Raw genomic sequence first — 72,089 nt, 5'->3', positions numbered from 1 at the left:
CTAGCTTCTGTTCCACCTCTTCAGTCTAACATGCTCAGGACCCATTCATACACATGCTTCTCAGGTTCCAAATGGTAAATACGAACAAATTCTTCCAATCCATGTGATGTATAAGCTGTCTTCTCCTGAGAGAGTGATTCTCCCCTAGGTTTTATTGAAACCTGACTTTGTTTTTTGAGATGTGATGTGTGTAGTCTATGAAAGAAGGCTAAAATTTCCTCCAAAAGAGGAAAGAAATTGTTTCAACTGACCAATGAATTTGGGAACTCAATTATGAGATTTATTTAATTATAGGGCCCCACAGTTTCCAGCTTCCTCTGAGAACACCCAAATGTTTCTGCCCATATCTAAGGGATGTATTCCTTCCTCACCAAGAAACTTGGTAAGGCTGTCTGTCCACCTACCTTTAAAGTTCTCCAGACTGTACCATAAGACTTTAGTCCTGATCTTCAGCCATGCCTACAATTAAATTAAAAATTTCATGTACTGCTCTTAAGAAATTCTCTGATTTTTTTTACCTGAGTTTTGAGCTAAAAGTTCAAAACTTTGAATTAACTCTTTTTTTGGAAGCCCTTCAATGCTGTCTCAAATACTTTTCTAACCCTTACTATACTTATAACCATTGTTGCTGCCATGGTGGACAAACTCAGATTATTTAGAGCCCTGGTATTTCAGGGGTTTGTGATGTCACCCTATACCATGAATTACTAAAATTCCCTCTTTGCCTGCAAGGGGGTCAGTCCTACATTCATGCTCCAATATGTGAAAAAGTCCATGTCACATCCTTTCTTGAGGACTTGCTTCCTAGGACCATTCCTTATAGGCAAAAGTGTATCTGCCACATTTCAACCAGATAAACAGAAATCACTCTGAGTACTCAGAACAGGAAATTCAATGCTGGATATTGGTTACACAGTGATGCAGGAGCTAAGAAGATGGTGAAGCAAACCAGAGATTAGTAACATCAGGAAGCCACTTCAACTCATAAATGAAGATCAATATTAAGGGACCCTGAGGCCAGGGTACAAGGCAGGAGCTGGGAGTGTAGCAGGAGTAGAGGCCACAGAGAAGCCACAGTCATCACTGGAGACACGGCTGCTGCCAGAGACGTTGTTCAGAGTAGAGGTGGAGAAGGAGAAATATCCTGGCTTCTCCCTACCTCCTGGTCTCATGCTTCTATCTCCTGCCATTGCCAGGGGTCCACCCTCCTATGATACTGAATGAAACATTAGAAGGTCTAGGAAGAGATCTGAGAGCAAACAGTCCCCAGATCTGCAAAGAAACAAAGGTGGTTGCCCTTTCCAGAACAGAGCTGTTTGCTCAGGAGGAGGAACTATTTCTTCCTCCACCTTGGAGTGAGCTACTCTGGTCGAACAGAGCAACTGCTATCACTGCATAATGAGGGGGCATCAGGAACCATGTGCATAATCCGTCTGGAATAAAGCTATTAGGAGACTAAAGACTGACAGAGGATGCATTAAGACATTTACCAGGAGGAAGAAATTGAGGAGAAACATTTATTTTTGAGAAATGAAGGAAATAAGATTTGGTCAAATTATTGAGAGAAGACAATGTGACAGAGACCCAAACACACAGTAGAGCCAGACCAAGGAGGATGAGGATGCTTTTAGGACAAAGGGATTGTATCCTTTTAACTTGCGTTGTCCCACACTTGAGATGTCCCACATCATAAGGAGGTGGTAAATGCGTTTAGATTATGGTGATAATTGTTCTTGTTCTTCCTGATGAAAGTATGAATGACTGTAGGGAATTACATGGAATTCAGACACAAGGAAATTAAGTAGTCAGCCAATGTTTATTGACATTGAAATTTATTTACTAATTTTCCAGTGGATGTCATAGAAGCCAACATGGATTGTCCAAATTAGGCTGGACGTATCACAAAGGTTTTGTTTTTAAAACTATAGATAGAGCTAAGTAAGTAGAGACCAAGGCTGAATAAACCTGTTATGTCTATAGAGATGTGTGTCTGTAACTTTATCAACTGTGTGGGACATAATTAGTGATAGGAATACTATAAATTTTTCTTTAATTCTACATTTCTATTTTCCAATGATTGAGTAATTCAAACCAGCACGTGGAACACGTGGGATGAGCAAAATATCTTAATTATACACATGTTTGAATATTGGCTCCTTGAAGGACAGGCTGTGTTAAAAATAAAAATTCCAGGATGTCGAATTCCTAAGGGAATTGTCTCTCTTTTGCTTTTTTTTCCCCCCTTAAGATTACACAAACACCAATGGTATTTGTTGCAGAGATTCTTTGGAGTTTTTCTTTGTTCCACTGTGTTCAACATTGTTATTACTGAGTTTTTATAGTCCAGTCTTCCACTGACATCTGAAGAATTGTCAAGAAATCTTTTTTCAAATTAGATTATGCTTTCCAAAATACTCTAGCTCCAGGAAAATGTTAATTCTGATGTCTGAATAGGTTATAGCATTATATTAAAAAAAAATACATGTAGAATCAGAGAGCTTCTAGAACTAGAAGAAGTCTTAGAGATTGTCCGGTTTTATTTTCCCTATTTTACAGATGAGGAAACACAGCAAGAATATTTAGTCATTTTTTCCAGAAGCACATAGGTTGTTAGTAACAGAACTAGGTCAGGAATCTTTTTTTTTCAGATACTTTAAGAAAGCATTCTTTCAGGAATGTTTCATTATACACTAAGACTTCATTTTTTTTTTGAGCATGTGATATGATTCTGCTTCATGGTCATAAATACTTGCAAACATCACATAGTCTTTTATTATTCTTAAGAAAAAAAAAGACTGCTTTATCCAGGGGTATCTCATTCTTCACTTTTCTCAGCTTCAGGTTATTTGCACATAAATTCTTCAGTTCAGAGTCATCTTACAAACTGTTTTTCTCTTGTTTGTCTATGTGGATTCAAATATTTCACTTCTGCCTTCCCCTCTCAATTTGAATCCTTTTCAAGCTTGGCTATTCAACAGGGAACTCTCTAATCATCTTTGAATTTTTATTTTAATAACTGCAACCGATAGGAACCAGAAGCTTAAAATAAATGCAAAGCCAAGAGAGCCCAGGAATAAACTCACATATTTATGGTCAATTAATCTATGACAAAGGAGGCAAGAATACAATGGAGAAAAGACAGTCTCTTCAATAAGTGGTGCTGGGAAAACTGGACAGCTATGTGTAAAAGAATGAAATTAGAACATTCTCTAATACCACATATAAAAATAAACTCAAAATTGATTCAAGATCTAAATGTAAGACCGGAAACCATAAGACTCTGAGATGAAAACATAAGCAGAACACTCTGACATAAATCCTAGCAGTAGTTTTTTGGATCTGTCTCCTAAAGCAAAGGAAATAAAAGCAAAAATAAACAAATGGGACCTAATGAAACCTATAAGATTTGCACAGCAAAGGAAACCATTGACAAAACCAACAGAATGAAAAGGCAACCTACTGAGCGGGAGAAAATATTTGCAAATGACATGACAATAAAGAGCTAATATCTAATGTATAGAAACAGCTCTTACAACTCAACATCAAAAAAACAAACAATCCAATTATAAAATGGGCAGAAGACCTGCAGAGACATTTTTCTAAAGAGGACATGCAGATGGCCAACATGCACAAGAAAAAATGCTCAAAATCCTAATCAGGGAACGCAAATCAAAAACACAATGAGATATCACCTCACACATGTCAGAATGGCTATCATCAAAAAGAAGGCAAATAACCAATGTTGGAGAAGATGTGGAAAAAGGGAACCCTCATACAATGTTGGTAGGAATATAAATTGGTGCAGCCATTATGAAAAACAATATGGAGGTTTCTCAAAAAACTAGAAGTAGAACTACCATATGGCCCAGAAATTCCACTCTGGGTATATACCCAAAAAAACAAAACACAAATTCAAAAAATACACTCTTCCCAATGTTAACAGCAGCATTATTTAAAATTGCCAAGATATAGAAGCAAAATCTAAGTGTCCGTTAACAGATGAATGGATAAAGAAGATGTGATATATACACATACAATAGATTATTACTCAGCCATAAAAAAGAATGAAATTTTGCCACTTGCAACAGCATGGATGGACTTGGGGGTACAATGCTAAGTGAAATAAGTCAGACAGAGAAAGACCAGTTCTGTAAGCTTATCACTTATATGTGGAATCTAAAATATACAACAAACTAGTGAATATAGCAAAAAAGAAATAGACTCACAGATATAGCGAACAAACTAGTGGTTACCTGTGGGGGGAGGGAAGGGGAGAGGGAAACGTACAGGTAGGGGATTAAGAGTAATAAACTATTAGGTCTAAAATAAGCTACAAGGATATATTGTGCCACACAGAGAATATGGTCAATATCTTAGAAAAACTATAAATGGAGAATAACCTTTAAAAATTTTGCACCACTATATTGTATACCTCTGACATATAATATTGTACATCAACTATACTTCAACTTAAAAAAATAAGTAGTTGAAAACCACCTCACTAGGCAGGAACATCAGAAGTAGAGAACTGCGTTTTGCAGGTCCTCAATCCACGGCGTTTCAGAAGGAGAAACAGACACAGCCTCTGAGCCAAGACAGGGCACTTACCTGACAACCGGCCCCTTCCTCCTCCTCCTCCTGCTTTGGGTTGTCTTCTCAGGCAATAATCACATCTGCATCTTGAGAAAATACTTTCAAAAGCATCAGCACAGCTCCTTCACTGGCTCCCTCCACACCCAGAGGCAGGAGGGCCTCTACACGCTGGAGAGTCCAACCCTCTAGTCTCTTGACTCAGGAGAGATTCAGGAACAATGAAGACCCAACTGTGATTTTTTTTTCTTTCCTGTCTACAGGTGCTCACCCCTCAAACATCCAAAAATTCTGCTGCAGCAGGAAGCAGGGGGCTGCACCGATCTGCCTCTTCCAAACCCACATAAAGCAGATACTGCTGTCTCCCCTTGGACCAAAGCCGGGACGCAGCTCTCACAGAGTACCCAGTAGCCCTTGTGCTTCCTCCTAGCCGCACCTTAGAATCACCTGGGGCACTTAATTAAAATATCATTGACGCTTCCACCTACATCAAAGACAGACGCTGAGGGGAGGGCACAGGTGATGTTTGTTGTTAATTCTCACCAGGTGATCCTAATGGAAAACCTGATGGGAACCACTTAGCTACACATTTCTCCTGAAGCTTTAAAGTGCCCACAGGTCCCTTGAGGCTCAGCACCCCCCTCTAAGAGGCTACAATTCTGCAGGTTTGCAGTGGGGTCCATGTCATGGCATCTTTAACAAGTTTCTTGCTGTTGCTGGTGTGGCTCTCCCGGACCCGATTTCAGTAGCACTGAGCTAGAGATGTCACGCCTGGCACACCTGAGTCCTCTGCATGGTGTGAAGGTTTGGGAAGGGAACATCTAGAACCATGGTGTCCCTTGGCCAGCTCCTGGTTTCAGAGCTTATCCTGGAATTGGTGTGGCTGTGTTGTTGTCTAGGGCACATGCTGCAGGCGTGGAGAGAACTATGTGGTGGCTTCAGGGTTGTGTGAAGGGTTGCCCTCAGAATTCTCCCCAAAGTTACCCTTTGTCCTCAAGTCCTTTAGCCCCCTGTCTCCTCAGGGCCCACTTGAGTCACAGGAAGATCCATGGTGTGACCCCCTGCCCACAGGTGAGCAGAGCCTCTGTCCCCAGGAGACTGGAGGTGCGAAGGTGTTGACATCACAGCTGTGCTTGAAAATAAACTAAAGATAAACTGCAGCAGAGGATGGATTCATATTTTATGCTGGGAATGGAGAGAAGCCTTTGTAAATGAGGCCATGAATGTCTGTTTAATGATACACAAAGGAAGCTGTGATACATGCTAAGTAATAAGGGAGATTATAACTGAAAAAAATGCAAAGCCACACAGCAGTGTTCTTGTAAGTCAGATTTCCCCTTTTACTGTGGGGGACATATCTGAGTGGCGTGTGCTGAGAGAGATTTGCCCTGAAGCCAATGAGGCGAAGTCTTCAGAGCCCCTTCCAAAGCCCTGGGATGCATCCTAGCATTCATGTTGACATATGTTTTTGCAAATTTTTTCAAAAATAAGCTATTTTAGCCACAATGCTTTAAGAGCATCCTCCTTTTCACTCAGATGTCCCCATCATACTTTCCCTGTGTCGGGTGGTGGGGATCAAGTTAAGGGAAAATTGAGCTGGTAGCCACCTACTGTTTGGACTTGGATTCAGTGGGATGTATTTACACCATTGTCATACCCTGCCGGGTATAGGTAAGTCATCATATCCCAATGTGTGGATGGCTTCTAGGAACGCTCCAGCCCCTGTCCGCGCCCTTTCAAAAGGAGCTGGGAGTATATTACGCTATGGGCAGGTCCTATGAAGGTTCTGTTACCAAGTATAAGAAGGTACTGGAAAAGGAACGTGTTTGAAACGGGACGATAAAACCAAGTTGTTTGAAGAGTACTACGTTATACCATGCTTGCATCTTAAGCAGGTAGTTAATACAAATTACATGGTTTTTCTAAATTTGGTGTTTATGGTATGCATCACAATTTCAAAATTTGTCAGTTGTGTTTCTCATTCTAAACACATATTCACTTTCATACAGAATTTAGTATTCGTTTCGTATTCTTTTCCTTAAAAAGCCCTCCCTCCCCACAACTTGTATGTTTCAGGCCCCACGAATCACAGATCAGTCCCTGGGTGATTAACTTTCCAGAAATAAGCTTCAGGGAAGCCTGATCATGCCTCATTCCAGGAGCCAGAGCTCAGCAGGGCTGGGGCAGGAAAGGCCTATAATGAGCAACCGAAGTCAAAACAGGTGAAAACCTCTTCTGAGACGTGCAATCAATGGATCAACATCAGAGAAGTTGAATTCTGTTGACAAGTCTATGGGGATCGACATGGGGCCAGGAAACAGACAAGTTCAGAAGCGTCACAGGCCCAGATGTATGTATCTCAAAGAGCGAGGAGCAAGTTTGCATCAAAGAACATTTCCATGAAAAAGCTGGCATTTCTAAGACTTGTTTTTATGAATGTGCACTGCCTAAGAGGAAGGTCGTTTGATCTGTTTCAAACAGTCAGCACAGACACAATGTCCACTGTCCATTGTCAAGGGAAAAGGATTTAACACATACATGACTTCAAGACTGCAATCAAAGTAGGGATTGAAATCACTACTTTGTTTTACTTGTATTAGTTTTCTTAGCATATATAGTTGACCCTGTAGAAAAACTAAATGAAAAGAAAAAAAATATTGTATGTTGTACACACACACACACACACACACACACACACACACACACACACAAATTCCAGGGTTCTGGGAATAGGGAGAATTCTCCTGCTCTGTTATTACGGAATTTGGAAGAAGAAGAAAATGGGGATTATCTTCCTCTTCCATAAGTTTATGATAATCTGATTTCTGATGCAGACATTGGACTAGATTTTTCAACTACTCATCATGATATCTCAGTCATGAAATTAGCTGCCCAGTAATTTAGTTCAGGGAGCACAGCGAATTTGCATTATAAGCAGTTTAGAAGGCGGGCATCCAATCACCCAGAGGAGGGCATTTATACTATTTATACTCTTACATTTTGTATGTGAATGTGAGCAAAGAGTAGGCACTCAATATTCATGTTTTAGTAGACTGAGAGGCAAACTGGCTCAGTGGAAAAGACATGACCTTTGAAGTTACACAGACTGAGCATTCAGTCCTAATTCTGCTTTGGTCAAGCAATCTAAAATCTCTACAACTCAGTTATCTCATCTGTAACATGGGAATTAAACAAATCACCTTGGAAAGGATTCAATTGGGATGACTTTTGTAAAAGTTTCTTGTTACAAATGCCTATTTAATTGAGGCCATTAGTAATTGATACTTGAAATTGTACACTTCTTAAGAAGTCTAGCATTTAATAGGCATTTTTGTGCATTATCTCATTTAATCCACATATCTATATGGATTATAATGTGAGGATTACCACATCTTTTTTACTAATAAGAGCGCTTTTTCCCACATCAAAAAACTAACAGTTAGAGTAAGATCAAAACCAAATCTTCTTGCACCTTCTGAGCTTTCTGACAGAGAACCTGCAAATTAAGATATTGTGTGTTTTTAAATGATTTATTTTATCACCTTTAATCCTGACCCAACACACCCTCAGACTGTGAGAAATGAGAATACTTCACAAACATTACCTTAATTATTCAAAAAATCAGGACAAAATGTAACACTGATTCTTTTAGCAGAGGAACTAACAGCACATCCCTAAAGAGATTTAGTGAGTTGACATTTTCAGATGAAAATTACAGTAAGATGTCAATGGAAAGAAGTTATAACTCTTCCAACCCATTATTCACTATTTTAATGAGATTTGAGGTTGACCTGAGTGGAAAAATAACAATGATCCTCCAGACCAGAATATGTTGCATGAATTGATTCTGAAACCCCATGTTACAAATAATGCTCTACAATTGCAAAAATCTGTCAGAACTCTATTTGGCTCATGAAAGCCACATTACTTTTGTTCACTCTTCTAAAAATCCTCCCCTTTTCTGGCCATTTTTGGTTCCTCCTACTGTCTCTTTTACTCCAGTTGGCTAAGAAATTATTAAAGTATGCTCACAGCAAATACATTCACATGTGACAATAGCAAAAACTCTAAGGGGGTGGGTAGCGTGGTGTACTAAGATTCTTTTCGGGGGGGTTGAATCCTAGCTCTGTTACTTGCAGGACTTACCTGAAGATTTCCTCAATTACCCAAATTACTAAAAAAGAAAAAAAGATTAATTTAAAAATCATAGTATTTACTCAGTGGTGAATGATTTATATACTTTAGCCTTCATAACAACTCTATTAAGTAGTTGGTTTAAATCTATCTTTTTTAATTGAAGTACAATCAGTTCACAATGTTGTGTTAGTTTCTGGTGTACAGTATAGTGGTTCAGTTATATTATGTATATTCCTTTTCATATTCCTTTTCATTATAAGCTATTATAAGGTATCAAATATAGTCCCATATGCTATACGATAGGACATTGTTGTCTATTTTATATATAGTAGTTCATATTAAATATCTTTATCTTGTAAATGGAGCCACTGATTTAAAGTGGCTGAGAAAATTGTCCAAGGACTTACAGTTTCTAAGTAGCACCACTAAAACTTAAATCCCCAGTTTTTTATATTGCTAACCGGCTCCCAAATAACGCTATCTACATGTTACTATTTGTGAGAATTCCTTGAGATAAATTCATATAACGTTCACAGTCCAAAGAGGACTTTTAGTAAAGATCAGTTCCCATCTCTTCGTATCTACTTTTAGTTTTCTCAAAGTAGTTTACATCTTTTATTTCATTGGGACTTCATCTGACAGATGTAGAAATGGAGGAAATTTGGGACTAAATGATATCAACAAATTTCCAGTAGAACCGGTCCTGGGACCTGGGGTTTCTGGTTTCACATTTGCAGCCTTATCTTCTCCAAACATGTCAAAATCCTGCAAGAAATAACTTTCATTTTTCACTTCTCTTCAGTCCTCCTTCCCTTTTTGGCTTTGGGCAGAAAGGCATATGCTTATTTTCATAAACGGATGAGTGCCTTGATGTTACAGAATATGATAAGACACACTTAAAATGATTAGTCTAATCTTTGGAATCTTCATGGCAGGAAGGCCACTCTCAGCAGGACTTCCTCTCCCAGTGCAATGACAAACCTTAATGGAATCTGGCCTGTGGAGTGTCTGGGTTATGTGCGAGGCTGGTGTTAGAGCAAGTGCAAGCAAGTTCTCCGAAGCACAGCCTTTACAACACAGCACAACTCAAACATTCCTTCCAGGGACCGCCCACATTTTCCAGTGGGAATCTACTGAAATGATTCTCTTGAAAACAGTGTGGAAGAATGGGGGAAAGGCGTTAAGTATGTGTTTTCAGCCGAGATAGTGGATGGTGAGTGGGTGGAGACTTAAGGGAGAAAATGACAAGCAAAGATGGAAAAAATAACCACGACTGCCACCAAAATATTCTGCTCGAGGATGAGGGGGTATACCCTGCAGCTGTTAGGACTGTTCGGCATATTCTGCATATTTACATATACCAAGTATTTCCAAACAGCCTTGTGTTTGTTTTAAAATCCCACACGGAGATGTCTGGTAAAGCTGTCACTGTGGAAAGCTTATCATCTTGGTGATATTTGCAAAACTGTTTTCAAAATTCTGCATATACAATCATAAGAGACAGAAGAGTTGCTGTCATTCCCCATATTATAGAGAAATTGGGACTGGTACATTTACCCATCAGACAACATTCAGAGTAAAACACCATGTTCTAAGGCCACGAAAGCACCTGGTTGGTTGAAGCCAAGTTTTTATTATTACTTTTGATTCAATATCAGATGAAACACCAATCATCACCCAGAAATCCCTGGCTAGTCCTGAAGCCACCAAAGTGTGATTTTCTTAATTACTGTTGACTCTCATCTTTGATTTAGGAGTTGTTTTTTGTAAGAGAAATGATAATAACACTGGATGGATTTCTCCTATATCCATTTTCTTTTGGAAACATAAAACTCCACGCAACTGCACATAGCCCATTTGAAATAGGTCAGCGAATTTCCAGCAGAAGGAATGGGGTAGTTTAAAGCTACATTTTCCTTTTAGCAAGATCCACAAGAAAAGGATAGAGTGTCATGCTTACAGGGGAACAGATTTTGTATTTTTTGGCAAGATATTAAATCCTCTGTTTCTATATTTGGCTCTCTGCAAATAGTCTCTTGTACAAGTGCAAAGCAAAGATCAAGACTGGGGTTCTTCATTCAGCCACAGCCAAACTGGGGAGGGCAAGTAAAACAGTGGGGCTTATGTGTTACTTCTAAGAGAGCCAAGCTCATTTATTGATCAACAGCATCCCAGAGTCTAGGTTCCTACTTTACACATTAAATATATCAAAACAAGTTTGCTTTCCGTAACAGGTTTTCCACTGCTTAACTGATAACAGATGTAACGATTCAATCTGGACAGAAATGAAAAAGCTTTACGACGTCAGTGTAGTCATGTACAGATATTGAGTCAAATGGGTAGGAGCAGGTCAAATGAGATGACTGAAGTCTGAGGACATCAGAGAATGGGCATGTATTCCCAAAAAAGGAAGCAAAACAATTAAATGGTAGTTGACTGTCCCCAGAGGAAACACACTTCAGCTAGTAAGAATCCCCACCAGATGTCTTGCTCTCCACCCCCCGGAGTGCCTGTCTGACATAAATACAAAGTAACCCTTTGGATTCCAAGACACTCTAATAACCACATAAACGTTTGAAGTAGCAACAAGTATTTCTTTTACGAATGTAGAGGAATCCTACACAAATGACCATTGCAAACGTGGAACATGCCTCTAGTTCCAGTGTTACAATAATCCTCTCAGATTAAAAGGCTAATAAAAATACTGAAATCTAATTGTAATTGTGGTAGGTCGAATAATGGCCCCCCAAAATGTTCACCTCCTAACCCCCAGAAGCTGAGACTATGTTACCTTATGTTTAAAGACTTTGTAGATGTAATTAGGAACTTTGCCATGGGGAAATATCCTAGATTATCCAAGTAGGACCAATGTAATCACAAAGGTCCTTAAACATGTAAGAGGGAGGCAGAAGAGAGGGCAGAGTGATATGGTATGAAAAGGACTTGACCAGCAGTTGCTGGTTTTGGAGCTGGAGGAAAGAAGCCATTAGCCAAGGGCTCCAGAAGCTGGAAACAGGGAAGAAACAGATTAAAGCATCCAGAAGGAATGCAGCTGACACTCTGATTATTGCCCACCGAGTCCGATACTGGATGTTTGACCTACAGAGCCATAAGATAATACATTTATGTTGTTTTAAGCCATTAAGATTGCGGTAACTTTTTATAGCAGCCATAGAAAACACGTTAATACTTGTCTAGTCTAAATATAACAGACAATTAAGAAGCCATATTATTTCACCTGTAATGATGGAGGGTCTACTAACTGAAGGACTAATTTCCAGGCTTGGTATTTTCACATTAAAGATTCACTTACTAAGATGATAGCGAGCCCATGAAGGGAACCTCTAGCTTCCCTTGAAGATGTAAAGTCTTGGACTTCTTTCCAGGTGCTCTCCTTCGATATAAATGAATTGTTAGGAAAGTTTTGCTTTTTCCTACTTACAGCAAGTTCTGTATTAACAAATGTAAAAGCAAAATGACAAAATGCTCCTCTCCCAAAGGGTCCACTGACAGCTTTAGAAGTGTTGTATTAAAAAATTCACAAGCCTCCTGCTGCTGTGTAATTGTTGTAGCCCTTTTCACTTGTCTTCTATTATAAACACTTGCTTTATAACCATACACTCGTTACTATAACATGTAAATCCTTTGGCTGTAGAAATTAATCTCATTGAAAAAAACCTAAGATATTTTGATTTCTAAAGATAGTTGTAAGTTGCTTAATTGAGTAAGAAGAAAGCAGAGAGCTTTAGTTAATTGTCAAGAAGTGCAGACAAAACCAAATTGCTACATTAAAATATAAACATTAAGTTTACATTAAGTTATTTATTAAACAAATTGAAGATATTTGTTTTTATTACAAAGTCCTCCATCATCTTATATCATCAACACATAGCTATGAGACCTGCCTTTGAAGTGACTGGAAATATGAAAATGTCCCTTCCTCCAAGCCCATGAAAAACAACAAAAAATACATGATTTTTATAACAAGCTTGTAAAGCCAAAAGTGTTATGAATTACATACTTTTGGTAAATTAAAAATGTTAACATAGCTAAGATTAGTTCATTTCTCTTTCCGGACATGTAAAATTAAGATGGCATATAATTGCTCATAAAACTAATGAATCTGAATCTTTTTGTATTTCAAAGTTGTAAGATAATACTTCTATTATTAGTTCTCAGTTTACTTAATCAAGTGACAAATAGAAAGCTCACCATGCTATGTATTTTTTTATAAAAGCTTTTCACCTTATCTAGATTTAAATGATGAAAACAAACTGAACGCATGTTTTCCCATTTAATATGTGCACTTTAAAACAATACAAAGAATTTACATGAAAACCCTTCCCTATATTGTATACCCAGAAAAATGTATGGAATAGTATTTTTAAATCAGATACAATACCCAAGATTGTAAACAGTCTAAGAAATTAAATCAAGTGTGTAAATCATTGTTATTAAATTTTGCCCGAGCCACAGCATAGGAAAAAATGTACATCTCTATTAGTATAAAGAGATATCATTAGAAAAGTTCACATCTTATGCGTATACCAAAGACACTAATTAAAGAATCTTGCATTCTAAAAGAGTTATTCTTAGGTCAAAATTTAGTAGTCCAAAAATCCTTAAAAAGGAAGCGAATTGCTGATGACCCGCCATTTTCTAGAAGGGGTCGTTGTTTATTTACACAATAGAATTGGTAAATTACACTCAATTAGCATTTCTTGAAACTCTACAAGATTGGGACAATTTTATGGGATCAAATGTGATTTCAAGAGAACACTAGATTGATCAATTACTTGAAACTATAAAAATATTTTTCAAACAAACAAAAAAAAGTACAATGGACAGTAAGAAAAGTAAGGCAATTAAGATATTTTAATTATAATGATTATTTCTATACTTTGGGAAAGTGTAGAGGGTGAAATTCCCAGAGAGCACTAAAAGGAAAATAACGTACTGAAAAATTCTGAAAGTCTGCCCTGTGACAAATCTCCATGAACAAGTTACCAGTTAATTAACATTTTGAAGCTACTGGGACTGAGGTTCACTTGCAAGCCTCACCCCTGCCCTACTCTCCAGAGACTTCCACTTTTGAGTGTCTACACAGTCTTCTTCAACATTATTGAACTAAATTTTTAACCTGATTTTTCTAAAATGATTTACATAATAGTTTAATACTTTAATAATAGATTTAAAGGGCTTTTGGGCCATGTGTTTAGAGAAAACATTTTAACTGCTCTCTCCAATCAGCCTTAAATTTTCTGAAAGATGTGTCTTTCATCTTGGAGGGAAAAATAAAAGAAAAAGAAAACCTGAGTCCTTAGGTTCCTGTACATTACAATTGGCAGACTGATTTCAGTCTTGGTTTCCTACAGTTTCAGCTTTTCGGCTATCCTTCTGTCTGCCCTGGCAGTGATCAATCACAGGAATTCTAACAGCCATCAATACCCCTTTGTAACCACAATGGCTCAAGTGAACCCGTTCCATCTTCAGTAACTGACACAGTGTCAACATCTGCTTCCAATGAAGTTGTTTCTTTTTTTCTCAAGTAGAATAAATCTGCTGACTGAGATTGTAAAGGTTTTTTTTTTTCCTCCCCTTTTCATGCGGAAAATTTTTTTCCACAATATTTTGCAATTTTTCCTCCAAAGCAAGTTAAAAAAATAGGATAACTTCAAAAGAGATGTTTTCATTTGAGGTGCTAAGAAGCCCAAAATATAACTAAAAAAATTAAAACTATGGTGATTTCATGAAACTTTTGCTTTAATTTTGGAGAAAAAATAATACACAGGGGCCTGGGTGAATAAATTTTAGAATATGTAAGAAAACTAGGAGTTGGACCTACATACCATAATTTACTTTCCTTCATCAACAGCACACTAAAATATCAGAGATAATTAAGAAATTTACATTTGATCTTCTACACATAGTAGAAGGCAAAGTTTCTCTTGTAACAATTTCTTGCAGAAAAGCACAGTCATATATCTATTGGATTGCTGCAGAAATGGGTATGGAAAATAAAAAGAAGGGATGTTTGGGAGTTCAATTTTATGATCTACTTCTCAGTTGAGAGATAAATGTGGCATCTGTCATTTATTGAACACCTACTATGAGCCAGATGATTGAGCATCTATATATATGATTTCCAACCTTCCCAGCCTGCCAGTTAGGTATTATTATCCTACCATACTCATGAGATAAATGAAGCCCCAGAACATACATCTAATTGTGACTAAGCCAGAGTTCAGAAAATGACCTAATGTCCAAGCCGATGTTCTTTTCCATTAATTCATTCTGCCTCTCTATGCACCCAGCCGTCAGCGCTCTAACATAAATACTTTCCTTTCCCATCACTTAGTGCCACTGCCCCAGTGACTTAATTTGGCAAACATAAGGTAACCAAGAGACACTCAAGGATAGAACACAGTCTCTTGAAACATAGTCTCTGATTGCTATTTGCATAATGAATAACAACTTCCTCAAAGACATGTTTTATGCTGGTGCCTAGAATTTGTTTTTTCTTTTAAAGTATGTTATAACATTAAAGAAACTAATTCCTCGATTATTTGCAATTCATTTGTTCTCATTTGCGATATGTAGAATGATCCTGCCCCATTTGCTCAAAATAATAATGTAAATAATCTTAAAAGGAAAAAGAAAGGAGAAAAATTAAAGGGGAAGGTTAGGAAGGATGGTTAACCTTCTTAAGAAGAAACATTGGTTTTTAAACATTTAGAGCTGCTTTTCAAATAAACAATGAGGAACCAAATAAGCTGTTAGGAACGAATTTGTCATTATCTTGTTGTTTCTTAGCTCATGATAATTTATTGGTCAAAGCATAGATTAGATGTCAAATAAATGAGATGATTTTCTAGGGTCTAGCTCCCTCACAGATCTTTAGAAACCTTGAATAAAGTCTGACTTGTAGAATAACCGAAGGTGGAGTGGTTCCAAATGAAACTGGGGAGGGAGATGGTAGCCCTCAAATAAAGCAGTCTGGAAGCCTCCAAGTTGAATAACATCATTTTGATATGAGAAAACCAGACCCAGAGAGTGGTAGCATTTTAAACTTCAGTTCAGAATATCATGCTAAATTACAACTCATCCTCTTTCATGACTTCTGGTGGTAAGGGTAATACGATCTTAACATTGGGATGCCAGACAATTATACAGACAAGCACTCATTCATTTTTACTGAGATTTTGATCCACTCCTTGTATATGCAAGGATCTGATCCTTGCAATGTGCCAACAACACCTGGGCCTGTTCTCCATGGGGGATTCACTTACAGATCTCTCCTGTGTACAGCAGAACCCAGGTCCCCAACTTTTCTTGGGCCTCCAGAGCCAAGGAATGTTTCAGCATATACTTACCAGTAGTGACACAGGGCAGAATCTAAATTCAGGGTCTGCTCTCTTTCCTTCAGTTCAATTCAGTGGAGAGTAAGGAAGGAACAAAGTTAATGCTTTTCTCCTCTTAACTGGGAAAATCCAATTGAATGATCTGAATGAGATGGAGTACAACACTGTTCTAAGAGGAACTACAAAGGAACTTGAGAGCTTCCAAAGGAAGAGAGGGGAAATAATCCCTAGTGAGTCGTTCCATGGGAGCTACTGAACACCTGTCTTTGAAAATTCAGGCAGACACAAAATCAAACCAACTTCATAGAGTCATTCAACTCAGTGCTCCATAGATTGGGGCAAATTACAAACAATTGTATCAAATCAAATTGCAGATCAAAATGTAGATAATTTAACCAAGCCACTCTCTAGAAATCTAAGTTCATATCATAAGTAAGTGAAAGATACCTTAAGTTTGGACCTCGCATTAGATAAAAATGTGTATACTGTGTTAAGGGGAGTCTGGTTAAGAAGAAGCAAAGTGGTGATGACAATACAGCAGAGTATGTAGGTTTGTAACTCTTAGGATGCACCAGGAAAGAAGGCTTATGCATAAAAAATAGAGTTAAGGGAAATATCTGAAAAGTATCTGTGAGAACTCTGCATAGTCAAGCAGAGATTGTTTTGTTCTTAATATCTAAAATGTTCACACACATGAGATATGCAATTTAAGATAGAAGATGGTGATTCACTAAACACTGTATTTCACATGGGTGAGGACGGGGATGGGAAAAAATATAGAAACTTTCTTTTTTAACCAAACTAAAACTTCTATAAAACACTACATTTTTAACATGACCCATCTCTGGAAACAGCTGAAAGACCAGATTTTGCATTGAAAGTCCTTAAAATACCAATAACTGCTATTTTTATAATCTTAATCTTTTATAACAGCAACTTAATGACAATCTCAACTTCTTCTTTAGATCCTAAGGGCCATATCAAGTTGAATCTTGAGTTCTCAATAATAAATTTCAAATAGCAAACTGTCAATTCATTAACCTACTTTCAGTAATTGTAGTATAAATCCCAATTTAAATTTATTTTGCCCCCAATTTTTTTTCTTAAAAAGAATTAAATCAACTAAAACTAAATTTAAACAAAGACTTACAAAAACCTATGTTTAAAATATTATATATGCAATACATTATTTTTCAATTGACAATGATGGGTAACACTCTCAGAAACAGCCATTGAATTAAAGGCTCTGTGATGTGTCTAGTACTTTCCCAAATGTTTTCCCTTCAAACTATCTTCAGGAAAAAAATTCACTTAAAATATGACAAAAATTGCCATGAATGAATAATTATAAATGAGAAAAAGAAGTCACTGGCACTCAAAAGTAGCATGGCTAAATGCATTTTTCCAGTAGTTGGATATAAACTCTGTTTCCAATTATCAAAGTTGGATGGACTGGGAGGGTTATATACTCAAGGAAAATGCTCCATCTAATTGAAAGTTTATGCAAACTTTCTTCCTAGTCAACTTCTAAGTACTCTTTGGGAGAAATCAAAGCAATGAAATAGGCTTTCTTTAGAGTGGTCATTTTAAAACTTCCTTTTCAAGCCATACATGCACCTCAAAGCTAAGTGAGCTAGCATGGAGTTTAATCTTCTCTGAGATTTAATGTAAAACAATACTATACTGGCTTGGTTATGGTGCTACTTTTGTAAAAAGGAGAAACTAACAAACATTTGAGGTAACCTAGAAAGCACAGAGCATATCACAGACATCTTAAAGACAAGCATTTTAAACATTTTTGCCAGTGCTTCTCTGAGAGCTAGTTCTTTAAACAGAACTTAACAATTTTTACAATATTAAAAAAAAACAAAACACATCCCTCAAAATAGCCCACCGATGCTAAGTCAAACTTTCTGTATTTCTACAAAAATAGATGCACATAGAACTACAGAATTGTATTCCTGAAAGAGCATTTTCTTTGTGGTTCATCTTTTCCTGGCAAGGGGACTGGTTCCAAAAGAAAAAAAAAAGTCAAACTGAAACAAAAATTAAACCTTGTATTGATAAAAGCAAGACAAAAAATAAGAGAGTCGCACAGTTGGCAAAGGCTCAGATGAGGGAAGAAATAAACAAAAATGCTTTTCTTCAATGTCTAGGACCCACTCTACTTTCTCAAGAAAAGGCTCCAAACCAAAGTCAGCTGGATAACACTTCCTCTTCTCCTTCCACGTCTACTGCGTTGTGTCCCCTTGCAGAATGACAAACCCTGGCAGCATCTTTTCCCAGTGGGCCCATGGGTTCACGCTCCAACCTGACCTGCTAATACTGTGTGTTTCAGTACCATGGTGATTCCTTGCTCTTGTCTTGATGCTGTAGACCTAGAAGAGGTGACAATGAGAAAGAAGAAAAGCATTCATACTGTAGCACTCAAAAACGGGCATCATCCACAGTGCACTGGATAAAGAGACCAAAAAGACAGTCTAGGCATCTGCGAGGTATGACCTCAGGATGACCTGATCTCTAAGGAAATTCTGTGCCTGAGCTCATAATTTTCAAAAAGTCAACCCACATAGTAGATGACCAAAAAGCTCTAGACTAGAGCAGTGCTATTTGCACAGCACAAATTCTTTGTTTTTTTAATTGAGGTATAGTCAGATATAATGTATCAATTTCTGGTATACAGCATAATGTTCCAGTCATACCTACACATACACATTCTTAACTGTGGTTAAGATTTCGATCTTCCTAGAGTGTGAGTGAATAATAAATAAAATAAAATAATACAAATGAAATCTTATTTCTAATCTCAAAAGGAACTGATATTGCAGGGAAAGGATGTAACCAATCTTTGGGGGCATGTAGGCAGTGCTTCACTTAATAGTTTTCAGCAACCATCACAATGACTCTTGTGGAATAAAGTAGTGACTAAATTTACTTATTTTTATCACTTTTTCCTTCAGAAAATATTTAAGATGGTTTATAAAAATTCCATACCTCATAGCCAGAAAATAAAATTTACAGATAAGTTAAAAAATAGTGACAAGAGAAAAGTATGTGAGCATGAAGGAATTCCAGCTCAAAGCTAAAATGATTAGGAAGAAGTTGATCATAGAGGCGACAGAAAATGTGACTCTGATTTGGTTCTGATACAGTCCGTTGACTAATTTCTGATGTGGGCAATTAGCATAGCATTTTCAGCTTATACCCACTCGGAGTCACTATATTTTTGTCCCACAGCATACTTGTTCAGAAGAGTAAAGACACTGAATAATGGTTGTTTTTAAGTTGTTTAAAACCAAGTACCAAAACAAGAAGAGAAGGCTGTTAAACAAGTGGGTAGAAATGCAGTTTGACTGCTGTTGTGCTAGGATCCCAGGCTGTCTTCTCGATCCTTGATCTAAAAGCTATAGTTAAGCCTGGGCTGGGTGTCAGATTGAAAGGTTAAAATGAGCCAGGACGGTTTTCAATTGCCACTAAAGTAGCTGCAGTGATTTCATTTCCTGTCCTTCAGCTTGTCAACGGATTTTATAAAACAATGGATGTCATTACAAAACAGACACAATAAGTCAGTCATTGATGGGCGACATTAAGACAATCTACAAAAAAGACTACACAAAGGGAGATGGAACAAACAGAAGGACACACAGAAGCACCTTATAGAACCACAAGGCATGATTTCTGTTTCATAGCACTTGTATAGTGGGAAAAAGCAACACTTCCCTGAATGCAGAAAAATTAGTTCCATCTTAAGTTTTTTTAATGTGTAATGATAGCATTATGCTTAGATACAGAGTCAACAGTTTTCCTTTCCCATTTCAAAAGTAGAACAGGAGGAGAAAGAGGAGAAAGAGGAGGAGGAAGAAGAAATAAAATGATCTGGGGCATATCAATTCACTCTGTTTGCTTTATTCATTTTCAAATAATTGTGGCCAGAATAATTTGCAACCTGACAGAGTCTCTGTTGGGTGACTCTTATAATCTAAACCAGCTTAACTGACAATCTGCTGACTGCATAAATATTTTTTTTCATTATTAATACATTTCATCTTCTGTATGACTCAGTATTTCCACACTTGAAGACTCCATCAATCTATAGAATGTCAGCGCTGCAAGTCATGAATAGTGTTGGACTCATCAAGTGGTTTGAGTGTCTTTTTTTCTTCTTAAATAAAAGCAATTCCTAGTTTGCCTTGCAAAGACAGATGACTCCATCAAAATCATGTTAGCCTTTTTCTGTAGACGAGTATTACATTACTTAACATAGCCCTAAATTTTCCAACCAGAATAAATGGTTGGAATAACTCTCATTATAACTTCATCTTTTCAATATAGTTTTTTGTTCCCAAGTCTTTGCATTACTCCAAAGCAAACCTTAAAAAAATCAATTCATCTATAGCCTGAAACATATTAAATAGCTAATGTGCTCTTTGTGGTTTAGCTTCTTCTTAGTGATGGGACATAAATCAAACTTTGCTTTAATAACCAGGTACCCATATCTGTAAATTTCAAAATAGGGATAAGTAAAGCACAAGAAAATGAACAACTGCAGACAAAAGACACTACTACTAGTAAGCTGTAATGGAAAAGCAGAGCTATGACTTTTTTTGTTAAACATTGTTGAGGGTAGATCAGATTATTTAAGAATCAACCAGTACATGTTGTTTTTCCAGCAAGGGTGAAAGGAGACAAAATCATTAACCCATGATCCTTGTGTGGTCTACATATATCTTTAACCCATGATTCTTAGATGGTCTACAGATATTTAGAGTTTCCCCAAATTTTCTTACTAAAACACAAAATCCACTCTGCTATTATTTTGCTCCTATTTAAGCTTTTTCTTTTTTTTTCCTCCTCACTTCCCTGACTCAAACCTAGATGAAATTAGTGTATAACACAGCCTAAAATCTCCCCACTGGCTAGCTGAAATCACCTATGTTTATCTCTTGATAATAGTAACTCAGTTTTAGTTTTATTGTTTAGTTCACGAGATTTTCAATAGAAAGGGAAATAAACATCACAAAGATATTAGCAAACACTTTCTTAGGGCTGAATATGCCAGACATTGTGCTAAGTACTTTATGTGAAATATCCCATTTAAGGCTTCCAACCATGCGATATATTTTTTTAACTTCATTATACAATTGAAAAATTGAGACTAAGAGAGCTTACGTCAGCTATTAAGTGGTAGAACCAGGATTTAAAATGAGGTGGTCTGCTATCAGAGTCAATGGTCTTAACCACAACGTATGTCTCCCCTGTATGGACTATATTGGATGTAAGCTGTCACACTTAGCATATACTCCTGCAATTCCCCAAGTCAGAATTCCTTTGTTAATTCAAGGAAAAGCCAATACATTTTTAATATTCCTTTTTACACTGTTTAGAAACACCCTGGTTTAACAGAACTGATACTAGTATTAATAAAAGAGTTCTCTTAGTGTTTTTCTAAAAATTATACCTTTTCAATGTTTGTCCTAAAACACAGAAAATGATTACACAGTAGTTTGCTATACTTCAGATGAAGACTACTCCAATCATGTAATAGGACATGTCTTATTAATTGAGTTTTTTTTTGTTATGTATCTTTAACATAAGCACCCCTCCTCCCCACCCTCCACAGACTTCCCCAGTGTGAACACGGAATTTGAGAGTCTTGGACTGAGTCAAGAGAAAAGCCCGAAAGGTAACGCAGGCCCACAGACCCAGTTCCTCACTTCAATTCCATCAGCACTAACACCTGACCACTGGAAGAAAGGGCAAAACAAAGCCCGGACCCAGGAATAGAACAAAGGAAGTATGAATATAGGAAGGGCAGAATGATTAAAAGTGAGAGAGAAGTCTTGGTCAAAGAAGAACATAACATGATTTCTCTTTAAAATTTGAAGAATCTGACTATATAACAAGGCATCATAACTCACTCTCTCATTTTCTGTCTGAGATTTTTGGGAAGCTATTGTTTCACAGATTCACTTCTTGAAAAAAGCTCTGGGGATAAGGAAGTCGAGATAGCAACAGGGTGTGTCTAAGTTTAAAAAGCCTGGAAACATCCCTCTTCCTAGTTTCCTTCAACTCCTAGGTCTCTGGTGAAATGATCCTAAAGTTCCCATGGGCCCCGTAACAAGGGTCCAGAAGTCAGTTCAGAGAGAGTTCTGGGCCTGCTGGTGGGTCCCATGGCTATGATGTGGGTACCCCGTGGCAGAAGAAATGGCATAGGCCACCCCAGCTGAGCACCTTGGTGGGATCACAAAGACCGTGAAGCTGAACTCAAGTAAACGTGCCATTGCTGGGGTGGTGGGGCTGGGGGTGAGGGCTCTGGACAGAGAGGGCACAGAGAAACAAGAGTCGGGGGAGGGGATGTGTCTGCAACAGAGGCTAAGCTAGGAATGAACTGACAAGACCAAGTAGCAGACAGCAACCTTCTAATTGACGATTTTCATGACTAACACTGGGAAAGCAGAGGCAATCCGTAGGGAGAGGCTGAGGGAAGAATCCGAGAAGAGGTTTCAACTCTGAGTGGGACATTGTTTTAAACTGAGAGCAGTGAAGATATCATTGGGTGGGACTATGAATACTCAGAATTGATGAGGTTAAGTTTTCTACTATTGGGTAGAAGTAAAGGATACATTGGGTTACTGAAAAAGTTACATGCCAGCACACATGAGTTTTAGGATATATGTGATTATCAGAGTCAAATCCACTAGAAAAAACATGTCCTCCTTCTCAGGAAGCATAAACACTTGACAACACCATTGACTGCAGCTCTTAAGTAAGTTGAATGTGCTTCCAATTAACTTTATTGCTTCAGTTAAAAGAGGTAATGTGGTAACCATCCACTGGGGAACATGCTGTTGATAAAAAGAGAAGAAGAAAAATAGGAACATAAAACCTGGATGTGTGGGTAGAATATTTTATGACTGAAAAGTAAAGAAAGTACTTAAACAAACTTTTCATTTCATAGATATTGAGTCTAGAAACCCTTGTGGATCAGAATGCTTGCTATTAGAGTAAAAGAAGCTAGTAGCTTATTTCTACATTAAAAAAAAAAAAAGAATCCTTTGCTTCACCCTGGCTTTTATAAAGAACAGTCATGATTATTACAAATATAAATACATATAACAGTGTTTGGATGCTACATCAAAATAGCCAACCTTCACCAACAACCTGGCATCTAACACTGACACAGGGACCAATGATCACAAACTATGTCAAAAGAGAGACAGTCCTATTATCTTCTCCTCCTTTATAAAGTTATCATTGTTAATGATCAGACAACTACATTTGTTTGTCTGAGCCCTGGGACAATCCATTTAAATGCTAGTTAAGAATTTCTAAACAAGAGCCACATGGGGGTTGCACCTTAACACTAATGAAAAGGGGAAAAAAGAAGAGTGAGAGCTATCCAATTTGGAAATTATCATTTCAGATGAATATCAAGATAAATCATGTTTGACTACCATGGAGATCTCCCTTCATTTGTTTTTCAAACATTTTTTTAACTTCAAAACATTGTAGATCTCTTGTTTAAAAATCAAGTTACAAAGTATTTAGAAAGTAGAAGTTGGACATAATATCCTGTCATCACACAGCATGCTGAGTACAATTCAGCTGTACATACGTACTCATACCACTGTTCATACCGTGTTATCACATGATTATTTCACCAGCAATATTATCTTGGAAAACTATTTCATGTCAGTATATGCAGATCAATCCTTTGGAGGGCTGCACAGTATTCATTCTTCTCTATACAAGAAATTATCCAGTTCTCTATAGACATACATCTTTTGGATAACCCCCCAACACACACACACATGTGTGTACAAATATACGTGTTATTTATGTGAATAATTTAGTAGATAAAAATTCCTGAAAATATTTTTGTACAGTTGCTGACACCAAAAATATATATACATTTACATTTACGTATTTCATTGTGAGTGGTAAATGTTTCAGAAAGTTTGTACTGATATTCATATTTTTTAATATTTATTATTAGTATTATAGATTAAAAGTATCTAACTGTTTCAATTTGCATGCCTTTCAGTATTAATGAAACTGAAAATTATGTGATTAGGCCATTTCTTCCTGTGTTTTATCTTTGGCCAGTTTTCCATGCTTTTAAGAAAGCAATTTTTTCATTGATTTCTGAATGCTTTTTGTATATTAGGTATACTAGCATTTTTTCTCATGTATTTCCACTATTTTTTGTCAATTTGATGAGCACTAAGTACCTTCACACTCAGTACTTAAATGTTGGACAATAATTCTTTTAAAACTTGTCACAAATAAGATGTATTCTTGAACCAGACCAAAGATTAAATTTATTAGGACACTTGAATTACAATGATCTTCTTATCATTACAACTTTTACACACTAAAGCAATGATAAAAAGATACCTAACTATGACAACATAATAACTGATTAGCAGACGGAGGTTTTCCAGTGTATAGAGGTGTTTTCTCCAGACACATTTAGCATTGACTTATAATCTCCATGTCATAGTACTGTCAGAAACAATGAAGCGAAAACTGTCTGAACCTGTCTGAATATATTTAAGTTCAGGTTCAAAAGAGCAGTAGAAATTTAAAGCCCACTGAACCTGACGTTACTAGTAGACTGTCATTTACTACATTATTGTAAGAAACACAGCACACACACACCTGAGGCAAACATCTCAGGTGACAAGCAGTTCAGTGGCCAAGTGTTTCCCACTGCTCCTGGCCCAGACAGCAAGCTCCCTTAGCGTATCTCCCCTCTCAGAACCTTCCTCCCTCTGAAGCCACAAACTCATGCACAGAATCTCCAGCCTTCGGCGATACCCGCATTCTCAGACTTGTGCACATACGATGCTCAGCTGGAAGGGAAATTGACAAGCACTTTAAGCATCAGGATGTGGGCTTACAAATCTGAACCAGCCATTCTAAAACCCACCTTCTGGACAAGTATCAAATATAAATCATAAGTAGTTTTTGATCATAGTAGCATGTTTTTGATCATAGTAGCATGCTCAAAATTTGAATGTCAGTGTGATAACTGGGGACCAGGAGAGGCAAGATGGCATGTAGACACTGCTCAACCAATTCAGTGACCTCAAGTTCAAAAGCAGATAAAAAGAAACTTTGAAGACAGAGACAAAGAATAAAGGAAAAAGGGAACGGGGAAGAGTGAAACGAAATACCCTCTGTAATTTCTTCTACAGACTCTCCCAGAACTGAAGAGGAGCAAGACCAAAGAAACACTTGGATTGCTTATTGTAACTGAAACCACAAGTTATAATACTCTCAAGAGATTCTAACTATCCAGACATCTGTTGGATAACACATGCAGCCAAACATGCATCTTTAAAGAGGTTTCTAGGTTATGCAGTGACAGTTTTACGATCCAGAAAATAGATAATCCAACTGGAGGAAGAGCTAATCTGGATCCACAGTTTACCCATAAAAACTTAATTAGGGACACAGCACCAACCCAGCAAACATCCTACCTGAAACTAGGCGTTTGGTAAGGACTCTAAACGTTTTTTAAATCACTTCAGAACTGCAGAAATACAATGTAATGTTTATGTCCATTTAGCTTAAGTAATCAATCTCCCATTAAATCAAAACATATTGGAAAATATTCCATAAGAATGAAATATGCTGCATATAGATCAACTCTATACTGACATCAGTCATTCTTCATCTCACTTCTATGTGAGGTGAACACAAGTTGCTCTCTGACATTTTCCAGAACTGTCTGTCCAACCTAAGCAAACATAAATAGGGCTTTAATGATTGTGAAGATGCTAAGTGTCACCTGATACTGCTCAAATGAAGCAGCTATGAAAATAAGCATTATAGCACATGCTTGTGGTTGACGAAAATGATGACGTGAAATCTGCCATGTATCAGCCTGTAACCAAACGAAAAACAGCATGTTTTGTCCCTCCTCAGACTTTTTTTGGTCATCTTTTTGCCAAGGAATTCAGAACATGCTGGCCACAGACAACTGTTTGTGAAACCTTATATTGTTGATAAATAGAACAGTAAGAGAAGAGTTAGGCAACCAGAAAGAGAATAAAGAAAATCTGGAAATTCCACAGGCCATATAGAATTTCTGTCTATAATCTTTGTAGCCCATTTGAAAGTCGATGTAATATTGTCTGGGGACGAATTCTGAAACAGATTTCTTCATTCAAGCCGTTTCTTTTAGATGCATTCCCATATGTGGTATGAGAAATAGGAAAGTATTATTGAAAAGATAATTTGCTGATACAAAATGCACTGACCTCTGAAACAGGTATTTTAATGCTTTGAGTGTTCTGCATTCGGAGCCATGTAAGAATTAACAAGGAGTGTTTTCAACCTCGATAACTCCCCTCCCAAGCAAGCATCTAAGCTTCTTTGGGGAAGGCATTGTATAGTTTGACAAAGTTCCCAATTGCAACTACAGCTAGTCTATGACAACTTTGAGAAAACAATCCAAAGATAACAGTGTTGCCTAACTTTGCTTGTAATTTTTAAGAAAACATCTCATAAAGCACAGGAATTTATATATATATATATATATATATATATATATATATATATATATATATATACATATATATACATATACACACACATATATATATATTTATAGAATTTATATAGCTACCAATAGAAACATATTTACAAAAATGTACATATTTACTGGAATGGAAAATGAATCAGTTCCTAGTTCACAACTTTTAACGATTTAGCATGTATTAATGGAGTTCTGGTGAATCTACTTATATGTATAGCCTAACTTCTTAGTTCTGCACATAAAATTTCCTTTTGATCTATATGAGTGACAAGAACAAACATCTCAACAATACCTAAGCATAATGGGTGAGGATTATTTTTTTTAGTACCCTCTCATTCCACATGGTTAAGTATTCTAGATGGAGAAAACTATGTTGAAAAATGTCAAACACCTGTATTTTGATGACCCTTCTAACCCTTGTCTTCTTGATTCTTTTACCTTCCCCTCCCTCATTATCTGCCCAACCAATATAAAAGCACCCAGGCTTCCTCGTATGGCTAATACCAGAAAACGTTACCACTGGGAAATGTAACTCCAACAAATGTCACAGCTTTTCTTCAAGAACAGAAACAAATTAAGTTAGAAATAGGCAGGAAGTGACAGACATTAAAAGCTTGCATCTCAGTTACTCGTGAGGCTTCACATCTCCAGTATGACTTTCTTACTCTGTTTGAAATGCACCGTATTTATTAAGAATAAGGAGAGCTTAAGTTCTGCATCACGTGTCACCATCTAGAAAACACGACCACATGGGTTACTTCATTGGAATCACTCAGCCGTGTCAGAGTAGGGAGTATCATCTCCACGTTGCATCTCACGAAGAGGAGTGGGGAGGTTATGAGACTTGCTCAATGTAACACAGCTAAGTGAGGAGATGGGTCCCAGAATCTATTTTTCGGCCTTCTCCTTTTCCCAGATACATCTATGGATACGCATTTCCACATTTCTGCAACAATTAACATTCCCTGTATTTATCATCATCTTACGAGTCCCTAAGTTTGGGAGGGGAGGATGAATTATTAGTAAAATCAATCTTTCTCCTTGTCCTTTTCTCTCTCACACGCATACACACACGTATGTATACACATGCATATGTTTTCCTTCTAAATTCCTCCTTCTCCCCTTCTGAAACTTGTATTAGTGACCCTGATACATTCAGCCCCAAAAGGAGACACAAATTGATAAACTCTCTGCTTTCACTGAGCTGTAAGTACATGCACACACCCACCGCAGAGACACACACATACAGGATTTTGTCTTCTTTTTTCAAAAAATATTTTTACTAAAGGAGCATATACATGCACTTCTTCATCTGTTTTGTTTCCTGTCAGCAATACCACAGAAAACATAATTCACTCATAGGTTCCGCCTCTCGATGGCAGTCACCTGATTCCACCTTTCTGCTGCTGTGAATGTCATTACAATAAACATTTTGCACCTACACTGCTCCTTATATCTGTGTGGTAGAGACTCACCAAAGGAAACACGCTGGGCCAAAGCTCCTGAGTATTTTTAACTGTAATGCGTTTCCCAGTTTGTTTTTTTAAAAAGCCTATAATTCTTTAATTTTCTACCAGCAATAGATGAAAAATAGCAGTTTCCCTTAACCAAGGGATTCTCTCACCTATACAGACCCCACATTATGCAATGCATCCTAGAACATTCAGAATCCCCAGAAGGCTTCTGCACTAGTCCCGTAAGTTAGGAGGAGGACCCGTGAGACAGAATCCCCACGCTCTGGGCATTGTGACAGGGCGGTACTATTCTAAGGATGAAGGGCCAGCAGAGAGCATGGGCAAGACCTACAGGGCTCTGGGAGCAGGGGACTTTCATTCAGGTCCTGCAGAATCTGCTGTGGATACTGGAAACTAACAGCCCTGCTCTGGAATGCATTTCTCCCCAATCGCCATTCTGCTACTTTTCATGCAGCTCTCGGTCTCTGGCTGGGATCTCCTGGCATTTCTCATGCATCTCAAAGATGATGGTTTCCATTACCCTTCTGGTCACGAAACTGTCATTCTGGACATGCACTTAACACAACTAACGCCATTCCAGGGTGTGTAAATATTTTAACGTATCTTTGGTGTTTTTTTTTTTTTTTCTCTCTCTCAGTGGAAAATTGGCTTATGCCATAAGCCAAAGAAAGAGAAAAAGGTTTGCAGAAAGTATGAAGCAAGCAGTTGTTAATTACTAGAGTCTTTACTGTTACTGAATCATAAGAAACTGTAAAAAAAAAAAAGAAAGAAAAAAAGGTCCATAGAAAGTATTAGTGTAGAAACATTCTGCCTAGCATTTTTCCCCACAACTATTGCCTTGTGATGTTTTAACTAGCCTGATTGAGATAATGCCCTCAAGGTAAGTATCCAGAAATCTACAAATCTTTATCGACGAACGCAGCTGTCATTGAAATGTCACATTTTTCTAGGGCTGACTTCTATATTAAAATGCATTTAATGTGTCCCCCTGCTGAAATCAAATTATTAAAGGTAAGCTTCTCTGTCTATTCTATTTTATAACACCATTAAATAAAATTTCCTAATTTCCTCATCATTTATAAAAATCATAAATAATGTCAGGAAAGACTTCAATGAATCACCAACCCCCTAGCTTTCATATATGTATTAAATGACTAGCATTTATGTTCCAGGAGAAAGGATGTGGAAGTGGAAAGGAGGAAAAGTGCTTGTAGCTGAGCGTCTATCACATATGTTACTTTGATGTGCTCTCTTCTCTATGATGGAAATATCTTGGAGCCTTAATATTTTATACAACTCATATTTTCCTGTTAATTATTACTGCAGCTCTCGATGATTTCTCTCCAAATTTACCATATCTCTCTTTCATGATAAAGCCTGGAATTGGAGAATCATGTTATCAAGTAAATATTCAATTACCTTAGGTTGGTAACTCTTGGTTTCCCTTAGTCTCTTTTTGTATATGTATATGCTGAGAGAGAGGAACAATTTCTAAGAAGTCATTGTATGTGAAGTTCCACGATTTTAATACCCTTTGTACTCCAAATAAAATTCCAAAATTAGCAACATTAAAAAAACAAAGATGTTAAAATAGTTTAGCAAGGTTATTCTGAGAACTCTCATGCCTGTGTTTTGCCCGGGCTTGTCACCACCAGACCACCGACAAGAAAGCATGGGTCTTGAGATGTGACCTGGAGAAATGGCAGCTTACAGTTTGGATGGAAAAGCAAGTGCTAACCTGATGTCCATCTCCCTTTCATGGAGAGGAACTGCCTCTCCATTTGCTGCTCTAGTACATTAGCTGTTTGTCACCCTGCTCTTTTATTTCCTGTATATGATAAACAAAGATATTTATGTTTCTAATGGATTTCAATATAAAATATCCACATCATATGAAGCAAGACTGACCACAATGATCTTAATTAATGAAGTAGTTTAATTCACCTATTTCAAAAAGATCTTTAAAATTTTTCAAAGGGAACTTTTAAAAATAATTTTGAGCAATAATAATTACAACTTGGATTGCACTAAAATATAGTTTTTGTCACTTATGAATGATGTCCCTTCACAAAACATTCAGATTAGAAATTCAGATTAAACCAGATTTGGATAGATAGATAGATAGATGGTTTACAGGCCTTATACCATTACAAATTCAGAAAATCATTTAAGGTGATTCTACTTCTCTATTATCAGACACAAAACGTCTATGAAGAAAAAACAATAGATACGAAGGACACTGGTAGGCTCCTAACTTCCCTAGTGTTGCCCAGGGCTCCCTATTCACTTTCAAATTTAAGAGCTCAGAAACAGTTTTTCCAGATTTCTTCACAGAGTATTTCTACTTGCAGGTTAATAAAGCTCAAGTCTCTTCAGAAGTAATTCAGCGTATGCCTCAACATTGAGAGAATACTAGAAATACAGCTTCCTGAGCCTACGGGAAATTTCACAACCTTCATTTAGCAAATAATTTTTAGACCTATGAGCTATCGTAGTTTAGTTCTTCTCTATGCCCCATTCTATGATACATAATCTTGATTTCCCCAATATCAGAAGATATGTTCATTAGTGAGAGATGAACCAGATGATGTTTGATAACTGGCTATAATCATACACTGGGGCAGAATCATACAGTGATTCACTCATTGAATCTACTACTTAAGCAAATGTATGGTTAATGCTTATATGATAATTTTTTTGAGAAACCAGAAGATACATCAACATATGTTAATTCCCTTTCAGCCCTAGATTTCTTGAAGCTGTGATACAGTGGAGAAAATTGTTTGTTTTTCAATTTTAGGCTACCTAAATGTATCTAAGCAAAAAGAACATGTATACCTCAACTCTAAGCTGTTTATCTATATTGTATATTGAGTTATTGAAACATTCCTCAAAGTAAAAATAAAAATAAATTTATAACAAAATTGGAGCTAAAATAACATGAGGGATCCTAAGAAAAATAAATCTGTGGATCTAGAGATGAAAACAACCTCAAGCCATGAGCAGCTTGTGTTTATAGAAAAAAAGTCACACCACAAAACATGACTCCTTTTCCGTTTGGTAAATTTAAATATAGTGGGTAAAATGGAAGTTATAAATAAAGTCAACTTTGTATTTCAGTAAAAAGGCCTCATTAACAAATCTTCACTTGAAAAATTAATTCAAACTGGCTGGGATATGCAACATTGTATGTCCTACATTAGGTAGATTAGTGGTAATAACAGGAAATAAGAATGACAGCATTTCCACAAGATACATTTTTTTTTAGTTATGGCCACTGACAGATGAATTGTAGGTCAGAATTTACTGAACGTCATCATGAAAAAATCTGAGTGCGATAAGAAAAGACACAGTCTTGCATTCATTGATGCATATCTAGTAATACAGTATATCACAACCAGAAATATTTCCACATTTAACTCTTTTCTTCCTAACATGCAAAGGGGCCCTGTACAATACTCTGAGATTCCTGAAGTTAATCTTCCATATCCTGGGTCCTCCCTTCTTCAGCTCACCCTTCCAGGTATTATCTTCAGCCCCACCTACCCTTCCTAAGGATTCCTCTTACAACAGCTAAATGTTCGGTGAAAGTTACTGACAGAAGTTGGAACCTACACAGCTTTTATTATGGTGAAAAAAACGGGTACAAAACAGTTCCCAAAGCGCATTGCATGAGAAGTTAATAAGTATGCTAAAAACAAAATGTGCCCCAAAGAAAATAAGATTGAAAAATCTCCTATTAAGCAAATTGTAACATGTTTCTTTACTAAAGAATACATAATAGCCTTTTATATGCTAAAGTGAATTCTGATCTCAAAGAGATGTACCTAGCTGACAACATTAACAGATTCACTTCACCATAGACTTCTTTGGTTTTCAGTTAAGCTCCTCTTACCACATTCCGGAACTATTGTTCCCATGGAACCAACAGAACCCAGTTTTGTGACTGCTTTTAAGGAGAGGGGAAAGTGTTATGTGGGATTTTGATAATAGCCTTTTGGTAAAAAATGGGTATTTTCCCAAGGAGGGCAGATACAGATGCCCTACAATCATATCAACACACTGACCATTCCAAGGGCTCTGTATGTAGTATCCATTCAACAGACAGAGTCGTGAGTGATGGCAAACCAGGCATGGCAGGAAAGTAGGGCCAGGACAGGCGAGGTGCGCATGGCATTCTGGGAGCAAAATTTAAGGAGGTATGTACTTGCACACCCCGGAAAGTGAGTCTCTCTTTAAATTTTGTGCGGAGGCACCTTACTCTCCTCACCCCAGTTTGGGCCCTTCAGAAAAGATGGACTGTCTCACTTCACTCTTGTAGAAGGATTTTTGCCTACCAAACCTCAGAACTCTATTCTATTACTCTATTACCATATTCTGTAGTCAACTTTTAAAAATTAATTACAGATAGAGTCAATGCTCTTTGAAATATTTTTAAGAGCTAGAGAGGTATGCAAAATAAAAAGTGAGGTTCTCTCAACTCCATAATCCTGCTTGGTACACACCCAAGAGAACTGGAAACCTACGTTCACACACAAATTGGTACATGAGCGTTCATTACAGCATGATGATTATTAGCCAAAAAGCAGAAACAAACCAACTAATGAATGAATAAACCAAATGTGGGCTAGCCATACAGGGGAATAGTATCCACCCCTAAAAAGGAATGAAGTTCTGATACATGCTACACAGATGAATCTTGGAAACACAAGCTAAGTGAAAGAAGGCAGACACAAACGGCCACATACTGTGTGGCTCTGTTTATAGGAAATGTTCACAGTAGAAAAATTCATAGAGGCGGAAAGTAGATTAGAGGTGGGTTGCATAGGTGGAGGAGGAGATTGGGAGTGACTCCTTAGACCTATGCAATTTCTTGTTGAGGTGATGGAAATGGTCTATGATAGACAACGGAGATGCTTATAGAATATTGTCAATATACTAAAACCTACTAAATTGCATGCTACAAATGCATTAGTGTATGATAGTGAAATATATCTCAAACTTTTTAAAGCTAAGATAAGTGAGGGTCTGATCACCTCCCCTTACATAGCTAGAATTTATAAAGTACCTATTTTGCACAAGGCACATCTGTAAATGTTTTACTTCATTAACTCATTTAATCCTCAAAACCACTCAATGAGACATCTTTTAAAGATAAGAAAGTCAAGGCAACAAGCCAGCTAAATAATTTGCCCAAAGTCCTGCAGCTAGTAAGGGACAGAGCTGGACTTCTAAAACCAGGCAGTCTAGCTTCAAAGTATATGTTGTGCACTAATTATCCGGAGCAATGACCATTAAGAGTTGGGGTATATACTTCCAGGCACACACATGCACATGTCTGTGTGTAGCTAGATAAAAATTATTTGCATGGGATTATATGTACGAGAGGTCAGCAAACTGTAGCCCGTAGACCAAATCAGGCCCACTGTCCGTGGGTTAAGAATGAAAGACTGGATTCTATATTTTTAATTGTTGGAGAAAAAAAGAGATGAAAAAAGAAGAGTCATATTTCATGGCACGAGGTAGCCTGTGGGGGTTAGTCCCATCACATCCTCTCCTCCTAGAGAGGGAAAACCAAGTCCTCTGAGAGTTTAGCAAAGCAGCTTGAACCCAGAGATGAAAATAGAAAGCTGAAATGGGTGAAGCTAGGCAGTGGCCAACACTGGAAAGCTCAGCGGAGAACCAGTTACCCAGGATAAAAAAGCTCCACTTCTGATGGGGTGAACACAACTTGATGCTGAGAACTGATCCCTTTCAGGACGCTTCTCTGCTGTAACCAGCATTCAAATTAATGATCCTGTACATGAAGAATAAAACTAAGAAAAACTATGAAAAGAGTGAGTTTTCTCATCACAAGAATAAAGAAAGAAGAAAAAATTTAAAAAGAAACAAAGAAAGAAAAAAAGAGTGAGTTTCCTTAAACTTCTAGAAAGAAAGTCCTACTCTGTCACAAAGTGTTCCAGGCAAAGAACCTGGGGTTGGAGGTGGATGGAGGTGGCTGACTCTGGAATGTAGATTTTGGGGATATAATCACTGAGACTTGATTCGTCTTTTTAAAACTCTGATGCTTGTGATTTTGTGAACTCAGAACTACTACTACTATTAATATGATCAATCTGGTCCAAAAACCAAGCTCAAACATTTAACACCATGACCCTCAGAGTTAGTGAATTCCAGAGAGGAGCTGAATGCTCTGTGAAGAAATATTTCCCTTACCAAATTTGTCTAAATCTGTTGAGTATAAACTTTTGAGAGTGGGAGGAAAATAACAAAAGGCAAAGGAAGGGAAGGGAAGAGAAATGCATTCCTTTAAAATAAGTTTCCTAATTCTTTTCAAAGACCATGATTCTATTCCATGAACTATTTTCCACCAAGCAGTTCGTTTCATAAATCATAAAGAAGACCCAACAAAAAGGGGAGAAGGAAAAATTACTGAAACATCCTATTTCTGATTCTGTTAGGCATTACCCATCACACATAGAGAGCACACAGACACCGAAGATTTAAAGAATGTGCTTAAATCGTTGTAAACATAAGGTACCAGAGCCTCCAGTTCAAAGAAACAGATTACTCGCTGAAGAAATGGGAGAAAAGTTCTGAGACCTCTCTCAGGTTGTCACGCCAGTTTCTGTCGGAATGCAGGAATTATGGCAAAGCGGTTAGTTTTATAAACATATGGGCAGAGCTCAACTTTACCTGTCAGAGAAAAAAAAATAATTCCAAGTATTTAAAACCTCCTCCATTTGTACACATTTCTTTCATTACTTTTTCTTCTCTTTATGGAAAGGAGGAAAGCCTCCGGCTCGGCTCACCTGTATCAAACCCCACACTTGGCACTAAGTCCACGGTTCCGTGAAAGGCTCCGGCCCACGCTGAGGTAGCAGTGGTGGCTGTAGTCGGATCGGTCTTTGTGATGTCACACGGGGGAGCAGGAATCCTGGCTGCGCGCACTGATGGCATCAGCAGGGGCCCGTAGGACGGATCCAGGGCGGAGCCAGCAGAAGGGTGGTGGTGGTGGTGGTGGTGGTGGTGGTGGCGGTGGTGCATGTGCGCGTGCGGATGGTGGTGCCGCAGGTACACGTCATGCACGTGGCTGTAGGATGGGCTCACCTGAGATGCCAGAGGGTAGTGCCAGGACTCGGACACGGGCGGGGGAGGGGCTGGGCCAGTCTGATGCAGGCCGTGTCCTGCCCAGGGGCTGGGGTCGGCGGCGGGAAAGGTGCCAGGGGGCGTGGTGACCTGGAAGTCGGGATGAACTCCCCCCAGACAAGGTGCAGGAGAGGGCTGGTAAGAGCTGGTCCAAAAGGAAGTCGGGAAACTACTCCGCTGGCTGGAGAGAGCTGAGCTGTCTGAGAAGACAGAAAAATAAATTATTTACATAAGACTCAGTTCGGGGATAGACTTGCCTTTACTTGTCCAATATTTCACAAGCAGGCTAATTAGTCTGCACTTTCTCCCCACACAGAGGTAAATCGATACCCGTAAATCTCTGCGCTTCAGAGCCAAGACAAGGCGCAAGGGTCCAGGTGCTGAAGGAGTCCCCCCCTTTGTTTGCTTAGCTTATGTCGTCCCGTCTAGGCTGAGGTTTGCAGGGCTGGGACTGGAAAGCTTCGTTTCCTCCTTTGTGTCTTGCTGCCATGAGGTCTGAGCAGAGGTCGTGGGTACATCCATCGCAGGTAAAAAAAGCATATGCCGTAGATGTGATTCCGGTAGGTTGGGCATGACTTTTACCAACTTCTTTTAAAGGCAAAGACAGTTTTCATTGAAACTAAACATTTTCATGCCAAAAGTAACAATGAGAAGTGATATGCTTAATGAGGCTCGGCAACTCTCATTTTCCATCAAGAAGAGTGTATTCCAAGCTTATATTTTTGGTAGAAGTCTGGGAGTTTCTGGACTGAAAATAATAATAGTTCACATTTAATGACCAACAGTAGGTCAGGGGCCTTTCAAGGATGATCTCATTGGATCCTTACTCAGGTCTTATGAGGTAGGAGTTACTGTTATTATCCCCATTTTAGAGATGTGGAAATTGAGGCAGGGAAGAAACCCCAGACTTCACAGCTGGCAGGTGGGAGACTGGGCTTTGAAGACCAGGAGTCTACCTGGAAAGCTGACACTTCCTAACTTTGCCACAAGACAGAACACCTGTAACTAGAATCTGAACATCCAGAATTTGGTGGAGACTCTGTGGAAGTCATAAGTGGAGGAGATTCAAGTAAGGGTCATGGGTTTGAGGACATGTTGATGGAAGGGGAAATCACATCAAAGAATAGCACTTGGAGCTAAATAGGCAAGAGAATGAACCAATCCCCAGTTTTGCCTCATTTCAATTTCTTCAGTCAGTCGTTATATTTATGGATGACCTACTATGTATGAAACACGGGGCGATCAGGGATGACAGGAGAGATGCCACTTTTAATCACAACCTGGCAGGCGACAGGTCAGTAAACAGACCAGAGCAGTGTGACTTGGTTGGTGCTCTCGCAAGGGGAAACAGAGAGGGCACCGAAGCTGCCTAAGAAAGTACTTGCCAAATTGAAAGAGTGAGTAGGGCTAGCTTTATTTGTGAAGAGGTGGACAAGAGTGTTTTCAGGCTAATGAAAAAGTATGTTAAAAGGGCCAAAAATTACATACACCCACAAAGTAGTATTTGAGGGACAAAAAAATAGTTCATTGGGCAGGTAGTGGCAAATGGTTAGACTCTGGTCCAGAAGGACCCAGATGGGTATGGCCTTGCCAGTGTGCTCTAAATGTGGGTGCTGTCCTGAGGAGGTCCAGTGAGCTTAGAAAGGTTTAGCAGGGTTTAAATCCAGGGGGAGATGGAGAGTCAGATCTGTGTTGAGAAAGATGGATAACTCCACGGATAGCCTGTTGCCTGCAGTGCAGAGTAACTGGGAAGCACTGGCCTGGGGGTCTGGAGTCTTAGCCAGAGAGTGAGTGCCAGCAATTACCCTATCCCATTGTAGGACCCCCACTTGACCTGCTGACCTCTCCAGGGCTCAGTATCTTCCAATCAAATATCTGGTGGCCCTATACTTCTAACCATTCTGTGCAGCGTCCTCTGATTTATTTCAATCTATAGATAAAGATAAGGTGGCTCAGGACATTAGTCACAAATGTGCAGTAAAATAGTATTTTTATACTGGATTCCCCATAAAAGAACCTTGCTAGATCTTTCCATGGAAGGAAGGCTATCCTAAATCCTGTGAAAGAAAAGCATGTAAAAGTCTGACCTGTCCACGTTCTCACTTCATAAACTTGGAGGACACAGTTTTCTTGCCTCAGGGAAAGTATAGATAACTTGACTTAGTCCCCACATATGTAACGTGACTAACATAATTAGGAAGTCACCATGGTGTTCAGTTATTTCCTTTCTCCAGCTTCCCTGCAGGCTGCGGCATTAGCACTACAAGCTCTTCCACACTCTCCCCATCCGCCCTCCCCCAGAGCTGTCATTCACCCTACTCAGCCTATGCTCAGACAGCTATTCAGTGTCTCATGGTCAAGTCTCTCCCCACCACTGAAACTCCATGGATGTCAAAATACTTGGGGAAATCTAGGTGATGATGTTCTTCAAGAGGTGAAGGATGGAACACCACCCTATTCTTCAAACCTTCCAACAGTTCTGGCAAACTTTGAATGACTTGGTTTTGTTGACAATCACAATCTATCAAAATAGCACTTAACTCAAGCTTACTGGCATTGAGGCAAATATGTTTTATTTAAGAACTGTCTTCCTTTCACATGTGAAACACAGCTGCTAATGACAAGAAGGAAAACTGTGTAAGCTATAGGAATAAAATGTAATTTGCCATAGACAATGGCCATGTGTACAATATTTCTACCATACCCACAGTGAAATCTATCAATGTTGAAAGTTTAAAACTCATTGCAAAGAGTATATGGAGGCTCCTTATATCACATAGTGGAGTTTTGCCACAACCAATCTGCCACTTTCCTCTCACAGATCTTCATCTTTGGTAACAAACTCTTCATTCTACTCATAACTTTTATCTCTGATGGGGCCAGAATCTCATTGTGAAAACAGCTGAACCCAAGCCACAGGTGTGTGCCAGAGATAGAGTTCTCCTTTTTAATGTCCCCCATTAAAATGTCAAGAGTACAGAGAATATATGTCAGTTCCCTGAGTACTTTCCTTTTGTCTCTTTTCATTTGAATGTACATGGACCCAATTTTATTTTACAGATGCTTATGCATGTTGGATATGCATGCACAAATGTGAATAATGATTCCTTACCAAAAATATTATTCCTACTAATGATGTACTGTGATTAATGAACATATTATCATTGAGAGTAGAAATCTATGTTTAAAAATGCACCCCATAGAAGCTGAACAAAGCTTTAAAATGCTCCAGGGAAAAATAAAATTAGAAGCAACTTAATATTTTCCCAGTTGGCATGCCTTCTGAGATTAATACAAACTTTGCAGAGATCTATGCAGCCCTTTTCAAAAATAATGTTGCATTCTACATGTTCAAAAAAAAGATATTGAGTAGAAAATATGTTTATGGATAAGTCTACACTTTAAAACCACTGTTTGGGTATCTTGATTGTTAAAAGAGGAAATTCTTGATACAAAGAAACAGATGATACTCTTTATTTCATGACTGGGAATCAGTATGCTTATTTCATATGTATGTAAATTTTTTTCATTACATGACTCTTTGCTTACAAGTGTTTAATCACAGCCACATTTTTTGGATGAAAAAGCTTATGAAAAACTGCACACGCTATTTCCATGCAATATTACTTTTCCGCAATTCAGAACTATGTGATATTAACACTCCATGGTGACTTTGGGCTCAGTGGTACTGGATATTAGGATGATATTTACACTGAGCCTAACATATACAAAAAGTCTAAATATACTTTAGTTCAGTTTGCATTTGGGATTTAAAAATATTGCACATACACACCCTATTTCTCAACAAAAAGAAAAAAGAAAAAAATCAATTGTCCAATAAAACCCATCCAGAGCCTATCCAGTAATCTCACTGTGTGATTTATAGCAGAAATATGTCTTAGAAAACATAAGAGTTTAACATGGAACATCAAGTAGTTATTTCAACTTCATAGTAGCTGGGATACTTTTTATATTAACCCTCAATGCCTATGAATAAAAAATCTAAGGGCAAGTAATCTATGAAAGAGAAAATTCAACATATAGTTAAAAATTACATATTTTATTACCTTATTTTGAAAAAGATGAAAACTATATTAAAAGGAAAAATGGGCCAATAAAATGTTGTAGAACCTCCGTCTTATCTTAAAAATCTCCAGAAAACATATTCTTAGAATAAATATTGATTTAAAACATCAAAAATTAAAGATAATATTTACCTTTTTATTAACCTCAGTGAAAAAAATGCTACTCCATTCTCAACCTAGGGGGCCTTCTCTATAATTTTAATTCCCTTCCTCTTGTTCATAAAATAAATCATTGGGTCAGAGGTGAAATGCAATGTGTTCTAGTGCTTTCTGTCTCTTAGGAATTAAGCATCACCATTATGTTCAAAGATTGCCCTCCAGTTATTTTGTTCTAGAGTTGCTCAAAATGGACCTTGTGACTCTGAAAGAGTTTCAAGGGGTGATGTCAGATGCCCATACTCCTTGGAGGCAGGACGATGAGATAAACCAGGCCTCACTTCCCTCCCACGTGTTTGTTCTAAACTTCCCAGCAGCGATGGCTTCCAGTGCCTCCTAGAGATGGAGCCCAGCTCCCTCCTTCCCAGTCTCAGCCAGCCCAGGAGACAGGCCCTCCTTGCCCTTCCTCCTCTTTGCTGTCTAAGTTCTGCTCATTTTGAGAAGACTTTCTTATGAGAATGAGTTGCTGCAAGCAGACACTCTGTAGATCAATCAAGCAGAAAATATTTACTTTGCAACTATAGCAAGGAAAAAGATATCAAGTTTACCATTTAGCATAGTTTTTAAAGTCAGTGACGTATCTTGACTTAACTACTCCCTTTTCCTACACACACACACACACACACACACACATACACACACACACACACTTTTTGTAATAGTATTTGGGCCCTGAGATCAATGAATAGACATATTTGAAGTCAATGCTTATATTTGCATGGGTGAAGGAGACAATCAGATTCATTAGGTTTTCTTAACTGAGAAGCTCTATTCAATCCCTGTTAGAAGATACAGTGGGAGAAATAGCTGGTGTGATGCTGTCGAATAGAGTACAAATATTTCCTGTCAATTGTTTGCCTAACAGCTGTAAAACACCTAAAGAGGACTTTCCTAACTCCATCAAGACACAAACTCAAAGTATGACCAATATTCCATCAGCTGACACTCTTATTATTTGCCTAAAGATTTACAGTGGAATTATATTCTGCAGTCAAACATAATTCAGTTTTAAATGCCTTTGAAATACTGTAGCAATTGTGCAGCATTGTAAAAACCTCATGTCATAAATTAGACACTTTAATTTAATACAGCTGGTCAGCAGCTCCTCATAAAAGATTATTGCCATGGCCATCAACATTGTCAATAACCTTGAGTACCTATTATGTCCAAGACACTGTGTTTTTGCCAGGAATAGAAACTTCCAGAAAACAGTGTTTCTGAATAAGGACCCAAGGTTGGTTTTCTAGGTGCCAGGTGAGTGGAAACTTACTTAAGGAAGAGAGAAAAGGCATCTGACCTTCAGTTAGCACCTTGCATCAAGCCCTGTGTCAAATTATTCATATATATTATCAAAAAAATCTTATAATAACCCTAGGAGATGGGTATCAATAAACATATTATAGCTGAAGTTAAACTCAGAGAGATTTTTAAGTAATTAATCCAAGATCACACTGCAACCAGGCAGTGATAAGATCCAAACTGGAACCCAAAACAAACACAATCCAAAGCCTGCATTATCCAAACCTGTGTTGCTTTGGCAATTGACAGTAACTCTCTCCACTAGACATGAGAATCTCAATTTATCATGGCCCTCTTTAAGATATTATTTTCTAAATCTTTAACTGCATTCTGTGGCTCTCCTATGAATCCTATCCAAGTTACATCTGTTTATCTAAAAACACTAATTCATAACTGGAAACAACTATGGCAAAGTTCTGTTCACAAAGGGAAAGTAAATAATATATTTGCAATCACAAAACTTCACAGAGACAACATTTCAACAATCACTTAATTCAACCCTCCTATTTTATAAATAAGAAAATTGTCTCCAATGATTTCATATAATTTATTACTAATAAATTCTCCATTAAGGACTTTTTTGGTTTTCTAATCCTGGGTGCGTGATATGAACTTGGTTCATCTACTTTAATCATGTAACCATTTGATTCATTTTTATACCATATTTTTCATATAGAAATCCACTATTCTGAATATTGAGGAAATTGATGTGCAATAACTAGATACAATATATCTAGTCTCAGTGGAAGAGGGAGAAATGGAAATTGAAGAGCTTGCTGTGTTTGCCTGGGCTACTCTGATAAATTAAACTGACATACAAAGCTCTGAAAATTCTGATCTCTACCTATGCCTCTTCTTTTGTCTCCACTCACACCAGTATTTTTTGTTTCTCATTGAATATTTAAGTTCAGTCCTTCCTCAGGGCCTTTGCACTGGCTTTCCCCCTTGCCTTGAATAATTTCTCCCTAGAAATTTGTGTGATGAGAAGCTCTCTTATTTCCTTCTGGTCTGTGCTCAAATGTAATAGTCTTAGAGAGACCATCTATCATCATCCTAAGTAAAACAATACCTTGTATTTCATTATATATGTATAATATATAATTATATGTATTTTTATATATAGGAATGCATATATAGTGGAAGCCTGTCTCTTCCACTAGAAAGCTCCACAAGTGTATAAGCTTAGATGCTCCTGTTCACTGATATAGTCCCACTACCCAGAACACAGAAGGACCTTAATAAACACTTGCTTTGTAAGTCAATGAAAGGAACAGGAGATAGACTTGAAGGCCAAGTTTAAGATAATACCAAGAAAATTCTAATAATAGTTGCTAAAACATTTCCATGATTCATCCTTCCTAAACTGAAATTTGACATCTTTCCAAAGGTCTTCTCTATTCAGTCATGCAGATTTGGGGAAAAACACTGAATTGTAGAGTTTTTGCATTTACACACCACCTCACTTAATACTATTCTGGTTATGACACCTTCGACAATCACTCTCACATCTAGCTATAATTTGGGGCTTTTGTTCCTATATTCCAAGTTAAATGGTGACTAGGTTACTTACGCCAGAATGCTAAAAGGCATTGCATTTATTACTCTCCTGGAACTGATTATCCTGATAGAATTTCTTATTGACATATCAAACTGTTTATTAAAGCCAGCCAATTCACTGAAGTTTTTCTATTTTCACCCTCCCCAGGTTATAAAAGTATTCACCATGTGCTATCAAATAGGACATTCGTTGGTCCCATTAGCATCTTAGGCTTCTAAGAACTAAGTGCTCAGTTCTTGTGAGAAGTTCATAATTACTCTTCAAATAAGCGGTTATGCCTCCCAATTCACCCCTATCGAGGGCTGGGTCATTTGAGTATGGATTTCACCTTCCTCTTTACGGTTGCTCTCTATGTTAATGTTCATATTTACTAGAAGGAAGGAGGAAAGAAGAGAGGGGAGGTGAAGGGAGAGAAGAAGTGGGGAAGGAACGGAAGGAGAGAAAGGCAGGCAGAGAGGCAGGCAGGAAGGTACCATTCTTCTGATACTGACAGGGGACCAACCACTCATCACCTCTCACCTGCCCCCTACCACAGGTGACCTACCACAGGTGGCCAGCCTTTCCTCATCATAGGATCACCTGGGCCACTTGTTACAGTGTGATTCCCAGATCCTCCCTCCGTAGCCTCTGAGTCAACAGGTCCAGAGTCAGGGAGAGGGGGCGGGGAGGGGCCGGGCGGCAGGTAATCTGTGACCTGAACAGCGCTAAGTCAATGGTTATCATACTTGAGCTTGCATCTGAATCTCTGGGAGGGCTGGTGAAAACACAGATGACTCTACCCTGGAGTTCCTGACTCTGTAGGTCTGGGGATTTTTCATTTCTAATCAGCTCTCACATGATGCCCACGTTCCTAGTCTGGGAAACCACATTTTGAGAACTATTTTACTTGATGCCTCTTATAGCCAGGCCAGTTCAGAAGAAACATTGGTAACACATTTCTCTAAAACTACCACTGGAATGATGTATTATTTTTTCTCTAATGTAATTATCACACTTAAGTTGTCACCCAGCCATTTTCTGCGAGTCAGAAATCAGATTCAAACACACCTCTGTGGACTCTTTATAGAAGGCAAAAAGGAGAGGATGCTCAATCTACCACTTTCTTTTACTGAGGAGGAAAAAATAATTAGCCTAAACCAGGCAGATACAGTCAATAATCTCTCGGTTATACACTCCAAAGAGTTAACACCACAACAAAGCAACACAGAAAACTCTTAAGAGAACACAGAAGGATGTATTCCGGGGTCAGACTCAGATCTCTGCTATGTCACCACGTAGCACCTAGTGGAATGAGCAAGGGCGAATTTTTAAAAGCTGATCCAGGCACGCCTATTATTTAGAGATCCAAATTGGGCCATCGGGGCTTAAGGAATGATGCTTCACGGCTCAATCCTGCCACTATAAACCCAGGCCGGTTGCATCACTACTTTCCAGAGGAATTTAAGGGGTGTGACTGCATCCTTTCCAACCCTGCATTCCACATGTGACAAAACTGATCCAGCTGTTTGTCTGAAAGAAATTCCTCGCTGTCCTTAAAAATTAAAAAGCAAGTGGATATCCGTCCTCTGGGGGCAAGTCTCCAGCTGGAACCTGGTACAGGCGGTTGCGAAACAGAGACAGTGCCCTGGAGGGCATCTGCTTTTCGAATTCTTACCTCGCCATAAGGGGGTTAGCCCCATCTTGCTTTTTGAAATGGCAGATTCTGGATGGAGGGTGCTGGCTTGGCCCAAAGCTCTTGAGAAGTGTTCATCCACTACTGACCCAATGTCTCCCTGGAAATAAGTGAAAAGGACACAGCGAGAGTTAAGGTACTCCATCTCGGCAGGCTGGTCTTTCTCCTCCTCCTCCTCCTCCTCATCCTCCTCCTCCTCCTCCTCCTCTTGTTTGCTGGGAAGGGTGACTTCCAGAGAGTCCTGCATCTTGCTGTATACCGCTAACTTCTTCTGGGATGGAATAAACAAAACACAGTATCAAAGACAGTTTGTAACAAAGCATTAACTAGTTAACTTTTTACTTTAAAAAATTATCTAAATATTAACATATGTTCTCAGACTGATTCTTCATTTGCTTTACTCCACCCCTCCACCCCCAAAACCAGCTTTCTCCTTCCCACCCTGAGGGAGAAAAAAAGTCTGTTATTTCAAATTTGGTGGAAAAAAAAGTCCATTATCCAATGGTACCTTTCCAGAGTGTGAAAGACAGGTTGTTTTTCTTTCTCTTAATCTAGATATACCAAAAGGTGAATGTCTTGTAAAAAAAGAAAGTGACAGGTTTCTTCCACGTTTGTCCCCATTTTCTATTTTAAAGATTTCACATACAGCAACATTAAAGTTGGGGACAGGGAGGGCTGGAGATGGACGGCCCAACAGCTGGGGGAGGGGTGGGGAAGAAAAGAGCTTTTCATAAATGAAACGTACTAAAATAAAAACAGGAATGTAGCATCTTATAAAAGGATTTGGCAGATGTGCTGAACTCATTTCTCAAAAATCACACTAAAATGACAAAATAAGTCTGTGTGAAGATCCATTTTGCATGGCACATATTTTTCAGATGTTCCACTTGCCACCATTATCATAAAAGGGGAAAAAAAAGCTATTATTATGGATTATGGACAATAATACAAAATACGAGCAATGGGCAGTACGGCTTTCAAATAAAAAAGAAAACGTTTTGATAGCTGCAAAATATTTTCAAAACAGACGATCATAGCTATAATCATTTATATTATGGCTAGTAAAGCTCTTACATTTATTACCCCATTTAATCTTTACAATTCTGTAATGTGGTTATTATTACTCTCCATATTCTAAAGATGAAGAAACTAAAGCACAGAGAAGTGAAAGAACTTGCCAAAGGTCACAGAGTATATAAGTGGTGGACCCAGAAGGCATGATAAAAATATACAGATGGGCATATGCATGCGCAAGTATGTGTCAGAGGAGTGCAGGAGAGGGACATCTCGTGTGGGGAAAAACAATCACCAAAACATTACGTTTTGTATTCTTTTTCTAGGTGGTGAGCTTGTCAGTTAATTGTCATTTTCTTATTCCTGCTTTTCACTATTTCCAAAAAAATTTTTTTCCTTGAGCACGTATCACTTTCACAATCAACAATTTCAGTATAAATTACATATAAGAAATAATGCTAAAAATGATAAAACTCATGATCTCAATGACAAAATGAGCATCCTAGCATCTGTATACCTACAAAACCTGACCGTTTGTCATATCATTTTTCTTATTTCAGAAAGAAATGCATGCTGGGAAATGAATGTGAGTAGAGAAAAGGAAATCATTTCAGAATACTCAGTGAGCCCATAGTTCGGAAAATGTTATCAAAACACATAACCCAGACTCTTAATGTTTCTAGTGGTAATTACTAGCTTCAAAATCTATAGCCCCAAATTATAAATGCATCATTGAATAAACTGTACCCTTTCTCCCAGCAATGAGTATGTTGTTCTTGTGTGAGGTAGGATCCGAAATGTTCAGGCGTATTACGAGCTGTTGGTTATGATTTTTATATATATTGCTTTTTATTTAAAATTTGTGTCAATATGGTTATCGCTTCTTGATGAATAGATAATTCATTCCCTGTAAGTGAACTTGCCTTGTTGATGAATAAGTGACTGTAATGACTGAGCAGTTATAAAATTCTTACAATCTGTTTTTCGCAGATTTGACCATGTTTATATTTAACTTCAATAGTAGAAACACCATAGTAACATAGGTTAACATATGTATAAAATGAGAGGGTGGAACTAACTGACCTCGAAAGTTACTCCTGGCTTTAAATTCCATTATAAAATTAAATGAATATCATGACTTATTAGTCAAATTACAGCACTGTTTCTCCGTGCACATATGCACTTATGAAAGTTACACCGTTTTAAGCATTTACACACACTCTGTCAAACACGCTGGTGTATGAGAAAGAAGCACTGGTTTTATACAGGAATAAAATCAAAACTGATCTACTGAGTAGCTTGACTGCCACAAGTGTTCAGTAATATCTATGAAACTGGTATCTTCTTCCTGTTAATGACGAACACAGCATCTCTCTGTGAGAGTTGGGCTTTGCACCTACTTGGTTTCATTTGTTTAATTCTAATATTTATGCCTTCAATGAAAGTGCCCGGGCTATGTTAATTATCCACAGAAAGGCAATGTTTTTATTTTATCCCAATTAGCAATTAATTCTTAGAGAAAATAAAATTAATTAAAATTATATATATGTGAATGATTTGAAAACTGCAAATCAAATACAAAGAGAGCCTACACTTGTATGCAAATGTAGCACTGTATTATGATCAATAATGGTAGTAATAAAATTATCTTAATTTTTACATTGATGATAGCTGAATTTAAACTAAAGATTCTTGATCTATTTAAAAGGTTTCACAATTTTCTAAATGCTATGTGGTTTCATGTTTTTATTTTTTTGACCAATTGTTGAATGGTTGGATACAAATAAATTAATCTAAAGGTTACACATTTTTCACTGTGAAATGGGGAAAAATAAGCAAAACCTTCCTTATACCGAAATACCTTTTAGTAATGTATTTTCTAAATGTCAATTCTGTCAATGGATGTATTGATTTTCTCTAATGTTAATACTTAATATATGTAATACATATATAGACATATATGCATTTTGATAAGCATATATTGAAATATTTCTTTTTGATATGCAAATACCTGTGCTATAATAAAAATATCTGTCTTAGCTATTCTATTTAAATACATTTTTGAGGGCGATTATAAAATACACTTTTTTTCCTCTCTCTCAGCTCTTTAAGGAAGGTCTTCTACTAATTAAATAAATTTGCTTGGAGACGACTAAACAAATAAAGAAGGAGCTTGTGATGTATCTACCAAAGGGCAGGACATAAGGCAAATTTACCATTCTCTCTTGCACTTTTTTCAAATAAAATTGCATCAATTTTCACAAATTTTAGTGGACCACTTTAAATATTTACATTTACAACACACAGGTGCATTTATGGCCTCACCATCAATCAATATCACTGGTTACAATAAGAACTCTAAAGTATCCAAATGGCCTGATAGCTTCCTAAAATGCCAACACCGAATTTACACACATATTTTTAGACATCAAGTGTGAGCAAGGAGAAAACGGGAACACAGAATTTAAACAGCGGTCGATTGATTTGCTGACATTCACACCATCCTAATATTCTTCCCCACAGACCTTAAGCCTCAATTACTTTTTTTTATCTGTGCTTTGGTGATTGTAAATCAATTCTTTGTCTTTTCTTTTTTTTAAACTAAGTATATTCAATATATACACTGTGGCCATACTCTGTCTTCACTTGGTGTTTGTTCCTTGGAATGAAATTTCCCTAGTGTTACCTTCGTTTTTGAAAATAATATATAAAATTCAAACTGTTGAAAATAAACCTCAAATCATCAGAACCTAGATTTCCTGAATCAGGGCTGAAAAGCAATTTAGTTCATATTTTTCTCAAAATGCACCATCACTCCCTAAAAATAGCCAAATCTGTCAGAAGTATTCACGCTTTTCTTACTAGACACTTAAGAATTGTTAACAAAAATAAAGGAGTCATCAGAAGGGATTTCAAAAGCTCCAAGTTGGTTTATTTAATGCACCTTAACTGTTCATCTCCTATCGCAGAGTAATGACAGGTTTTCTCCAGGTAAAAGGAAACGAGGAACAAGTTAACAGCCAACAAGTTGAAACTAACTCGCAAAGCTGTGAAAGCAGCAGTGTCAAGGAGTCAGCCAAGGCAGTGCGAACCAGACCCGACCACCTCCAAGCCTGCCATCAGCACAACAGAAACAAACTCGCACAGGAATGTGCAGGGGAAAGGATTTGTCTGACAAGAGAAGACTCCGCGTCAGGAGCCAAATACCGCTAACTCCCCAAGGCTTAAGCTTACAAAATGCCAAATGATTACTGTGCATATGTGGAAACTGTTTTCCTAAGGAAACAAAAGAATTTTAGTGAATCATTGGATATTTGGAAATTTTTTTTTCATTTCTACTGGCTCTGTTCTCTAAATGCAACGATTCTTTCATGCTGAAAGACACGCTTCAAGTCTACAAGAAAAAACTACTAGCCCAGAATAAAGGTTTCTGAACTGTGAAGTCCATAAAGCAGCACATTGCTCTCCGAGCATATGTTTCTGAACTTATTTGAATGACAGATTTTAAATATATTTCAGGGAGACCTGAGGTTTTGGTCCTTAGCCTGTTGGAAGGAGGAGGAATCAGGTGGACGGAGGGCAGGTCAGGATAAGGGAGAAAGGCCACCGACCTTTTATATATTTTATTTCCCTGACTCTCATACACAGATATTTTGTCCAAAAAATATTCTCACTTTATATATGCAAAAACCAATTTACTTGGCCAGGATCATCTAACTAGTAAATGGCAGAGATGGGATTAGAACCCATTTCTGTCTGACTACAAAGCATCTGTCACGGAAACAGACTAAAGAAAATAAGCATATATAAAATACTTAGTTTAACTGAATAAACAAACAGAAGCCCACAGGCAGCCCGGCACCACATGCTAAGGAAAGTCTAAAGTTATTTATAACAAACATTTAAAAATTAGGGATGTAAACACAGAGATATGGCTATTAAATAATGTTGTGCTCTTCAAAATACATGTGTATCGAGATAAAACTGTCCTTCTATACCTAGAAATGTGTCATCCCCCTGACAAGTCAGACACATAATACAATTAATTGCCTACCGTTTTTCTGGAAACTCTGTTTTGGAAATGTGAGCAGAACCAGTTTGTGAGACACAGTCACACCCCGAGATTCTGTGTTTGATTGCTTTTTTTTTTTTTTGGTTTTTATTTTTCTTAACAGTAGGAGGAGCAAACCAAAAAGAATATTAGCTATTTCTGAGTACACTTGCCTCTCGATGATTTTGGTCATTATCAAAAATCAAAACCATCCCCTGGAAGGATGAAAATTTTCCAGTTTTGACGATGTTTAAAAAAAAAAATGTGCCACAGGCTGAGAGAGAATTTCAAAATTTGCATTCCCAAAATGTTTTAAGTAATGATCACATCGTGAGGGTATGTGCTCTCTTTCAAACTGACTACTTTGAATGAAACAACAGTTTCTGATGTATAAATTTCTGGTATGTTTATATAATCCTATTACTAGATTTAGGGTATGATTTCATTTTTAAAAATGTATCTGTTGTTCATCGAATTGTCAATTAATTCCTATTTCGTTTCAGTCACTGTGCAAAGACTTGGAGCCACAAAAATGAGTCAGAGCCGTGGAGAGAAGGCTGTGAGGAAAATGGTAAAGAAAGTGAACCTCAGGGTTTATCTATGTGGCTAATTATCTTATTCCTCCAAGTAGCTAATATTCAAAGATTTTAAAAATGAGATAAGTAAGAAGGTAACATGAGGTAAACTACTAATTGCTTTCCTTGTTTCTAAAGAAGCCCACATGGGAAGGGAAACCAGTGGAAAGAGAACTTTACCAAAGTTCTCTTTGGGACGGGTAAGAGGATTTGACCAAAACTAGTCCATGAATCTGGGTAAGGCACCAAAACCTCCGGCCTTCAGCTTCCTCTTCTGACAATGAGGAATGTTGACTTGATTATCTCAGAGGTCTCATCCAGCTCTGTGTCCTAATAAACATGTGGAGCTCCAGACAAATTCACACTTAATTTTGTTTCTTAAATTGGCTGCCTCTTCTGATTTTGCAGGACACTGGCCAACAAAACCTTACAGACCATTGAAGGCTAATTCAGTTGCAGACATAGGTCATTTAGCCCAATTCCTAGGAATTAGTTTTGGTCCTCCCTTTATCTATTTTCACAGTAACAAGAAGGGAGGCATCATTCAAGTGTCCCCCCGACTCCATCCCCCAAGGACAAGCATTTTGGCACACCAAAACAATAAGAGGAAGGGACACCTGTTCACTTTAGGCCATCTTTCCTTTCTTCTTTCCTTTGTTTTTCCTCTGCTAAACTATAAGACAAGTGAAGAATAGTTCAGTTACCCCAGTTCAGACCACGCTTGTAAATTACTGGCATAAATCTGGAGTCCACTGAAATATCTATAAACATGGCATTTATGACTTGCTTCCAGCAGCAGATGTTTGGGGCTAAGGGTTCAAGGCACTCTTAGGATCTTCCTAAATGAATAGTTAGAGCAGAAAGCCAGCTGCTTACGGAGGTGCTTTTTGAAAGATTCAGTGCAAAGTTTTGACCAAAACTATTTCCTTCACCGTTTCTGCCCGAGTCTGAAATTCAAGTCTTAGAGAGTTTTTATTTCTTGAATGAAAATGTTTTTCTAGAGATAACGCCTTAAATTGTTATCTGTTACTAAATGTATCCATTTGGAGATTACCTTTTGAAAGCTAGCAGGAATTACGGTCTATGGAAACAGAATTCAAGTTAAGTGGCCAGGTTTTAGAACGACAGTCGCTTAACTCTCAAGTTTGCTTTAGGATCTGCCCTAGGGATCATGAGCATAATATTCTTAGTCTCATTGAAAATGCCCTTTGCACAGAAAGATACAAGACAGCGTCTCTTCTGTAGTTGCCCAGGGAGGCACCATGCAGGATGGTTCTACCCTCTGATCACGCTCATCTCTTTTGTTATGAGTCATGTCTTGGTCATCTCCAACTTTGTGAGATGTGAGACTTCGGCGAGTGCTGGGTGAAGCAGGACTTCCTTGCATTTAATGAAAATGCCCTTCACTTAGGTTTCCAAAGAGCACTACCTTGTCCTGGCGTTGGGTTCCCTAGTGAATGGAGCCTCTCTACACATGATTTTATGGATTTCAAGCCTGCCCTTACTATCGGTATTGTAATCTCCATTCTGGTTGACTGCCAGAGACAGCAGTTTGGTTTAGTTATTTTAAAGTTGAATTTTCCCTCTAGCTTCGAATTTTCTGGCTGGAAAGTTACGGGGAGCATAAAACTATGAGGCACTTTCAGCTTTAAGTCTCTACAGTCAAGTTAGTTTGTGCAGTATAGAATTGGAGGGGCTGTTCTTTCTCAAAGAAGTCCTGTATGAATTCTTTTAAAGCCACTTAAATCTTTGCTTACAGTCGCAAGAAAATGAGATCCTCCACCTCAAATCAGTGGACTGTGTATTGAAACTACTTAGAATATAATTGTATTCTTTCCTCTTAATGAATCTCAACTTATGTTGGACTCACAATGATACATGAGGCACTTAGAACTGACTGTTAATACCACTTCCTGCATATTATTTAAAAATAAATAAATGTTCATTTGCTAAGTGGATATTCTGCTTCATCCACAAAGGACGCAACATGGATGGCAAAAATCATTAGCATAATACAAATGCTTGCAAAAGGACTTTGGAATGCCTCAACTAAAAACGTACACTACCAAGGACTGGGAAAGAATTTCAAGCTCCGAGGCCAAAGAATCTACTGCATATTAATCTTCTTTATCAAAGAGTTGATTTGGAGCAATGAAGACAAAAATAAGCCTATTGTGCAATAGCAAAAAAAAAAAAAATCCTGGGAGATTGCATGGTATGGTGAAAAGGTGCTACACTGGGGGTCAGGGGATCCCGTGGTCCTATTTTTGTCACCAATTAGCTTTGAAATTTTTAACCTGACATTTCAGCTCCATAAACATCCATTTCCTCATTTGTAAAAGGAGGGGTTGAAGCATGTTTTTCCAGGGTTTTTTTCCCCTAACAAACAGAATCTCAGAGAGATTGTATGACCTAACCAAGGTGGCAGAGTCCAGAGAAAAGAGTGAAAAAATGCCTTCCAAACTTATGACTGAAGTTCTGCCTCCCAAGGGCTTTTCATTCTTTTAAGTGAAAGCATGCATGCAGATTCACCCAGCTGTCACCCTTGAAGATGGCAGAGTAAATACACTCTAACTTATATGACATCCAAAGTGTGACTGTTCAAAACCCCTAAGCACAATTAGAGAACTGGGGATTGTTCTCATCTGTGAACTGCATAGTTCTGAAAGCTTTGCTTTAAGTATCTTCCTAATGTTAACATTATGACTATCTGCGGGGAGGGAGATTTTAGACAACAACAGATTGTATTTAAGATAAGATATCCATGGAGTATGAAGGGAATCTATGATTTCATATTATTTCCCTCAATTTTTTCTGAACATATTTCAAATTTTTTTCTCCTTCTTGCCTACCGTCACTGTTGGAATACAAGTGCATTCCTTCCTGCACATGTTCTGCAGTGTCATCATGCCTTTGGAGCACATGCAGAGATACTGAGTCAAGGGTTCTCCAGAGGAGATGGTAGGGACTGATGTATTAAGGCCATGCCATGAGGAGATGGTGGCCACATGGACCTGGGAACTTAGCATCCCTCAGCAAATTCTGGCTCTATAAGGCACATTGTAAGATTTATGCACAGCCATGCAATTTCTAAGAATTAACGTCAAGGAATATAAAATTTACTCTTCAGATATATTTACATATTACTTTGATTCACTTAGTCTATTGTATGCCTAAATAACACATTGCAATGCAGCCTGATGTATATGCAGTTCACTGTTTTTTTAAGACACTAAACTATTACCCACCAACAACGTATAGAATATGTTCAATTAAAAAGTGCAACTTAAAACTTCCAGTGTAGGGGGGAGGGTAGAGCTCAGTGGCACAGCATGTGCTTAGCATGCACGAGGTCCTGGGTTCAATCCCCAGTACCTACATTAAAAAAAAAATTTTTTTTCCAGTATACATTGTGCTTCTAGGGAAAAAGCTGAGAGTACATATGCCCAGAGTTTGAAGTTCCACAACTTTTCAAAAAGAATTTTCTGCTATATAATCATTAAGAGGGAAAATGTACCTATGTTTAAAATCCATCATAATAAGCCATTATTACATAGTAAGTTACAAGGACTTCAGAGCAATATAGATTTGAGAAAAAAAATCAGTTCAAAGATACACTACAATAATTAAAAATAGAGAAGTAATATAAAACTTTAATGCTCTTTTCTAACTTTTTATACATGGCCATTAAACTTTCTCTATAACTCTCACTTTTTCTGCTTCTTGTCCTCAACAAGTCAACTTTCCAAATGCAGTAGGACTTGTAGCCCTTATTTTTGTCTCCCAGGCAAGATGCTATTAGGGGTCACTTCCCATGTACGGAGAAAACAATCTTCATGGATAATAATGATAAAACCTTATGGAATGCAAAAACAACCAAAATATGTATTCTCAGATGACTACATTTGGGCCAAGTCAATATTAGTCCCACTTCACCCACGCACCGCATAGTCTAAAAACACTGTCGGCCTGATAAGAATTTCCTGATTTACTCTTTTTTCCAATAGAAAATATAGGTCATCAAAATAAACTCCCGACAGTAAAAGAACAGTGGTTTCCCTACTGTCTTTTTATTTTGCTAGCCAGTTATAGTCAAATAGTTTCTTTACTTGACAAAAAAAAAAAAAAAAAAGTAATCGTGAACAAGCCAGTGTAGTAAAAGAAACATGAAGATTTCAAGCACAGTTCTCCAGTAAGTTTTTAAGGTCAACTCTGCCTAACACCCACTTTATAAATATCTGCAGAAGCCCAAAGTATAGCAGATGTTGGTTACTATATACTAATTTGTGCCACTCGTCAAGGTGGACAATTCAGATGAAAAAGTCAGCTCATTTTTGTTTCTTGATAGTCTTAGCAAAAGAATGCAATTTGGGAACTGAGGTGGCGGGCTATTACAAAAGTTAGATAAAGTGTGAGTTATTTTTTATTAAAAATGAAATTTTATGATTAGTTATTTATAATTTTTCAGATGCTGTATTTTATTTTCTAGCTCCAAAAAAAAGCATTCTCATTCTAACCCCCACCAGAGAGTCATATTTTAATGGAATTATTTTCACAACTCTAGAAAATAAAACCTTATTCACGACTCCTGCTAATTTAAGTTATTTTTAAGGGGAAAATACTTTTTTGAATGTTTAGTAAAGTTTGAGTCTGTTGCTCGTCCACATTCCAATTGATAATTGAAGGCCTCTCTAGTCTCTGAGATGGAAGAGGGGGGAGAAGAAAAGGGTGGTTCTTCTGGGACAGAGTGTTCATAAAACACATAAAATGGACATCTAGCATCTCTTTGCCTCACTTGCCTGACTTGTCCCTAAATGGTTTTTTTCCATTACTTATATCTTTTATATTTAAAGCCAAAGAAAAACAAATAGTATAAAGAAAATGTTTCAACCTGTCACCCTTGATCACAAATTGCAAAATGCTTTCCCATTCCCCTCCCTAAAAGTAATCTTGCTTTTTGCAAAAGCAAGAAAGTAGGGGTCCTTCCTCTTTTGCCCTAGTTAGTCCTGGTTAAGCTCACACTGTTTAGTAGATAAATCTAGAGTATGTACCCTTTCAGAATTAGCTGAATTTCAGTCCATAAGTTTTAAACAGAAATTATCATTTCTTTCCAAAGTGTAGCACAATAGAGACAGAGGTAGAGGAAATAAAGAAATTAAACAGTCAGATTAATTAAAAAGCCAAACCCTGAAGACCACGATAAAACCTATGATTTTAAAGAAACAAGCAAAAAACTCAATTCTATGAATGTTAGTTTCAGAACCATATCTAGATCCCTGATTGGTGTCTCCACCTCAGAGTGTATAAATCATATTTTTGTAAGTCTCACCAAATCAACCCACCTTAATTCAAGAATCTGAGGACCCTACTTTGGTACAGCCTCTGGCCACGTGCTCCCATATGTGTTTTATGTAGCACTAACTAAGCCTTGACACACACTCTGTTGGCGTTTAGAGAGGAATGTCCAGAGGTGCCTGGTGCTAACTTTCCCAGAACCCTCTCCTCCCTTCTAAAGGAACTCTATCGTCTCCCTAGTTCCTGAACCCTTTTTATCAGACAGCATTCAGTTACTCTTGATGTGGTGAAGACCCAGCATCCAGTGATCCAAGGCTACCTCTTGTATGGGAGAGGAAAGGGTTCCATCCAACAGACAGAACTATATATAATACCTCTGTGCTTTGATGGAAATTAAAAATGAACGAGGAATTCTGGGATCAATCTCTGTTGTCTATGTCACAGTACGGGAAGAAGACAGATATTACCGAGAACTTCTAGAAAAATTTGATAGATATTACACTAAACCCATGTTCCACCAGAAAATTCCCAGAAAAGTCATTTTTTGAGCTCACCGTCCAGGTAGCCTCCCCTATGTCAGTGACACATTTCATCCTCTTAATTAAGAAAACCCCGAAAGACTCTACCTTTTCGACGGAAACAAAGTACTTGGTTTAAAGGAAGTTTACTCACATACTCCTAAAACAGATTCCCTTGGTGAGCTTCAGAGAACTGAGCCTTAAGAGCTGGGGTGGCTGTGAGACATAGCCTCTGAGCTCCGATGACAACAGCTCACTGAAGCCCCCAGCCAGGCAATGCCTCTCTTCGAATCCCCACCCGTCCACCTGGCTGCTGGTCCCTTCCCGAAGCCTCGTCTGTCTCTTCTCTTCTGACGGCTTTCGGCTCAAGGGCGCTCCCGCATGTCTCAGAGCATCCCCGCGCCACCCGTCCCAGAGGGACGTCGCGGGAGCCCCAGACCGATACTCTCGGTGCCCCTCGCCCCCGCCCCCGGCAGGCTGCCCGGTCGGTGACTCACCTGCTGGCCAGGTTGGGGCGCCGGGTGGTAATAGGCTGTGGGGCAGGTTGCAGCTGCCACAGGGTTGGGCAGATACTGGGGCGCTCCATACGGCTGGGGGTGATACATCACCTCCGCACAACTCATGGCAGCCGGGGCAGCGGCGGCCCCGAAGCTGCCGCCACCGCTCTGTGCGCTCGCGCGATGGGCGCCGCCGCCGCCGCAGCTGCCGCCTCTGTCGCAGCTCCAGCTGCTACTGCGGCGAAGGCGGGTCCTCGGCGGCCGCGGGCTCCGCGCGAGGCGCGGGCTCGGGAGGGGTTGGCAATCAGCGGGGGCCCATGCGCGGGCACCCTCATCTTCAGCCCCTCCGGGTGTCCCCTGGCCTGCGCTTACATAGCGACTCGGGGACGCAGTGGCCCGCCGCGCGGCAGGGTCATGACAGAGCGGCGCTCCGGCGAGGGCAGCGGCGCCCACGGCAGCGCCAGCCGCAGCCGCAGCCCCGGCCCGGGTCGGGCAGACCTGGGGAGCCGGGCTCGGTTTGCATATACACAATGCACGCCAGGGGCTCGTCCTATCACCGGCTCTCCGGGCTGGGAGAGGACCGGGAATGCGGGGGCAGAGAGAGGGGGCCGGCAGGGGAGGGGTGGGGGAGCACCTCGCCTCCCCGGGCTCTGACGCGAAGGTCGGCGAAGTTCCTCCAACTCGGTCCGCGGCGGGCGGGTCGCCCAGCAGGGGGACCCGGAGGAGGGCCGGCCGCGGATTGGAGCGAAGTTGGAAGCCCTCTCCGCCTCCCGGCCGTGGGGTGGTGGTGGGAGGGAATGGTATGCGAGAGGCTCCACGCCCTTAAAGCTCCTCGGGTTCCCACCCTCTCTCCTGTCACCTGGCCGTCAGGGCGAGGGCTTCCCAGACCCAAGCTTTTATGGGGAACACCAACGTAGAGGCCAAGGCTAAACGAAGGTCAAGTGACTAACAGATAAAATAGAGCAGGCACAAAATAAACTGGGATTAGCTCCTGCATTAAGCATCACCGTATAAGTGAAAGTTAACTTCCTTGCAAGTGCGCACACGCCAAGAATGCAACACGGCTTTCTCCAAGCAAGCTCCGCTTTAAATTTCCACCTTCATGGTATGACATCCTTGCGGGATGTCAACCTCTTCTGGCTTTTTCAGCCTGGTTTCCAAAGAGCGATGGACATTAACAAGGATTAAACCCATCCAGCTATTATTTAAAGGTTTATTTATTTGCAAGTGGCTTACAACTGTCACTAAAATAAAATGAAAAATGAAAAAGAAAATCTGTTCCTAGGAATATAATTGTATTTCGATATAACCAGGTAAAATAGACAAAATTATACTTACTTTGTAAATAAGCAAACTTTCCGAACTTTAACAGTATATCTCTCCCCCTGTGTATGACACGGAACACTTTCTTTTGTTTTCACGGAGACTATTCTTTGATGAGAAGTTAATCTGGATGTCAAATGACGTTGTTATGGGCTGAATTGTGCTCCCCCCAATTCATGTGTCAAAGCCTAACCCCCGTTGTCACTATCTGGAGACAAAGCCTGTCAGGAGGTAATTAAGGTTAAATGAGGTCATAAAGATGGGCCCTAGGACTGGTGTCCTTATGAGCAGAGGAAGGGATATCAAAGATCTCTCTGCTTTGGTATAGAGGACAGGCCTTGTGACACTCAGTGAGAGGCCTTAGTCTACAAGCCAGGAAGAGAGGCCTCACCAGAAACTAACCCTGAGGGTCCTCTGATCTTGGAATTTCAGCATCCAGAACTGCGACAAAGTAATTTCTGCATTTAAGCCACTCAGTCTATGGTATTTTGTTATGGGAGTCCAAGTAGACTGATACAGAGGTATATTACTCATGTATTGTTTATATTGTTAATCTTTATATAAATGTGTATGTGGATATGCATAATAACTACACAGACACACACATAAATGCGTAGATACGCACACCCTCACTCCTACACTCAAATATACAAACTGTAATAATTGTATAGGAACTCTTTGTTACTCATAGCAGTTCCTATTAACTCACTCATTCTTTCATCCATGGAATATTAAAAATATATTTATTCAGGGGCTATCACAGTTTAGACTTTGGCCTCTTTGTAATGGAGGAGTATTCCTATCAGTTAAGAAATATACACACTTATTTAAAATGTTTATTATTGCCTTTTCTCAAATTGACAACCACTGGTCATTACCCATCTTCTGTGTTCCAGATTCATCTACTCAGCTTCTGTCCGGATGGCTTCACGCAGAAATTCCATAGGAACCTCGGTCATACTAACCCTAATCCTTTCCCTATAGCCCCAACCTGATCCTCTTCTTTTAATTCCACGTCAGGTATTGAAACTCCTACCCTAGTTGCTGCACTGGAAATCTGGGCATCACCCAGCACGCCGTTCTTCTCACAATCGCCATATCTGGTCTTGGAGTCCATACGATTCGAACTTTTATCTCCACTGACTCTCTACTGTCATCTCTTTATCTCTGTTGCTATGACCCTCAGTTCACTCAGCGTCTCTCACCTGGATTCCTGCAGGAGGCTCCTACCTGCTTTGTAGGTGCCAAGTTGAACCCTCTTCTGATCCATTTTTCATAATTTATCCTCCTGTTCTTTTCCATCCTGACCACGGCAAACCCGTCAAAGTGATGACCTTTGTCCCTCTTTTAAAAAATTTGATGGTAGCTCCCTACAGTCCACAGTCCCAAATCTTTCACATTCAAATTTTGGCCCCTACTTGTGCACCGTCTCCTGCAACTGTCTATTCAGCCACCTGAACTGAGACCTCCCTTTCCAGGAAGGAGCATGGTCACTTAACACCTCTAACATTATCTTCAGATAATTTAATATATCTGTGGGTGATTAATTTTTTTGTACAATTACATGCTCAGTATGTCACCTCCACTACACTGCAGTGGAGAACATTTGTATTGTGTACATCTAATATTTAGAAGGTGTTCAGTCTATATTTATTGACTTAGAGAATAAAGGCAGAACTAGATCCAACATGTCCATACCCCTAATTTCTGCATCTTCCTTGTGCCCCACACAGCTTCTATCTAGTATGTTGCAAATGCTTACTGTATGACAAAGATGTAGTTCTTGGATACTAATGTCATGGACTCAAAAGTCTGGAAGTGTTTGGCAAAATCTTCCTATAATACAATATCTTGGTTTTGCTAACTGCCTTCATTTCCATATGGCTCTAATGGATGAAAATGAGAAAGTAAAGATCAATTCTGCCCAGAATGAGAATCTAGAAGGACAGAGAAGAGGGAGGACATAACTGTCAAAGGCTAGAGTCTTTGTTTGCTCATTAATAAAAAGTAGGCTAATTCCTATTAAGCAAAGCTGGAGTTCTGATAGGAGAGCTGATGTGCCTGACTTCCCCCAGGTAGATGTTTTGGGTTTTAGAATAGAAAAGAATCAAAAAGGTCACGTGGTCTAAAACATCTTCTTTCAAAGATGTGCAAGGAAGTGATCTAATTAAAGTCTCTTAGGGAACTGGAGGCAGAACTAAAACCAAAGCCTCAGGTCTCTTGACTCTTAGTTCTGTTCCTTATCATCCGACGATAAGGATACAGAAACAATCACATACATATATTACACACATGCGTATGTTATATGAGGGTGTGCCTACATGCACCCATTTATACATATTCATCTATGCATATAAGAAGAGGCCTCTGATTAGATCACCCTTTGGTGACCTGGAGTTGTGGATAAGGAGTGGAGGGGAATGTAGGCCAATTGCATTTGACAATAGTGACTCACCCAACCCAGAGAATTCAGTCTGACCACTGGTGTACTCATTTTCATGTCTATTATGCAGGGATGTCACAATTACTTGCGATAACGTAGTAATGGAGTAGAAGTTGATTCTTTGCACTTCTGAGCGAAAGTTCCTCAAAGATGACTCATGTACCTTTTCATCCTGCCCCTCTCACGCTTCTCTGTCTGTCCTCTGGCTCAGTGGTGTGGAACTCATGCCTACCCAGCCAGTGTTTATCCTCCTACTCTTTTCTATCCCAGCCACTGTGATTCTAATAGAATCCCTACATGACCTTGAATATTCCCAACTCTTCTGAGTCAGGAGTTTACAGTCACTACATTTTTGACCCTGCCCACCAAATTTCCCAGAATATTTCCAAATTTTCCAGCTGGAATTTAGGGAGGTGAACTCACCAAAGCAGTTTTATTTGTCAGGGTAACTTGAAGTGGATCTTCCCAATATCTCTTGGGATAAAATAGAGCAAAGAGGGGGGAAGCTTTCTGTTTTTGAGAGATGACAACCAGGCTTGTCTTTAACTTGGGGTTATAGTGTCAGAGCACATAGGGGACCTGCAGTTCACAGGTTGGACATCTCAATCTGTGCATCCAAACCGTCTTCCCAGGATACCACACAGCTGATCTTGGCCATCCTTCTGGCCTCATCTGAACCCACTGATAATGCAGCACAGTCTAGGAATCATGGCTCTGAAGAAGTGGACTTGGGTCATCTGTGCAGGAAATTCCCAGGTCTTGAGTACAAAAACATGGTTGTTCTAGACAGAACAGTGCCTATGAATATGTTTAACTTATATGACACAAGGGAGTTAAAATTGCATTTGGAATTAAGGTTACTAGTGAGTAGATTTTAAGGTAGAAAAATTATCCTGGATTATCTAGGTAAGCCCAGTGCGAGTAATCACAAGGGTCCTTTTAAGAGGGGAGGCAGGAGGCAGAAGAGTCAGTGTCAAATTGATGTGATGTTAGAAAGATTCTGTAAGCCATCACTGACTCTGAAGATGGAAAGGAGCCAGGAGCCAAGACATGCAGGCAGCCTCTAGAAGCCAGAAAGGCCAGAAAGTGGGCTCCCCTGGAGACTCCAGAAGGAGTACAGCCCTGCCAACAATGCCATTTTGGACTTCACACCCCTAGAACTATAAGAAAATAAATTTGCACCAGTTTATGTCAGTGAGTTTGTGGTCATTTGTTACAGCAGCACTGGGAAGCTAATCAATAGCAGAATGAGGAGGGGAGCTGGAACGGAGGACTTGGGGATGTCCCCTTGGCCCAACAGATTCCTACAAGGAGAGACACAAGAGGAGGAAGACCAGTGAGAGGTTCTCTAAAGCTCAGAGGCCAAGGAGGGGCTCTGGCTGCCTGGATCTAAGGGTGGTGCTAATAACACGAATGGAATAGATGTGAAAGCAGAAGGTCAAAAGGCACGTGTAAAGCAATACAACCACTTTACTCAGTTGTCCTTAGGATCACCTGTCTTCAGTGGGCCCTTCCGCAACGCCTGGCAACTTTACTCTGTCCCTCTGGTTCGCTCACCCTCGTCCTCTTGTAAGCTCTGTCTCCTGTCTTCTCCACCATCACAAACTCCACAGACTCACTTCCTCCTCTTTCTCCCTTTCTATTCACTGTTCCACCCATTTGCAATCAGATTTTTGCTTCATCACCGCACCAAAATTCACTAAGGTCACAAGTAGTGGTCACGTTAAAAAGTTCGAACTTCATGTTTTTAACTTCATCCTAATTGATGCTTCATAAATTTTGATGCTGTGGGTTAATGCCTCCTTAAAGTTACCTCTTCTCTTGACATCCTACCATGATGTTCCTCTTTGCTAATCTGTCTCCTTACACTTTGGCTATTCTTTCTCAGTTTCCTTTGCCAAATCCTCCTCTACTTAAACTCTAAATATCAAGTTTCTTAGTCTTAGTCCTGGATAATTTTCTCATCTTAAGAGATCTCATCCATCTACAGATCACCTCTATATGCAAGTAACTTACAAAAATTATCATCCAGCCCAGAGCCCAAGCCTTATAGAGTGGAAATATATTTTATCTGGGGTTCTAAAGTCAATAAATAAAGCAAATGAAACTTTGCCCAACATATTACTGAAAATTTCTTCAAACCCCCACAATGAACTGGATATACATGTACTGTGCCTCATAAGTTCAACACAGACGATTTAACCTCTAGCGTCGAAAAGACTGCCTTTTCTTGGGTTGATCATCAGACGAAATGTTGGTTCACGTTTAGGAGCCATGTCTTCTTTAAAAAATGTTTTTGCTAATCATTTCATGATGTATGTAAGTCACATCATTATGTTGTACACTTTAAACTTATACCATGTTTTATGTCAATTATGTCTCAGTAAAACTGGGGAGAAATTGAATAGCATGTGATATTATCAGAAACATGACCTTAGTTTCAGGAAACAGAGACTTGAATTGAGTCCAGAAGAGTGGCCAGAGTAGACAGGAGGACAGGCTAGCAAGCCATGTAGGAGATGGCGATTAGAGAAGTCACCTGGTGGCTGACCTCTTGACCAGGAGGACAGAGGCTGGCGGTGCTGTGGGGTGACTAGTAAAATCAGTCACAACTGGGCCCTCAGGTACTCACACAAAGAATGAAAGGAGCACAACCTTGGCTTCAGACAAAGCTCTGAACTTCAGTTTTCTCATATCCAAGTGGAGATATAGTTATATTTAGGGGGCTTCTGTGAGGATTAATAAATGATTTACCTAAAACTCATATGGGAACACCTGTCCTTCTCAAACTATTCCAAAAAATTTCAGTGCAAGGGACACTTCCCAAATCATTCTATGAGGCCAGGATCACCCTGATACCAAAACCAAAGATACCACACAAAAAAGAAAATTACAGGCCAGCATCATTGATGAACATAGGTGCATTTTAAATCTGTCTCCTAATGCAAAAGAAACAAAAGTAAAAAAATCAACAAATGGGAGCTAATCAAACTTAAAAGTTTTTGCGCAGCAAAGGAAACCATCAACAAATGAAAAGACCACCTACTGAATGGAAAAAAAAATTTGCAAATGATATGACAAATCAGGGGTTAATATCCAAAATATGTAAACAACCCATACAACTCAATATCAAAAAACCAAACAACCCAATTAAAAAATGGGCAGAAGACCTGAATAGATATTTTTCTACAGAAGGCGTACAGATGACCAACATGTACATAAAAAGATGCTCAACACTGCTAATCATCAGAGAAATGGGAGTCAAAATCACACTGAGATGTCATCTCATAGCTGTCCCAATGGCTATCATCAGAAAGACCACAGATAACAAATTCTGTGCAGAATGTGAGAAAAGGAAATCATTGTATGCTACTGATGGGAATGTAAATTGGTGCAGCTACTGTGGAAAACACTATGGCAGTTTCTCAAAAAACTAAATATGATCCAGTAATTCCACTCCTGGGCATATATCTGAAAAAAACAAAAACATTAATTTGAAAAGTTATATAAACCTCAATGCTCATAGTAGCATTATTTATAATTGCCAAGATATGAAGCAACCTAAGTAGCCATCAACAGATGACTGGTAAAGATGTGGTATGCATACACAATGGAATATCATTCAACCGTAAAGAAGGATGGAATCTTGCTACATTTGCAACAACATGTATGGATCTGGAGAGTATCATGCTTATTTAAGTAAGTCAGAGAAAGATAAATACTCTGTTATTGCTTATATGTGGAATCTAAAAAAATAAAACAAATTAAAAAAAAGAACTCATAGGGGAGAAACTGACCCATACTAAACTTCAAAGTGTTAGTGTATTTCCCTGTCACAAACTTCCCTAAGCAAGTTGTGAAACAGACAGCTTTCACATATGGTACAAGATCTATTATAGAACAACAAAAACTTAAAAAAAAACATAATTTGGGGGTCTTTTAAAAATTTTTTTGTACTGAAGTATAATTGAGTTACAATGTTCTGTTGGTTTCTGGTATACAGTGTAGTGATTCAGTTATACATACATACAAATATATATATATTCTTTTTCAGATTCTTTTCCATCACAAGTTATTACAAGATGTTGAATGTAATTCCCTGTGCTATACAGTGGGACCTCGTCACTTATCTATTTTATGTACAGCAGTTTGTATATGCTTATCCCAAACTCCTAATTTATCCCTCCCTCTCAACACCCTTTTCCCCTTTGGTAACCAAATGTTTGTTTTCTATGTCTGTGAGTCTGTTTCTGTTTTGTAAATAAGTACATCTGTATCGTTTTTTAGATTCTGCATAAAAGTGATATCATATGATATTTGTCTTTCTCTGTCTGACTTCACTTAGTATCATAATCTCTAGGTCCATCCATGTTGCTGCAAATAGCATTACTTCATTCTATTTTATGGCTGAGTAGTACTCCATCATATAAATATGCCACACCTTCTTTATCCAATCATCTTTCCATGGACATTTAAGTTGCTTCCATGTCTTGGCTATTGTGAATAGTGCTGCTATGAATACTGAGGTGTGTATATCTTTCTAAATTAGAGTTCTCTCTGGATATATGCCCAGGAGTGGGATTGCTGGATCATATAGTAACTCTATTTATAGTTTTTTTGAGGAATCTCCATACTGTTTTCCACAGTGGCTGCACCAAGTTACATTCCCACCAACAGTGTAGGAGGGTTCAATTTGGGGGTCTTCTCAAGAGTTCTGATCTAAAAACACACAATCTTCCTGGGCATATGTCCAGAAGGAACCCTACTTCAGGATGACACCTGCACCCCAATGTTCATAGCAGCATTATTTACAATAGCCAAGACATGGAAACAGCCTAAATGTCCATCAACAGATGACTGGATAAAGAGGATGTGGTATATTTATACAATGGAATACTACTCAGCCATAAAAACTGACAACATAATGCCATTTGCAGCAACATGGATGCTCCTGGAGAATGTCATTCTAAGTGAAGTAAGCCAGAAAGAGAAAGAAAAATACCATATGAGATCGCTCATGTGTGGAATCTAAAAAAATAAAAAATAAAAAAAACAACAACAACAAAGAAGAAATACAAAACAGAAATAGACTCACAGACATAGAATACAAACTTGTGGTTGCCAAGGGTGTGGGGGGTGGGAAGAGATAGACTGGGATTTCAAAACTAGAATAGATAAACAAGATTATATTGTATAGCACAGGGAAATATATACAAGATCTTATGGTAGCTCACAGAGAAAAAAATGTGACAATGAATATATATATGTTCATGTATAACTGAAAAATTGTGTTCTACACTGGAATTTGACACAACATTGTAAGATGATTATAAATCAATAAAAAATGTTAAAAAAAAAAAACACACAATCTAGTCCTGTGAAATCAAGGACAATCTAGGATGCATGACCTGTGAGAGTTATGCACAGCACATGCCTGTTATGTTTTGCATTATTCTGTTCTCTTCAGCCTGGTGAGATTTAATGGGTAAGCTTGTAAGAGTCAGTGTGTTCTCTCCGCAGAGTGTTTTAAAAACATCCATGCAAGAATTTCTTAGGCAGCATTTCTTACAGAGATATTATTTGTGCTCCAATTCAAGGCAGTTTTTTTTTTTTCCAGATGATTTTCAGTATCTAGTAAAGTGCCACTTCTCTGTCTTATTTATTTCTCTTATGATATGTTTAGGTTAGAGCCCACTGCAAATTACACATTGATCTCATATAAAGACACCACAGATGAAGTTGCATCTATGTTTTAATTAATAATAAGGCTATTTTTAATCATAGTTTGTTTAATCCAAAGTGAGATCTTAAGGATCTCCAATGGACCCAGCAGAGACATACAGCAAATGTATGTTGGAGGTTCATTGCAACCCTCTCTTAGTACCTCCATTTATCATTAGAATTATTCCTGAAACATCCTGCTTTCTCTGTAGAATTGGTTGAGTTTTTTAAATTTTTTTTTCCATTAATAATTTTGGCTGGAATTGTAAGATTTTTATACTACTCCTTATTTGTATATTTATAGAAAGGAATCCACATTGGGGACACTGAGATGAGATGAAGAGTTACCAAGACACTTCTTAGCTGGCATTAACAAATCAGCAAAGAGTATGTGCTTAACCATGAAAGAGGATCATTCGTCCTCATGGAAGATAGTGGCAGAACATTAGTTCAATGTGTACCTTGAATCTGTTGTTTGTTTCTTTGCTAGTTGTCCTGGTAGTGATGGCTGATCTGGGCTAATCTAACTACATTCTATCTGTCAGCCTCTGACAAGTGGAACATATTCATATGATGTCTGGCCTGGTCTGGGTGCAGTTCAGTCCATGGAATGGAACAAAGCTAAACAGGCCAGGAGGGACTAAAGCCTTGATCTTGGCATTATTAGCACTGCGTTCTAACCCACCGGGCTAACTAACCACAGACAAAGACCAATTGGATTAATACATCACAGCAGCCAGCATAATCTGGTTTGAATTTATTTCTCATTTTTAATACATTAGTTTTATGATTTGATTTAAATATTTTAGAATAAATGAAGCCAAGGGCCCACGTTGCTGTCATTCAGAAGAGAGAAGGCAGGGAAGAAACACTGTCCCCTACGACTTCCCATCATCACCGGGCACAAGGGGACACTACAGGCTGCACTCTCACTGGGACACTGAGAGCAAATCATGATGTCTATAGGTAATTTATGTCTACTAAGCAAAAAAGAGCCTTTGTATCTAAGGAAAACGTCTTGGACCACGTTAAAGGCCAATGACTTTTAAGAAACAAAAAATTACTCTTCTGTTTAGTTATTTGCTTTTTGCCAGATTCTCACACATTGTGTTTATTCCGTGCATCCAAATGTATATAGACATCTTCAAGTCCTAAAAGTAATTTAGCTGCATCCCAGCTGCCCACTTCATTCTTCTTGTACACCTAGGGCATCAGGGAGGATGTCTTAACATTATTGTCCCTGTGGCCATAGATGCCTGGAGTATATTCAAAATCCCACTTACTTCCATGGCGCATTGTAAGTAGCACTTCTAGGAAGTACATCTTAACATTTGAAAATTGACTTCATTTATAACCATTATAATTTATATGGCCTGCACCTTATATTTGGTGACTTGATTGCATGCACTTCTTCTTCTTCTTCTTCATTTTGCCCTGATCATTTCAATTATCATAATTGCCTTCCTCATGAAAAGATTAAAAAAATTAATTCCATGAGGGAAGAGGCAGAGTTAAGTATTTCTTTGGTGCTTCACACAGCACCAAAAGTAGGTACAGTGCAACTCTGCTTAGGTTAATTTGAATTGAATGACTCTATGTGTTAAGTGAATGTCGTGGATTGTCGTTCTGTAAATTTTCTTGCTTTGGTCTCTTTAAACACCAAATAGAAACACAGATTCTAAGGATTTTTTTATGTGAACGTTAGACAGAAAATATACCTTTTATAATTTTTAACCTAATTTTCATATTTTTGTAGAATAATGTCAAATTATTGGCTATGATGAGTAATACTTTTAATAATACTTTTTTTACTTTCTAAGGATTTTAACATAAGTCTCTTTAGTATTGCATACTGTAGTACAACTGAAAAATACAAAATCCATTGGGATTTCAGAAGATATATATCATCTCCAGTAACTATAAATTATAGTAGCTCATCCTTCGTATGATGGTGTCCAGAGAGATTACAAAATCAAGTCCATCCTGGTGGTATAATTAGGTATAGGTTTCCTGAAATTGTCTAATAATAACAGAAATTTTATCAGGATAAGGGAACTAAGAAACAGTAATAATAGTAATAATAATCAGAGTTAACCTTTATATAGTGCCTGCTTTGTGTCTGGCAGGTCTTAAGCTTTTTACATATACAACTCATTTAATCCTCCCAACAGCCTGAGGAGGTAAGCACAATAATCACCTCCATTATGCAGATTAAGAAATCAAAGCACCAAGTGGTTAAATGATGTGCTCAATGTTATTCGTCCAGGCAATCTGTCTCAAAGGTGTGATGGAGAAAGTTGACATGTAATTTTGGCAGTTCTGAATAGTTCTACCCATTCTATCATAGGAAGACACTGATTCTTGTCTGTAACTTTTTCTTAATAGCTGAACAGACAACATTCCCCTCTAATGATACCAATGATGTTCTGTACTCTAGACAGCAGTGGTCTTCACCAGAGGGACAAATGCCTGAGCGACAACAACCTGTCCTCCATATAAACCACCTTCCTAATGGGACAAAGCAATGAAAATAAAACAGGACCTCTATTGCCTTAATACTTGTCCAGTTTCCTTACTTATAGTATCCAAATATAAGTTGTATTCTTTCTTAAAAGTGAATAACTGAAATAATGGTATATCTGCTGCCAATTTTGTGGGATTCAATCTCATAAATTCTCAAGGACTGAACTGTTTGTTTATACTTTCCCTGGAAGCACACCATGTTCTTTATGGATAATCACAAATGTTTTTTTTTAAATCTACAAGTAATTTCAGAGCATTTGATAATCGGGTCATGACATAATCAACTTCAGATATGCTACAAGTATGAGAAACTTGATATGAACAGATGGGAGAGATAAAGTTATTCTTGGGTGATGTGAGATGCAATATTGAATAGTAAATGCTTCTTCCAGCTCAGAAAATGTGCAAAAATTAGCCATTAACTAGAGCACTGCTCCTCGAGATGTGGTCCATGGTCCAGTAGGATCAGTATCATCTGGGAGCTTGTTAGAAGTAGAAAAGCTGAGGCCCCAGCCCAAACCTCCTGAATCTGAAACTGCATTGTGATAAAATCTTCCAGGTGATTCCTCTGCATGCTGAACTAGAATGTCTCTCTACACCCAATATCAAAATGTAACATCAAATCACATATGTTAAATCTTGCCGAATCTTAAGACCACAGTCACCGGGTAGAAACAGACAAATGGTGATATAATATATTCATGGCAACTTCTATGTTACAAAATCATGTCTCAGGCATTTACTTTGTTGAATATCCTCATTCTGCCTATGCGAAAGTCAGAATATGTTTTTTTTTTTCATGATAAAACTGTTGGAAGGAGAGAAATTCTCATGGGGCCAAACATACAGAGAAGATAACTTAAACCTAGGTCTTCTAAATCCAAATCCAGTACTTGTCCATTCACAATAAGCCATCTATAGTTGTCAAAACATTTTAAAGTTGGGCCCATAGAAATGCAAGAATTTGGCCATATTCTTCTAAGACACAATGTATTTCCAATGATAAATTTCAGTCCTTCTGGAGACAGAAGTTAATCTTAGTCAGGTGCAAGTAAACCCAGTCACTTCAGGATTTTTTTTACAACTTTTTCTGGATACACTCAATGATTTCAGGTTAAATTTGACATTTCAGATTGTTCCCTTCTAATCCTACCTGAAATGATATTAAGCTCTTTGGTGGGGGGCTTTGGAGGGAGGGGGCTAGGGAGTGGTGCATTTGTGGCACTACGCCATGGAGGAGGGCCCGTAGTTGCCTGGCGTTCTCAGTCCTGACACCCAACCTAGCCATCTCTACCCACTTCCCATGCTGTGGCAGCATTCTTGGAAGGCCGTTTCCTCTCTCAGCATGCCAGAGAGATGGCAGACGCCTGGGTATTCTAGCTTTTCTTTTTCTTCCTTTCTTCATTTCTTTCTTTCTTTGTTTCTTCCTTCCTTCCTTCCTGTCTTCCCTTTATTCCTTACTTCCTTCCTGTCTTTCTTTCTTTTTATTGACGTATAGTCAGTTTACAATGTTGTGTCAATATCTGGTGTACAGCATAACATTTCAGTCGTACATAAACATACATATATTCCTTTTCATATTCTTTCTCATTATAGGTTATACAAGATGTTGAATATAGTTCCCTGTGCTATACAGTATAAACTTGTTGTTTATCTATTTTATATACAGTAGTTAGTATCTGCAAATCCTGAACTCCCAATTTATCCCTTCCCACTCCCCTTTTCCCTCCTGGTAATCATAAGTTTGTTCTTTATGTCTGTGAGTCTGTTTCTGTTTTGTAGATAAGTTCACCTGCATTTTTTTTTTTTTTTTAGATTTTGTCTTTTCAAATTCCACTTAGGCCTGCCTTCTTCTGTTCCTCCTTCCTTTTTGGGAACTGACTTTAAAGGTGAGGGTGGGAGGGGAGTGGACGGAGCACCGAAACCCACTCTCATATGTCTTCACCAGTGTCTCATGTGCTGGCTTCTCCTACCACAGGTCCCTGTTTCTCCTAGCCCAGGACTTCTTATCTCATCAAAGGCAGGAAAAACTTGATCTTCTAGTATTCTTGTGTGGCTTTTTTCAAAGCTTTAAAGTGAAGACTTTGACACCTCTGTTGTCTAGTCTCCATAGCTGCCACTCTACTGGATGCAATGTCTGCCTGAAGTCTAGTGACCTGAATGGGGGAGAGGTGACAAGATGAAATGGAACAAGGCAGGCCAGCATTCGTCAATACTTAAAAATACTGTCCTTCCTGGTGTCCCATAATTCTCAGGAGATAATGTGAAAGACTAGACACATTGGCCTTTCTAGAGTTTAAATCATGGGAAATTAGGCTCTCTCTAATCTGTTGGTCTGACAATATCTGAATATATATTCAATATATTCAGTTCTCAGTGATAGCTTTAAATGTTATTGACAACCTAAGGGATGTCCATAGGAAAACAGCCAAAATGGTAAGCCTTTCTGAGAATGACTTCATGTGAGGTCTGATTATGGGAATTATGATTATTTAGGCTAGAAAGTAGAGATCAACGGGAAATAAAAATTTCAATGTCTATCATATCACATGGAAAACAGCAAACTTCTGTTGTTGTTGTTATTATTATTGTTATGTTTTGCTCAAAAGGAAAAATTGAAATCAATGAATTAAGTTTAAAAAATCAAATTTTAGTTCAAATTAAGTATGTCAGTGACAACACTGGCATTTTTGTTTTACTCCTGGATAGAACATTACATATGAGCCCCGATTCCTGAGACATCACTTGAAAGAGAAAGCCACAAGGAAGGTAAGATTCCTAACCCATATTGAATGGTGGTGTGAGAGAGAAATAAACTTTTTATTGTATAATGCCATTCACTAATATTTTGTGATTTTTATGTCATCACAATGTATTCTAGCTTGGCTAATACTTAAGAAAGAACTTCCAAAGAAAGAAGTTCAGCAATGGACTGGATTTCCAGGCAGAAGTACAGATCCTATTATGGAAATTGTCAAGCAGTAAACAAAACACATTTATTAATTAATGTATTCATAAGTTATTTATGCACTTATTAAACTATATATCCAATGAGCACATAATATGTTCCAGTTATTCTACAATGCACTGGAGGAAAAGCAGGAGGAAAAGCAAAATCAGCATGACCTCTCAGCATTAGCTAGTAGTTTTTTTTTTAATTGAAGTATTGTCAATTACAATGTATCAATTCCTGATGTACAGCATAATGTCCCAGTCATACATATACATCCATATATTTGTTTTCTTACTCTTTTTCATTATAGTTTACTACAAGATATTGATTATAGTTCCCTGTGCTATACAGAAGCAACTTTTTGTTTACCTGTTTTATATATAGTAGTTAGTATCTGCAAATCTCAGACTCCCAATTTATCCCTTCCACCTCCTCTCCCTTGGTAACCATAAGATTGTTTACTATGTCTGTGAGTCTGTTCTGTTTTGTAGATAAGTTCATTAGTGTCTTTTTTTTTTCTCTTTTTTTAGATTCAACATAAGAATGATATCATATAGTATTTTTTTTTTTCTCTTTCTGGCTTTAGTTAGAATGGCGATCTCCCGGTCCATCCATGTTGCTACAAATGGCATTATTTTATTCTTTTTATGGCTGAGTAGTATTCCATTGTATAAATATACCACAGCTTCTTTATCCAGTCATTTGTAATAGTTTTGATTAGATGATTCTTGTGTTTGCTTCCAAGTCTGTTTTTAGTGCCAATTCAATAAATTAATAGAAGATTGCCACCAACCACATCTTACTGTACAATGTTCCTGTGACACTTAGCCATCCTTATTTTTTTCTACATACACCAGAATATGCATGTCTGTGTGCATTTTGTGTGTTCATAGAGATATGTTTTATACTTCTGATAATTCACCTAATGATTGTCAGGAATTGGGAAGAATCTGAGATTTTATCCAACTGACAAGTTAACTTGGATGCTAGCAGAAGGTAAAAGACTCTTGGATCAGAAACAAAATATATTTATTATTCACAGTAATGGCTGTAGCCAAAATATTAGCATTTGTACTGATGGCCTGAGTCCCATTTTCTACAAGGAGGAATGACGGGTTCTAGGGAACACAAGCACATGCACTGGGTGG

At 38.4% G+C, this 72,089-nt stretch overlaps 1 protein-coding gene and 1 pseudogene across 3 annotated transcripts; both read right to left on the bottom strand.

The window, feature by feature from the left end:
• Window positions 1-10,340: 10,340 nt before the first annotated feature.
• LOC105087770 (uncharacterized) lies at window positions 10,341-12,422 on the bottom strand (annotated as a pseudogene).
• Window positions 12,423-17,185: 4,763 nt separating this feature from the next.
• VGLL3 (vestigial like family member 3) lies at window positions 17,186-56,415 on the bottom strand. 3 transcript variants are annotated; one of them, XM_064496340.1, is made up of 4 exons: window positions 55,979-56,415; window positions 44,011-44,296; window positions 34,922-35,458; window positions 17,186-18,466 (listed from the first exon to the last, which is right to left on the bottom strand). In XM_064496340.1, the coding sequence occupies exons 1-4, from the start codon at window positions 56,102-56,104 to the stop codon at window positions 18,423-18,425; spliced, it is 993 nt and encodes a 330-aa protein (XP_064352410.1). In that variant the 5' UTR covers window positions 56,105-56,415; the 3' UTR covers window positions 17,186-18,422. The 3 variants fall into 3 exon arrangements, with proteins under 3 accessions (XP_064352410.1, XP_064352401.1, XP_031313485.1); XM_064496331.1 differs by having other exon boundaries at window positions 44,011-44,299; window positions 55,979-56,170; XM_031457625.2 differs by having other exon boundaries at window positions 44,011-44,128; window positions 55,979-56,170.
• Window positions 56,416-72,089: the final 15,674 nt, after the last annotated feature.

Source organism: Camelus dromedarius, chromosome 2, assembly GCF_036321535.1.
Source record: "Camelus dromedarius isolate mCamDro1 chromosome 2, mCamDro1.pat, whole genome shotgun sequence".
NCBI lineage: Eukaryota > Metazoa > Chordata > Mammalia > Artiodactyla > Camelidae > Camelus > Camelus dromedarius.
Note: the sequence above shows the minus strand (reverse complement) of the source record. Positions and strands in the feature narration are given on the sequence as shown.

Excerpts from the sequence above, each read along its gene's own strand:
- VGLL3 (XM_064496331.1), bottom strand. The coding sequence starts at position 56,104 with ATGAGTTGTGCGGAGGTGATGTATCACCCCCAGCCGTATGGAGCGCCC. Across the intron at positions 44,300-55,978 it reads CGCCCCAACCTGGCCAGCAG|AAGAAGTTAGCGGTATACAG; the intron begins GTGAGTCACCGA and ends ATTCCATCCCAG. Across the intron at positions 18,467-34,921 it reads AAGTGTGGGGTTTGATACAG|GTCTACAGCATCAAGACAAG; the intron begins GTGAGCCGAGCC and ends CACCTCTTCTAG.